Source organism: Plecotus auritus (assembly GCF_963455305.1).
Source record: "Plecotus auritus genome assembly, chromosome: 8".
Classification (NCBI taxonomy): Eukaryota; Metazoa; Chordata; class Mammalia; order Chiroptera; family Vespertilionidae; genus Plecotus; species Plecotus auritus.
The window spans coordinates 103,430,287-103,500,485 of record NC_137782.1 but is presented as its reverse complement, the minus strand read 5'-3'; the positions used below and the strand labels follow the sequence as shown (position 1 = coordinate 103,500,485).

The following is a 70,199-nucleotide window of genomic DNA, read 5'->3' as shown; positions in this document are numbered from 1 at the left end:
TGATGAACTCCTTTAGCTTTTTCTTGTCTGTGAAACTCTTTATCTACCCTTCCATTCTGAATGATAGCTTTGCTGGGTAGAGTAATCTTGGTTGTAGGTTCTTGCTATTCATCACATTGAAAATTTCTTGCCACTCCCGTCTGGCCTGCATAGTTTCTGTTGAGAAGTCAGCTGACAGTCGTATGGGTGCTCCCTTGTAGGTAACTAACTGTTTTTCTCTTGCTTCTTTTAATATTCTCTCTTTGTCTTTTGCTCTTGGCATTTTAATTATGATGTGTCTTGGTGTGGTCCTCTTTGGATTCCTTTTGTTTGGGGTTCTGTGGGCTTCCTGGACTTGTAAGTCTATTTCTTTCACCAGGTGGGGGAAGTTTTCGGTCATTATTTCTTCAAATAGGTTTTCAGTATCTTGCTCTCTCTCTTCTTCTGGCACCCCCATAATTCTGATGTTGGTACGCTTGAAGTTGTCCCAGAGTCTTCTTACATTATCTTCAACTTTTTGGATTTTTTTTTTTGCTTTTTCGGTTGAGTGTTTTTTGCTTCTTTGTAATTCAATTCTTTGACTTGATTTTTGTGTTCCTCTTGTCTGTTTTTGGGTCTCTGTATAATATTTTTTATTTCAGTCAGTGTATGTTTAATTTCTAGTTGGTCCTTTTTCATATCTTCGAGGGTCTCGTTATATTTATCGGCCTTTTCTAGGACATTCTTAAAAAGCCTTATAACCGTGGTTTTGAATTCTATATCCAGTCGTTTGTTTTCCTCCATTTCTTTCGTTTGTGATCTGATTCTTTGACGCCACATTTTGATTGCTTCCCTGAGTTGGTAAGGTAGATTTGTGTGCTAGGTTTCTAATATGGCCCAGTGGATCTGCCTCCCCAGTTAACCTGAGGTGGACACTCTTGGTGCACCCCTTTGTGGACTGTGTGTACAGCCTTGTTGTAATTAAGTCTTGATTGTTGTTGGTATCACTGGGAAGAATTGACCTCCAGGCCAGTTGGCTGTAAGGATCAGCTGTGTCTATGCTGGGAGAAGTTCGGTGCTGGAGACAGCCTTATAGGATTAGACTTGCCAAATTGCAATAGCCTCTGTGCTCAGCTTGGATGGGGTGGAGTCTCAGTCTTGGCTTCCCGTCAGCCTTGCCCTTGTGCGCACGTGCATGCCTTCAGACCTCTGCCTTCCCGGCTCCCGAGTCTCCGCCTGAGAGTCCAGACTCCCCCCACAAGAGCGTGGGTCCCCAGGGGCTTGCCTGGAACTGGGGTTCACTGCAGTCAGAACTGGGGCTCAGTGCATTCAGGAGCCTCTGACTCCCTTCCACTAGGGAAAGCCTGTGGCAACCTCCGCAGCCTTTGTGCGCACTGGCGCGCGCGCGCTTTCAGTCCTCCGCCTTCCCCGGCTCCCGAGTCTCTGCCCGAGAGTCCAGACTCCCCCCGTAAGAGCGTGGGTCCCCAGGGGCTCGCCCAGAACTGGGGTTCAGTGCAGTCAGAACTGGGGTTCAGTGCGGTTGGGGGCTTCCTTCCCCCTTCTGCCAGAGAAAGTCAGCCAAGCTCTCAGCCGCCCTTCCTCTCTGCGCGCACAAAGACCCTTTGCCATACCTCCAATTCTCTGTGAGCTTTTCTCTTTCCTTCTAGTTGTAGAATTTTCACTCAGCCAGCTTTCCTGTGGTTCTGGATGGTGTCCGTTCTGTCTTTTAGTTGTAGTTTTGAAATTGTTGTGTGAGACAGCAGTTTAGGTGTTTACCTATGCCGCCATCTTGGTTTCTCCCTGAATGAGTGATATTTTGGCACTGGTGCAGCACTCGAACTTCCATTTTATTATTATGAAATGTACCTATCCTATCTAATAAAGAGGGAATATGCAAATTGATCATCACACCATTGCAGAGATGGTGGCACCCACAGCCACAAGATGGCAGTGCTCAATCTCCTCAGCCCCGCTGAGGCGGCAGGCATGTGGCATGGCCGGGCCGTGGGCCCGGCCACTCTGCATGCCTGCCTCCAGAGTCCCCCAGTCCCCTCAGCCCTCCAGTCCCCCAGGGCTGACCTAAGGCGCAGGCAAGCCTCGGATGGTAGCTGCCCAGCCAACACCCGAGACACAGGCAAGCCTTGGATGGTGGCTGTCCAGTCGTCCAAGGCCACCTGAGGCTCAGGTAACCAGGGCTGGCCAAGGCTTGTGCTGCAGGCAGTGGCAGCAGCAGAGGTGTGATGGGGGCATCACCTTCCCCTGATCACCGGGTCACCTCCCGACCCTGAGGGCTCCTGGACTGTGAGAGGGGGTAGGCCTGGCTGAGGGACCCCCCCTTCAGTGCATGAAGCTTCATGCACTGGGCCTCTAGTATAATATAACAACATTATAAATAGTTATTTAATCATAACAAAATCTCCAAAGGTTGTTTAATTGTAACAAATTTATTAAAGTAAGTTTAATTTTTAAGAAATAATCGAAGCTTATTTAAGTATTACACATTTTTAGAGTGTGATATTTGCTCCTGTTTGCTTGAAATAAGTTTATGGATTTTTGGCTCTAATGACATTACTGCAAGACGGAGAGCCACCAGTACTGAGTTTTAATTTCTGTGACAGATGAAAATGTTTTTTCGCACAAATATATTGTTAAAAATTGAATCAAAATTTTCATTGCTTTTTTACTCAGCAATGGGTATTCACTTTTAATGGAGATCCAAAAATGAGGTCTTGATAAGGATGACTGGAATTTAGCTTTGAGACCGTTGTCGGATGATAGATTGATGAGGCTTTCCTTTTCTTACGCTTAAACTAGTGGCCTGGTGCATGAAATTTGTGCACCTGGGGGGTTCCTCAGCCCTGCCTGTGCCCTCTTGCAGTCCAAGAGCCCTTGGGGGATGTCTGACTGATGGCATAGGCCCACTCCCAGTCAGACATCCTTAGCGATGCCACAGAGGCAGGAGAGGCTCCCACCACTGCCACTGTGCTTGCCAGCCGTGATCCTGGCTTCTGGCTGAGCAACGCTCCCCCTGTGGGAGCACACTGACCACCAGAGAACAGCTCCTGTGTTGAGCGTTTGCCCCTGGTGTCAGTGCTCATAATAGCAACCGCTTGTTCTGCCATTTGGTCAATTTGCATATTAACCTTTTATTATATAGGACTAGAGGCCCGGTGCACGAAATTCATGCACTGGCGGGGGGGGGGGGTGTCCCTCAACCCAGCCTGCATCCTCTCCAATCTGGGATCCTCCTCACAATCCGGGACTGCTGGCTCTCAACCGCTTGCCTGCTTGCCTGCCTGATTGCCCCTAACTGCTTCTACCTGACAGCCTTAACCCCCCTTAACCACTCCCCTACCGGCCTGGTCATCCCTAACTGCCCTCCTCTGCAGGCCTGGTACCCCCTAACTACCCTCCCCTGCTGGCCTGTTTGCCCCCAACTGCCCTCCCTTGCTGACCATCTTGTGGCAACCATCTTGTGATGACATGGGTGTGGCCATCTTGTGATGACATGGGTGTGGCCATCTTGTGACTACATGGGGGCCACCATCTTGTGTGAGGGTGTGATGGTCAATTTGCATATTACCTCTTTATTATATAGGATTGCTATCTTCAATGTTTGCTGCAAATGGGTCTATTATCCACATATTGCCACGTCTGGGATCTTCTTTCTTTGGGTAATAATAACCAAAAGATTCTGTGAGTGATTGTAGGTGCTATTGAACAATGGTTACCATCTGCCGGTTGAGATCCTTCTCTCGCATATATTCATCAAAGTTTGAAAACATTTACAGATCTTCTTCAGCCAACCGTGTTTGCCACAGTAATATTTTCTTTTGAAAAGCATCCATTTCACCTTGTAGTGTGAACATGTCCTTAAGTTGTCCTTGCAAAGATCTGTTTAATTCATTTAATAGCAAAAAAATATCTGCCAGATATGCGAGCTTGGCTACTCACTCATCGTCGGAGAAGAGTTCTTGTAATTTTGGGTTATTTTGCTGCTGGAAAAATATTTTGACTTCTTCACGCAGGGCGAACAGTCGGGTTAGTGTCTTGCCCCTCGACAGTCATCTCACCTCAGTGTGAAGAAGAAGGTGAGTATACTGGGAACCCATTTCTTCACAAAGTGCCTCAAATATTCGAGAATTGAGTGCTTTGTGCTGAATTTCATTATAATTTTAATAACATCTGATAATACTTCGTATAGTTCTGGGGACATTTTTTTCACTGCAAGTTGCTCACGATGTATAATGCAGTGTGTAGACAAAATGTCTGGGTGACCAACATTTTTCACCTTTGCAACAATTCCTGAAAGATGTCAGTCATGTTTGCGGCACCGTCTGTACATATCCCAACACATTTTTCCCATTCGATCCCATGTTCCAGGGAATAACTATTAAGTGCTTCAAAAATCTCAGAGGTAGTTGCTGCACCCAGGAAGTTGAGCGAACAAAGTACCAGTAGTTCTTCCTGTAACTCTCCTTCACACTCAACCCTCACAAAACAAAGGAGAAGTGCCTTGTTACTTACATCCATTGATTCATCAAGTTGAATGGAATAAAATGGTGAATTTTCACCATTTTTATAAATTTGATTTTCAATATCTTCAGCCATGTCTTCAATTCTGTGTTTGACAGTGTTAGCGGGCACAGGAATTGCTTTCTGTACAGCCTGCTTCCCCAAGACCTCTTCACGGGCTTGTAACATGCAAGGCTTAATTAAGTCTTCTCCAATCGTATACGGCTTTTTATTTTTCACGATCTGAAGTGCTAACAGATGAGAAGCCTTTAATAAGGATTTATCTCCAACAGTCATTTTTGTTAGAGTAATTACTTGCTTTTGCATATTTTCATGCATTCTTTGAAAATATTCAAGTAGTTTTTTAGCTAAACCCAAGTGTTTTGATTGCAAGTGTCTTTCGAGTTTCGAAGGTTTCATGGCATCATTGGATAAATTCTCAGAACACAACACAAAGCGGCCATGGATCCAGCTCACTACCAGGCTCTGGAATAAATCCAAATTTCAAGTAGTTCGAATCTATTTTCTTGATTCTTTGAGTGTTTTTTCTCTCTGCCTCCAGTTCGAATGTTCTTTCTGATGGTGCCTGATGAGGACTGTGGAGATTCTGATTCATTGATCAGCTCAGGGTTAGGTGAAGTACACATATTACTATTGCTACTATTATCATTATCTTAGTTACATTATCTTTTTGTATTACTAAGGAAATGCAGAATATTCCTTTACTTTTTTTTCACTCATTATAGGTTTATTTCATTTGAATCTAAAATCAAACAAAAAATGATAGTTATTAAAGTCAAACTATTTGATGCCATTAAATATAACAGTTAAAGAAAATACAGTTACATACAATACACAAATTAAATAAAACAATCGCATGAGAATCAGTAATGGTGGAGCGGGTGACTGCTGTAATGGTTGAAACAATACTGAAGCCACTTGAACCTCTCTTGTTTCCCCCTCTCTAGTTACTAGAAAGGGGAATTCATGAAATGTACTAGATTCTAGTACATTTCTTGAATTTAGCGCAATGTAAAGGCAAAAATTGCCATTCAGTCAGAATATAAGAATTTCTTAGAATATTTTTTGTTTTATTATTTATTATGATTAATAACACATAAAAAATGCAAATGACGTCCAAAATTTTCTACAGACCACCAAAATGTTCTCGGTCCGTGGACCACCAGTTGGCAACTGCTGGTTTGAAGGGTTGTAGCCAAATACTATAAAGTTTATATTTTTAGGTTCAATATATCAAACAATATTCAAGGTTTTAAAACGTTGCACATAGCTCATTGAGCATTGGAAGCAATTCACAAACCCCCCAATGTGTGGATCACATCTGGAGTGCTACCACCAGATGCCTCCCATAGGGAACCATTATTCTAGGCTTGGCTGGTGTCACCGACAAGTTGCCTATTGACAAGATACTCCTGGGAATTTCCTGCTTGAACTTGGCTCTGTATCTTTGCAAGTCCCTTCCTAGAGTAGACTGAAATTTTTGAGAATATTATTTTAAAACATTATACCCTAGTGGTGCCATTTGGAGGCTGAAAACATGTATAACATACAGACAAATACATGAAGACTACACACACATTTAAATTATAAAAATTTCCTTTGCTTTTGATGATAAGAAGGTTGAAAAGGGGAGAGAAGTTCCTAAACACCAAACAGGAAGACCTGTTGAGACTCTCAATGATGGTGTCAAGGACGGTGAATGAGCAGTGGAAACAGAGTCTAGGCTCTGATCTGAGGACGGAAGCCGCTGGGCAGGGCTGCTTTAGCTCACTTACTAGGAGAGAAGGGGTCCCCTTGGATGGTGGGGTCATCAGCTCCTGTCTAATTGGACAAACTTCTCTACAACTTTCACAACCCTCTCTACCCATTCAGAAATAACCATCATTAGAATAACTCAGTTTCAGTAACTCCTAGCCAATGATAACCAAAAGTAAACACCCAGCATTTCTTAGGTTGACTTTTATGAACACTCTCACTTTCAAGAAACACACCTTCAACAAAGCACAAGACATTACATCAGCAGTTCTAAATTTACTTTTATAGATTTTCTGTAACAAAAGCTAAAATCAGGTGAACTTAAAACTTGTTGAAATATTTAGGTTTTATCATTTAACCCAGCAATGCTCCAAAGCTTTTAAGTTACCAAACTTTGGAAAATTATGTATAGGCCTATGAGGCTGGAGAAGAGGGGTGGGGGGAGCAGGCCCCGCAGCCTGTTCTAGGACTGCAGTTTCCAGGCCTCCAGCTGCTTGGATTTAAAACTACCACATTTCCCCTGAGAGGTAACATGCTAAGATTTGGGTGGTAATGAGTCCAGCTTCTGATAGTAGCAGGACTGTTAAGTAAGCGTTTGCAGTTTTGCAGTAAAGAAAGTTGTTCTTGCCAAAACCGGTTTGGCTCAGTGGATAGAGCGTCAGCCTGTGGACTTGAAAGGTCCCAGGTTCGATTCCGGTCAAGGGCATGTAACTTGGTTGCGGGCACATCCCCAGTAGGAGGTGTGCAGGAGGCAGCTGATCGATGTTTCTCTCTCATTGATGTTTCTGACTATCTATCCCTCTTCCTTCCTCTCTGTAAAAAATCAATAAAATATATTTAAAAAAAGAAAGAAAGGAAGTTGTTCTTTGGGAAGGGAGGGTGGCGCTGAGGTGAGAGCAGTTCTTAGACCATTAAGGGGTGAGAATGTGTCCTTGGGATCTAAAGGCTCAGTGAGGGGGTCCCTTGGCAGAGTCATAGAGGAGCTTTGCGAAAAGACTGAAGTTGGGAACCCAGAGGCAAGAGTGTTCAGCGAGCCTGAGAAAGGAGAGTATTTCTTGTTTAGAGGAGGGGACAGTCATGGAGACGATAAGGTGTTTAAGGTCTAAAGTAATGGCTCAGCTCTGTAGGGTGAGAGTGAGACCAAGGCAGGTGACTGGCTCGGGAAAACTGGGCTTTCTGAGGGGATGTGCGGTGGTCCCATTTGGGCAGAATGAGAAAAGAGTGGATAGAGGGGTGCAGTGTAGAGGTGAGGTGGCTAATGGCTGTGAGACTAATCTGCAAACCACATAATAGAGACTGAGGAGGGGACAAAGGTCCCAGCGAATTTGGGGAGGGCAGAATAAGTGGCCCTAGTGTCAATTAAAAAGGAGCTCAGCTTACCTGCCACCACAGTCATTACCCGAGGCTCTGTCCTGGTGATGTAAGTCTGTGGGGCCTTGCCAGGGCCTGGGCACTTCAGTCTTCAGTGGCCAGTCCCAGGAGGTCTGGGAGCTCCAAATTGGATCCAGAGGACGGCCTTGCTGAGGTCCGACCCGGAGGGGCCAGACTGCAGTCTGATTTCCAGTGGCCTTCCCTTCCGCACCCTTCCCTTCCGCAAGGCCCAGGCAGGAGTCTCAGGTTTGGGCAGGACTTGGCTCAGTGTCTTCCTTGTTGCATTTGAAGCATGGGCCCAGAGGAGGCTTAGCCTCTGACTTACCCTTGGTAGGAGGACCTGTACGTTTGGGGTTCATGAGGCGGTGACTAGGAGCTGGAAGGCCTCCTTCTGGGCCTCAGCTTTGGCCTGATCTCACTTTTGTTTTTAGACTTGGGTCTCCTCGTCTCTATTAGAAAGACCTTAAAGGCCAACTTAACGAGGTCTTTTTGAGGGGTTTGTGGACATGTGTCTACTTTTCGAAGTTTATAGTGTATGTTGGAGGCTGATTGGGATATAAAAGGGTGTTTAGAAGAAGGGAAGGTGGGGTCTAAGTTGGAACATTTCTGTAATGCCTCCATGAGGCAGGACAGGAAGAGAGCTAGGTTTTCATCAGTTCATTAAGTTTGTCATAGTTGTCTGCCTTATGGGCAGCCTTTTGGAGTCTGGCAATGAGACAGATGATCATATCGCTATGGAGCCGGAGCCCTGGAGAATTAACCTAATAGTCCCATCTCGGGTCAGTTCAGGGGACTGCATCAGCACCAACCAGTTTGGCCACTGCATGCTGCCTATGGAGGGCCTCAGCATGGTGCTGAGCTTCTAGTCAGACACGCTCCTTCTCTTCTGGGGTGAGAAAGGAGGAAGGATGACATAGATATCGTGCCAGGTCAGGTCATAGGTCTGGGTCAAGTACTCAGTACTCAAATTCCTTGGTAAAGGTGGTCAGGTCGGTGGAAAAAGACCCTCGTCTTTTCTCAACCTGGAAAGGGTTGGACATAGAGAATGGGAGATGGACTCAGACTATGCCCTCAGTTCCTGCTCCCTCCCTCAGGGGTGGAACATGTGCGGGAATAGAAGCGGCTATTGAGGAAGGCAGTCTTTGTGTGGCCTGAGAGTGTTAGGTGGGGAAAAGGCTATTTTGGAGCTCCTGTTCTTGGAATTTGAGCTCTCAGGGGGCCAGGAAAAAGGTGGTGGCTGGTTAGGAGGGCCTGGGGAATCTTCTGCAGGTGAGGGAGGGGGCACATAAGAGGGTGGAGATAGGTGGTCTGCTGGGTCAAAAGTAGATCAGAATCAGAAGTGTTGGGGGATGCTGTTTTGCATGAAGCAGAAGGATCTTATGGGAGAGCAGGACAGAGAGAGGGTTGGGACTGGAGGGTGAAAAGGACTGGACGTAGGGAATCTCTGACCATTTTTCCATTGCAGTGATATAATTAAACTGTGCAATGTATTAAAATCAAAAGGGTCATTTTCAGGCCACTGGAAATTATCTAGTTTAGATTGTGGCCAAGCAGTGTTACAAAAGAAAGTGAGGTGCTTGGGCGTGGTCTCCCCCATGAAATCTAAGGTGGTCAAGATTTTTAAGGAAATAGCCAAGAGAGGGTTGCCTTAGGGTACAGAGGGAGTGTTCCCCATGATAAGGAGAATAAACATGGCCCACAAAAGAGGAAGGGTGAGTGACAGACCACAAATCCAAAGGTGACTGTTTAAGGCAGGTGTCCACACTGCTAAACAAATCACCACGAGAAATAAGGGGTGACCCTCTGGACTGGGCGTCTCCAGTCCAGAAGGACCCGAGGCCAAGTGGCCAAGGAGTCTCCTGGCCTAGCTCTAGGACTTTCAAGAAGAGAGAACTTTTGAGAAGTCAGTGAGAGTGAGCGTGCAGAAGACTCGAGACGAGGGAAGTTGTGGAACATCATGCGTCTAGAGAAGAGTGGCTGGTGTGGGATGGAGGGTCAGCAATGGAGGAGAGGTTCCTGATCTGACATCCTTCTTGGCTGGTTCAGGAGAGCCCGTAAGGGGGCCTAATTGAGGCTGGCAATCGAGTCACCTGAGTAGGATTGGGAGGTAAGCCCAGGATGAGTTGCTGTTGCCTACTGCTTTCCAAGCAGCAAACTCGGGGTGATCAAAGCTGGGGTGATGGCTCCCCTTCTTCGTAGAACCCTTCTGGGTTTTGGCACCAAATGTTAGGATTGCCAAAAATGGTAAAGAATTATAAATTTATTAGGTCATCTGGAAACCAGATGGGCTGAGCCCCAAAATGGCACTAGTGCTCAGGGACAGAGATTTTAAAGGACTCCAGGCAGGTTTTCTCGGTGGGCACTCTCTGGGCGGGTGCAGATCCTGGGTGAGTTTGGAAGGGAAAGTTACTGGTCTTAGCGAATGGAATGTGGTCTAAGGCTTAGCCAGGGGTGGGCAAACTTTTTGACTCGAGGGCCACAATGGGTTCTTAAACTGGACTGGAGGGCCGGAACAAAAGCATGGATGGAGTGTTTGTGTGAACTAATATAAATTCAAAGTAAAGGAGTGGAGGGGAGAGCAAGAGAACCCTCTGCTCTTCCGGCTCCGCGGGCCGGATAGAACAGCCGAACGGGCCGGATCCGGCCCGTGGGCTGTAGTTTGCCCATGGCTGGCTTAGACTCTAAGCGAAAGGGAATGTTGGTTGTGAAAAGATCTTAAGGTCAGTTTCCCAGGGGAGGGGGTGTCTATTTGATTATTTTATCAGACCTAACAACGTGTACACAAAGGGTTTGGGAATTGCAAAGGGCTGACAACAGAAGTAGTAGGTACTGTTTCTATGTGGGAATTTTCTGGGCCTTTAAGCAGCCTCCTGTTTGGAATACTGAGTCCTCTAAAGCATCAGGCTCTTTTGTCCCACTGGCTGAGTCCACTGCCAGGTCTTACTTTTAAAGATGCCCAGAGGAGACTCCAAAGGGAATTCTAGGACCAAACAACTCTGCTTGGAGAAGTACACGAGCCGCCCCTCCCCTTCCCCCCTGCCCCAGCCCAGTCTTCTCCTACTTGGACCCGCACTACCCGGTGACTGTGACTTCATCTACACTCTGTCTGGGTAGGAGGGAGTTGTGTCTGCTTCCTGTACTAGGAAGGTCTTAGTGCTGGGGCCCCTCAGGCATAACTGCTCACGTACCCCCGAGTCTCATTTAATGTCGAACAAGTAACAAAAAAAAGATTGAAGAAGTGAAATGGAGTAACTATGGTCAAGCTATTAAAATGATTAAACTATGAAAATCAAGTAGGCTCAGGCATGAAGAAACAATTCTATTCTTGCTTTAACTAACTTGGGAACTTAAGCTTTTGAGTTTTTTGTTGTGCGTCAGGGCCTGGATGTACCTAGCTTCCATTCCCAAACCTCTGAAGGAGTTAAGGAAGAATTTCCATGTGCTGGAGATGCATATACCCCTTACAGATACCCATTCGTCCTGCTTAAGAAAGAATGCTTTATTATCCAGTCCATGGGGCATCAGGTAGGTTACAATCAGTGGGCTAAAAATTCAGAACTGGTTTTTCTCAAATGTGTGCTTTTTACTAAAAAATTTTTTTTCTTTTGAAACACTCTGGTGTTACCTGGTAGTGTTTTAGATTTGCAGATCCTGAGATCTTAGGATAAATCTTTGTCATTTATTTCCTGCCAAAGTCTCCTGATTCATTTTTGCTCAGTCAACAGTAACTTGCACTACTGAGGAACTAGGAAGGGAAGTACATAACCGGATATGCATGGGTTCTGTCTTCAAGGATGTGCTGATCTCCCCAGTGGGATTCTAGATTTGTTAAGGCAGTAGGCTTGGTTGAATACTCTCATTTCTATATAATGCCTGGTACAATGCTAAGTTGACACTCAGTGAATTCTTGTTGAATTGAATAATTTTGGGCACCCTGATTTTCTCAGATCTGGCCCTGTGCAGGTCTAATAAAATGAATTTTTAAATAATAGTAGTTATTTAAAAATTATTATAAGTACTTACACTAGTCAGACACAAAAATCTAAGTGGCTAATCCATGAATTATCTCCTTTTGAGAAGGCTAAAGGCTAACACTTTCTATAACACTGAAGCATAGTAACCTCTATTTTGTAAAAACTGCTGTTTGAAATTTCCACTAGACATAGAAGCTTCTTTGTTCTGTGAATTAATTCTGCTATTATTGGCTCTAATGATAAGGAAAGTAAGCTCAACTGTCTGACCTTGCAAGCTGCTCTGCTGCCATCCCTAGCTACCCCATAGCAGGTGTCTTTTAGTTATCTGTACTCAAGGCTACTGAACTGTGATGTACTCTCAAGACTACAGGCTTCCTGTGAGATATCTGCTAAGCATACATAGGGCTCTTTTGAAAACTTGCAAAAGGAACAAGAAGCCCCATATTTAGGAGACAAAGACATTAGAAAAATATAAAAAGGGAAAGCTTCTACCAGATTGCTTTGCTCAGAATTTGAGAAACAACCTCCTCTGAGTCCACTGGCATAATAAAGCTGTGTAACTCCATTTCTCTAAGCATTGCTTGGTTTTTCTCCAGTCTTCTATAACACTTTAATCCTCTTAACAATTTGTAAATAGGCACTATCACCTCTTAATCTACTGATGAGGAGATGTAAACTCATAGAGTTAGGCAGGACAGATAGCTGCTAGGGCAGGGGGAGAGGAAAGGGGAAAGAGGGTAGTTTATCTCATCCACTGAACAAAGTCAGCACTCTTGGGACTTGCCAAGATAAAATTGCCAGATGTTCTCGTAAATTCTTCGAAAAGCTACAACCTTGTAAAAGGGGGACCTTGAAATCTAGTCTGTTGCCCAAGACATCTGGCAGGGGAACCTTGAAACTTATAGGGGAAAAGTATAAAACCCTTGATATCCCACTAGGTGGTGTACTCAGACTAGGTGAGTTGCCTGCTTGTGCTTTCTGACAGGTGTATTCTTAATTAATGCACTTGCTCTACTTTTTACATAAATTCACTTGCTTTGCTTCAACACTGCTTTCTGACACTCATTTGAATTCTTTATCATGAGCATGACAAGAGCCAAGGAGAGGTGAGCCCCCTCTGATTCAGGTGACTCTCTCGTAACAAAAGAAGATAAATCAAATGCCCAAAGTCACACAACTATTGGTAATGGGGCTGGGATCAAACCCAAGTTAGTCTTTCCCCCTATTTCTTTTTCACATGAACTAACAAATAACTCTTTATAAAATGCAAATACTGTGGTAATGGCTGCTACCCTCACTCCCAAACCTGTCCAGAAAATTATAGTAAGATGGAAGGAGGCATTGTGTAGGTAATAGTGTCTTCTATGTGCATGGCTTTTGTTTGTTTGTTTGTTTATTTATTTGCTTTGGGGTTTATTTTGTAAATCATTTTCAAGGAACATTTGCAAAACCCATGTGACCAGATTCCCACATCAGCCTACTGAGTTGGTCAGAAGAGGTATTGCTGTGTTTTCCTTGAGAAAGCTGTGACTTGCTCAACTACTATAGGCTGGGAAATGACAGGGTTGAGCCTGGACAGAAGACTGCTCACTCCTGTGCCAGTAAAGATGCCAGAGCCCAGAGGGGCACTTGCAGGGGTTAGGGGACAGGCTCCGTTGGACCTGCCATCTTCAGGTCTTGGGTTAAGGGCTCAGAAACTGGTAGTGATGACAAATCAGTCAAAGAGCTCTAGTCTCCTACTTGATGACAATGATGGTGTTTAGCACATTTATTAATTGCTAAAATACATAAATATAAACAGCTACGATGGATTCACCAATGCTTTTGATAAAATTTTGTTTTATAGATTATCAACATAATCTCTATGTCATTGGTAAATGGGAACTTATGCACATGCTATATAATAAAGAGGTAATGTGCAAATTGACCATCACTCCAACACACAAGATGGCCGCCCCCATGTGGACACAAGATGGACACCACAAGATGGCCAGCAGGGAAGGGCAGTTGTGGGGGAGGGCAGTTGTGGGTGATCGGGCTGGCAGAGGAGGGCAGCTGGGGGCAACCAGGCCTGCAGGGGAGGACAATTGGAGGGGAACCAGGCCTGCATGGGAGGGCAATTGGGGTAGACCCAGACCTGCAGGGGAGGACAGTTGGGGGGGACCAGGCCTGCAGGGGAGGACAGTTGGGGGGGACCAGGCCTGCAAGGGAGAGCAGTTAGGGGTGACCAGGCCAGCAGGGGAGGGCAGTTAGGGGCAATTGGGCCAGCAGGGGAGGGCAGTTAGGGACAATCGGGCTGGCAGGGGAGCAGTTAGGCATCGATCAGGCTGGCAGGGGAGTGGTTAGGGGGTGATCAGGCTGGCAGGCAGGTGAGCGGTTGAGAGCCAGCTGTCCTGGATTGTGAGAGGGATCCCAGATTGGAGAAAGTGCAGGCTGGGCTGAGGGACACCCCCCACCAAGCACGAATTTCGTGCACTGGGCTTCTAGTCCTCTATAATAAAAGGGTAATATGCATATTGACCCTAATGGCGAAATGACCAGGAATGACTGGTCACTATGATGTGCACTGACCACCAGGGGGCAGACACTCAATGTAGGAGCTGCCCCCTGGTGGTCAGTGAGCTCCCACAGGGGGAGATCCACTCAGCCACAAGCCAGACTGACAGCTGTGAGCACACTGGTGGTGGCGGGAGCCTCTCCCACTTCCTCAGCAGCACTAAGGATGTCCAACTGCGGCTGTCAGTCAGACATCCCCCAAGCACTCCTGGGCTGCCAGAGGGATGTATGACTGCCAGCTTAGGCCCGATCCCCCAGGGAGCAGGCCTAAGCCAGCAGGTGGACATCCCCCAAGTGATGTGATAGGGTTCAGGCCAGGCTGAGGGACCCTCCGAGGTGTACGAATTTTTGTGCACCAGGCCTCTAGTGAGAATATAATTAATTTACTTTCCTGATAACTCTGGGGGGTGGTAAGGATTTCACCTCTTGCCTTCCTGTTTTCCCTATTCTTCATTTCTGCCCGCTTCTGCTCCTACCTCTTCCCCACGTTTATAAGGAAAGCTTCAGAGGAAGAATTGTTTCAGTGCCACCTGCCAAAATGTTGGGAATGCGGCCTCCTGGCATCTCAGATGAGAAGGGTGGCCTTGGGAATAATTGGTGTCTTTGGGGATCATCTGTGGAGAGAGTGTTTCATGTGGCTCCTGGGCACAGAGTGAAGAAAAGGGTGGTGAGGTCCTTCCTATGGATTCTTGTTGGACTCTGACTTGACTGAGATGGAATTTGTCATCAGCTCTAGTAAGGGACGTCTGTCTGTGCGAAGGGGTGGATGGCCTGGGCCAGATTAATTTGGTGTGGAAACATTAAGAAAAGCGAAGTTTCTCGCATGTAGGATTGATGGAGCAATGTCATGGCTGCGCAACCTTGGAGGTTGGTTTGGGTTGCAGTGTGCGTCCGCTCCACAGATGCACTCCCTACCCCTGCGAAGTGTAGGCGGGCTTGGGAGAAGTGGGGTGCAGATTACTGCTGGGAAAGGGAGGGCATGGAAGGTGATTTTGAGGATCCTATTTCAAACTCTGAATGACTAAAAGCAGCAGCCGCAACAACCACAGCACAGAAACTTCCCCAAAATAAAACAGAGTCAAACTCTGCTCACCAGAAAACCTTCCTGGTGTCACAAGAATGCAGAAAGAGCCTGCAAGCTGTACTAGAAATAAATGGTAAAGATTATTAAAGGGCCTTAGAGTTTGCAAACTTGGAATACAACTAGGCCCAAACTCAGAAAAGTTAGTTACAAGTTCTTATAGAAAAAAGCCCATTCTTGAGGATGGTTAGTCCTGTATACGTAGTCCTAGGTTGTCCAGGATGGTTATCAGTTAGATGTCCGGTGGTCCAGGAGCTCTGGTCACCTCCCAGGGTCTGGATAATGGATGTCAGGGGGTCTGAGGCCTCTGGGGCAACCAGAAGGTTATCGGGAAGCCAGGCATTGATGCACAATTAGAGTATTCAAAAGCTTAAGTTCCCAGGCCAGTTTGAATGAGAACAGAATCATTTGCTCATGCCTCAGTCTTCATAATGTTAATAATTTAAGAGCTTGGTTGAAGTGACTCCACTTCTACACTCCTTATCTTCACTCCCCTCGCGGGGCAGGAGGGTGTGCCTTCCCAGCCACGCCTGGGCCTGACTACTGAGAACGGGCCAGCATGCTGGGCCGGGAGCAGGGCTGCGGTGCTGAGTGGTGAAAACAGTGAGCCTCCAGTGCCAGGGCATGCTTTAGAGAGGCTATGCCATTGGGAGGCCTGGGCAGAGGGTGGGAGCCTGGGCTGGGCTTAGCTGCTGGGGCAGTGGCAGCTCCCGGAGGCTGAGAAATGCTGTGGTGGAGGAAATGCCCAGGGCCCCCGGGCACACGCGCCCGTGACTTTGGCCTGAGAACTGAAGGCTCAAAAACATGTCAAAACACACCTGTGGGCACCCGCCGAGAACTGGTCCTCCTCGCTCCGTACAAGCCTTTCATGATGGGGTGAAGTTTGGGACTTGAGATCAGTGGGAACTGGCAGGTCTTCGGTCTTAGAAGCTGAGAGACTGAATACAAATGTACAATGGCCAGAGCACTCCTGAGAGCAGGACTCTGCCAGCCTCAGCAGTGACCCGCCTGCAGTGGGCACGCCAGCCCTGCAGGGCTCAGCCAGGCCAGACAGCCAAGCAGGACCCCTGACAGTGACTGTCAGCTACAAAGGGCCAGGACTTGATTAGTAACTGGCATCTCCCTTAATTTTTGCTCCAGCTTCCGACTGAGGACCAGCTAGAGAAAGCCAACCAAACACATGGAATGTCCCCATCCAAGGAGCCCTGCAGCCTCCTAGGCTCCTAGCCTTCTGCCAAGGCACACAGGGCCTCCCTTCTTTCCACCATGAAACCTTCCCCCTCATCTCCTGCCCCTGAGTTTTTGCCAAAACTGAGTGATGTGGCGGACTCTTGCTGCAGCCAGCTCTGAGCAAGAAGTCTGTGCAGGCACTCATCTGAGTGCTCGTGATTCATCTCCACAAAAGCATAGCTCTGGCCCACGAAGAAGCCTGACACAAAGTGGGCAGGCAGCTCCCAGGGCTCCTGACTCAGCTCTCCTCCAGGTCCCTCAACCCCTGGGGGTGGGTGAGGGGCAAGGCTGGGGACGATTTTAGTGGCTCCTTCCCAGGTGCTGCTGGCAGGGAGACAAGAGGAAGTGTCCCAAGAGCAGGATCCTGACTGCTGCTTTAAGCGCTGAGAATTTCAGAGAATGAGTCCCCCTGAAAGCCAGCTGCTGAGTCCAGGGTCCCCGCAGCCTGGCAGCAGGCCTGTGTGGTTGCCCTCCGTGTGTGCCGAGGGGTGTGAAAGGCCTGGGGCTGAGGGGAAGGGACCCAGGCCTGCGAGCTGATGAGGAAGCCAGCCAGCGGTGGATGGTATTAGGGGCTGCATTTTTAACTTAAACATTATTTTGACATAATTTTACATTTAGAGGAAACTTACAAGAATGGCAAAAAGAATTTTTACACCATTCACCTAGATTCCCCAAGTGTGCGCATGATTGTTTTTCTGAACCACTTAAGAGCAAGTTGTAGCCCTACCTCAGTGGTCGGCAAACCGTGGCTCACGAGCCACATGCGGCTCTTTGGCCCCTTGAGTGTGGCACTCCCACAAAATACCACGTGCGGGCGTGCACGTATAGTGCAATTGAAACTTCGTGGCCCATGCGCAGAAGTCGGTTTTCGGCTCTCAAAAGAAATTTCAATCGTTGTACTGTTGATATTCGGCTCTGTTGACTAATGAGTTTGCTGACCACTGCCCTACCCAGTTTGGCTCAGTGGATGGAGCATCGGCCTGCAGAATAAAGGGTCCCAGGTTCGATTCCGGCCAAGGGCACATGCCCAGGTTGTGGGCTCGATCCCTCCAGTGAGGGACGTGCAGGAGGCATCCAAATCAATGTTTCTCTCTTATCATTGATGTTTCTATCTCTCTAGCTCTCTCCTTTCCTCTCTGAAAACAATAAAAATATATTTAAAAAAAAAAAAAAAGAGCAAGTTGTAGGCATGCCCTTTCTTCCTAGGTAGGTTACGTACATTCCCAAAGACAAGGGCTTCTGTGGAACCACAGCGTGATGGCCGCAGTCAGGGCATCCACACGGTGTTGTTCGCAATGCACAGGCCTTACACAGGTGTGCCCACGTGTCCCAGTAATGCCCGTCAGAGCGGAGAGAACCCAGGTGATCCATTGATTTGGTTGTCGCACTCCTGTGATCTCTCCTGCAATCGGAACGGGCTGTGGTCTTCCTTTGTCTTATAATAGTGACACTTCCGAGGCCACAGGTAGGGGGCTCCTCGCTCCTGTCTGTGCCTCTGCAGGTCCTGGGGGAGGGCAGGCGGATCCCTCCTGGCGCTCAGGTGTCCTGGACGTCTGCGTGTGACTTCACGTGCCACTGGGGAGATGGGGACCTGCCCAGCTGCTGCAGACGTTCTGGTCATGAGAGCTCAGACCAGAGGTCAGCCCGCTGAGAGGCGCCCTGTCATCTCGTCTGTCTCAAATCGACAGCCACCTGAAGGTCAGAGTGGTTTCTGTTTGAGTGAAAACAGTGACTATTAATTGTGCCCGATGGTTCAGATATGGGATCTCACTGCTGAGACTAAAAATATCCTAAAGGCGTGGCCCGAGTATCTCAGAGCATCCCCATTCTTGCACAGACGGGACCCGAGAACCACCCCAGGGCTGCCCTGTGTCCAGCCCAGGTCCCCAGGGATTCTAGTGGCTGAATGCTGGCTTGGCTTTTGTCTGCACTGAATATTTCCCGCCAGGTGGTTGTCAGAGTTCCTACAAGAACCAAGAGCTAGAAGTATCTTGAGCCCACCCATAGGACCTAGGACATTTTTTGTCCTTGCTTGACAAGTTTAGTTTAAAATGTCTGTATGTGCATGAGGCAGAGGCGGTCTCAGGCTTGCCCTCCCTGTGGCCTGGCGGCAGGCTGTGGGTCACCAGCCTCCCTTGGCGACTTCTTCCCCAGCAGGTGCTGTCCACCTGGTGTGTGCAGCCGAGGGCACCTCCCTCCTACGTCACTGCGCGGCGTGGAAGCCTGCAGCCCTCTGTGACTCCGAGACGCGACGGGAAAGTTGGATGTGTCCTGCAAACACAACACGTAGCTGTTCAAGGGCAGGTCCCGCTCAGAGCACCTGGTGGTGGCGCCTCCACGCAGCAAGCGCTGGCGGTCTCCTGGCACCTAAGAACCCTGGCTGCCGCCACAGCAGTGTCTGCAGACAGGGCCCAGGTGCTAGGGGAGCAGCAGGAATGGCCTGGGCTGCGAACCACAGGAGACTATGTAGTATGGTAGCAACCATACTTGGGTAAAAACTGCTCTTTGAATTTTAACCCTGCTATTCTGGCTTCTGCACACACTTACTTGCTTAAACAATAGGGTAGTTACCTCAGCACATAAATCAATCCCACATCACAAAGGTTATTTCCTGTGCCTGTGGACTAGAACCACAGGAGATTCATTCCCACTGACTCAGTAGCTCCAGGAGTTGAAACTGCAGACAACTTTTAGAGATTATTAACTTTGCTCAATTCTGCTTCTGTACAATCTGCTTTCGCAAGATAGGTCCACATTCCAACGTCCAGCAGGATGTGGCTGGGGGCTCGTTTAGAACAAAGGAAAATTTTTGTGGTTTAGACCTTTAAAAGGACTGCCTACACCTGAAACGGCGCGGTCGTGAGGGTGGACTCCACCTGCGTGTGGTGCTCTCTCGGCCATCCTGGCCAGCTCAATAAATCCTTGCCTGCTTTTTTTAATCAATCAGCAGCCTCCGGTGGTCTTATTCTGACTCCAGGGTTCGACCCCACAACATTTGGAGGCCCCAGAGAGATACCCGAGAGAGAAGAGAGAGGGACCCCCCGGAAAGGGGCCGGAGGCTCTCCCTCCTTTTGGGGACCTTAGCAGGAGACAGGAGCCGCAAGGATTTATTGAAAACGGGGAGACCGGTCTCACAGGAGGTAAGGCGCCTAGGTTGAAATCTCAAGGGTAAGAGTCTGTCGGAGGGCTGGACGCAGCATAACCTCCAGACTCTGGCCGGAGGACCCGACAGTGTCCTTGGCCCGGTACAGGTGTCCGGACTGGTTGTCTTGTGTTTTGTCGTGTTGGTGTCAGGACTATTTGTTTTGTGTTTTAGTCTTCGTCAAAATGGGTCAAGGTTCGTCTGTGTCTCTGTGTTCCCCTCTACAATGTTTTTTGAAAAATTTTCAGGACTTCAGAAAGCGGGTGGACGAATACGGCTCTGATGTTAATGCTATTGATTTGTAAAGATTTTGTCAGGTTGTTGAAATCCTCTTGGGGACATTGAGTGGTTCTTCCCTTCCTGTTTAACCTTTGACTGTGTGACTGGATTACTGATCTTTTTTTTTTTTTTTTTTTTTTAATAAATCTTTATTCAGATTATTACAATTATTTCTCCTTTTTCTCCCCATAGCTCCCCTCCACCCATTTCCCACCCCACCTTCTGCCCTTACCTCCCCCCCACTGTCCTCATCCATAGGTGTATGATTTTTGTCCATTCTCTTCATGAACCCCCCATACCCCTTTCCCCCTGAGAATTATCAGTCCACTCCCTTTCTATGCCCCTGATTCTATTATATTCACCAGATTATTCTGTTCCTCAGGTTTTTAATTCACTTGATTTTTAGGTTCACTTGTTGATAGATATGTATTTGTTGTTCATAATTTTTCTCTTTACTTTTTTCTTCTTCCTCTTCTTTAAGAATACCTTTCAGCATTTCATATAATACTGGTTTGGTGGTGATGAACTCCTTCAGCTTTTTCTTATCTGTGAAGCTCTTTATCTGCCCTTCCATTCTGAATGATAGCTTTGCTGGGTAGAGTAATCTTGGTTGTAGGTTCTTGCTATTCATCACATTGAAAATTTCTTGCCACTCCCGTCTGGCCTGCATAGTTTCTGTTGAGAAGTCAGCTGACAGTCGTATGGGTGCTCCCTTGTAGGTAACTAACTGTTTTTCTCTTGCTGCTTTTAATATTCTCTCTTTGTCTTTTGCTCTTGGCATTTTAATGATGATGTGTCTTGGTGTGGTCCTCTTTGGATTCCTTTTGTTTGGGGTTCTGTGGACTTCCTGGACTTGTAAGTCTATTTCTTTCACCAGGTGGGGGAAGTTTTCGGTCATTATTTCTTCAAATAGGTTTTCAGTATCTTGCTCTCTCTCTTCTTTTGGCACCCCCATAATTCTGATGTTGGTACGCTTGAAGTTGTCCCAGAGTCTTCTTACATTATCTTCAACTTTTTGGATTTTTTTTTTTGCTTTTTGCTTTTTTGGTTGAGTGTTTTTTGCTTCTTTGTATTTCAATTCTTTGACTTGATTCTTGTGTTCCTCTTGTCTGTTTCTGGGTCTCTGTATAATATTTTTTATTTCAGTCAGTGTATGTTTAATTTCTAGTTGGTCCTTTTTCATATCTTCAAGGGTCTCGTTATATTTATCGGCCTTTTCTAGGATATTCTTAAAAAGTCTTATAACCGTGGTTTTGAATTCTATATCCAGTCGTTTGTTTTCCTCCATTTCTTTCGTTTGTGATCTGATTCTTTGAGCCCGCATTTTCACTGATTCCCTGAGTTGGAAAGGTAGATATTTGTGCTAGGTTTCCAATATGGCCCAGTGGGTCTGCTTCCCCAGTTAACCTGAGGTGGACACTCTTGGTGCACCCCTTTGTGGACTGTGTGTACAGCCTTGTTGTAATTAAGTCTTGATTGTTGTTGGTATCACTGGGAAGAATTGACCTCCAGGCCTGTTGGCTGTAAGGATCAGCTGTGTCTATGCTGGGAGAAGTTCGGTGCTGGAGACAGCCTTATAGGATTAGACTTCCCAAATTGCAATAGCCTCTGTGCTCAGCTTGGATGGGGTGGAGTCTCAGTCTTGGCTTCCTGTCAGCCTTGCCCTTGCGCACATGTGTGCTTTCAGTCCTCCGCCTTCCCCAGCTCAAGTCTCTGCCTGAGAGTCCAGACTCCCCCCACAAGAGCGTGGGTCCCCAGGGGCTCGCCTGGAACTGGGGTTCACTGCAGTCAGAACTGGGGCTCAGTGCCGTCAGGAGCCTCTGACTCCCTTTCACTAGGGAAAGCCTGTGGCAACCTCCGCAGCCTTTGTGCGCACTGGCACGCGCGCGCGTGCGCACTTTCAGTCCTCCGCCTTCCCCGGCTCCCGAGTCTCCGCCTGAGAGTCCAGACTCCCCCCACAAGAGCGTGGGTCCCCAGGGGCTCGCCTGGAACTGGGGTTCACTGCAGTCAGAACTGGGGCTCAGTGCAGTCAGGATCCTCTGACTCCCTTCCACTAGGGAAAGCCTGTGGCAACCTCCGCAGTCTTTGTGCGCACTGGCCCGCGTGCGCCTTCAGACTTCTGCCTTTCCCAGCTCGAGTCTCCTCCGCCTTCCCCGGCTCCCGAGTCTCCGCCCGAGAGTCCAGACTCCCCTCGTAAGAGCGTGGGTCCCCAGGGGTTCGCCCGGAACTGGGGTTCAGTGCAGTCAGAACTGGGGTTCAGTGCGGTCGGAGGCTTCCTTCCCCCTTCCGCCAGAGAAAGTCAGCCAGGCTCTCAGCCGCCCTTCCTCTCTGCGCGCACAAAGACCCTTTGCCGTACCTCCAATTCTCTGTGAGCTTTTCTCTTTCCTTCTAGTTGTAGAATTTTCACTCAGCCAGCTTTCCTGTGGTTCTGGATGGTGTCCGTTCTGTCTTTTAGTTGTAGTTTTGAAATTGTTGTGCGAGGCAGCAGTTTAGGTGTTTACCTATGCCGCCATCTTGGTTTCTCTGGATTACTGATCTTTTTATCAAGGTTCCTTGCAGGATTTTACCTCTCCTGAAATAACCCTCTATGTGTAACCTGCCCCTCCTGACTAAGCACTCTTTTTCCCAGGTCAACACTGGAGTGCAGGATGGCTTTCCCCTCACAGTCCCTGGCGGACTCCAGGAGTGGTTTTAACCGTTTTTTTTTTCCTTCACACACACTGGTCCGCTCACTGGCCTGAGGCGGTGGCTGCCGAGCTAGAAAAAGCAGCGGCGTTTGCACACCCTCCCCTCCCTCAGGGTGTTCGCTTCCTGAGCCTTCAGTCTCCCTGCGCTGCCCCTCCTGGTCCCGCCCTCATTATGGGACAGTTGTTTGTTTGATATTTTGTTTGTCTGCCTGGGTATAATTATTTGTTCATGTAAGTGTGGAAGTCTGTGAGAAAAAAAAGAAAGAACATTTAATTTATTTAAGGCTGAGTGCTCTGACACATAGCAAACCGCCCCGAGTGGGCACTGGGATTCCTTTTTCCCAGGGGTGCTTGCTCTCTGTCAGAGGGGGAATCGGCCCACCTAACTAATAACATTTCTGTCTATGTTTATTAATTTGAAGGTATGAAGTTGTAACAATTGTAGTCGGAAGAGGTTTTAAGCAGGGACCAAATTCTAAAGTTAACTATTTATAAGAAGGAAGCTAGAACTGGCAAAGTCACCAAGTCTGCCCAGAAAGCTCAAAAACTAAATGAATCTTATTTCTGACACCTGCCACCACCCAGTCTTAATCAGTGATGGAGGAATGGTCTCAGAACTGTTTGTCTCAATTGGCCATTTAAGTTTAATATGGTTAATGATTACAATACATTGTAAAACCTTTAGAAGAAAAGGAAAATATTTTGTGGGCCACTTGGTCCTTTTGTGTGTGGCAACTCTCAAGTTATTGGTTCTAAAATCAGTACTTTTTAATGGAAACACACTCAAGCAGAGGGGCTTTTCAGAGAGGTCAGGAAGTCTGATTACAGTGTAAGGGTCACCGGTTCCCCACACGCCACCTTCGCTGGCAGGAGGCAAGCGCTTTTGCCAGTGGACTGCCAGATGAAAACGTCTCAGTGGGAGCACCTCCTTCGCCACCTGGGACCCGCGCCACACTCCCTGCCTCCGCCCACCCGGTGTCCATCCCCTCCAGGGGTTGTTTTGAGTAGCTGGAGGCGGTGGCGAGGAGGGAAATTCCCTTGTGACCCCCTGCGCCCCAGTGAGACCCAAGAATCCCCGGAGACTCCTTGGACACTTTTCACCATGTTCTGTTAGGGGGCTTAAAGAGGGCAGCTAGAAATTCCCCCATTCCCCTTTTCAGGCTTATCAGAAACTGAGATCTTTTATCTTTAGGAAGAATGTGGCAGTTTGAATTTCAAGCGGCTGGAGGCCTGGGAACTGGGTGCTGGGCCTGTTCCCTCCTCCCTCTACCTTTTCTAAATATTTTAAATAATAGAAGGTTTGAGGCATGGTTATACATTTTTTGAAGGACATAGAAAGAAGGTTTGAAGGCTAATTTGAAATTGTGAAGGTTTTTGTGAAGGCACGTGATGAGAAGGGGAGACTCAGATTCTAAGGATCTTTTAACTTAGAGGAAGAGGACTGACAGGGCTGGGACTCCTTTCCATTAAGCCCCCAGGGTAACCTTACAAGTGGGGGGCAAACCTGTTAGTTTCCTGGTGGACACTGGGGCAGCATATTCAGTCTTGACAGAGCCGATGGAACCCGTTACCTCTAAGAAGACATCAGTCCAGGGAGCCACCTGATAAACTGCCTATTTTCCTTGGACATCAAAAAGGAACCCAACTCCAGTTGCATCCTCCCCTGCCTGTATTCTCTTAAACCTGTTCTCTCTCAGAGGAATATCTCTTGCAGGAAATGGAAAAAGCGGTGCTAGGGGAAGAGCATAAAGCCTCCAACTACTTGGAGGAGTTACAGCGTCTCTATCCCATGGTCTGAGCAGAAAACAACCCCCCAGGGGTTGGTAAGTCATCAAGCTCACGTGGTAGTCCAATTGCAAGCCACCGCCACTCCAGCTCGGCCGCTGAACTGGACCGAAGTAGAACAACAGGCCTTTGAGGCTCTTGTCTCAGCACCTGCCCTAGCCTTGCCAGATGTCATGAAGCCCTTCCACCTCTACATGAGTGAGGTAAGGGGCATTGCCAAAGGGGTTCTCACTCAGACTCTAGGTCCCTGGAAGAGACCTGTTGCCTATCTGTCTAAGAGACTAGACCCCGTGGTAGCAGGGTGGTCAGCGTGCCTCCGGGCAGTGGCCACCACAGCATTGCTGGTAAAGGAGGCAGATAAGCTGACTCTGGGCCAGGAACTAGCCCTGACAATACCCCATGCTGTGGAGGCCCTCCTTCGAGGTGCTCCGGAGAGATGGATGTCAAACACCAGAATCACCCAGTGCCAAGCTCTTCTCCTGGACCAGCCCTGCATCTGGTTCCAAAAGATACTGGACATCAGCCCTGCCAGCCTGCTTCCAGATGATGATCCGGAGGAACCCATTCATGACTGCATAGAGGTAACGGACGCAGTACAAACAGCTCGCCCAGACCTGACAGATGTCCTGCTATCATCACCAGACAAGGCCCTTCGATGGGGACACAGTGCCATCCACCGGGAAAGAGGGTTACCAACTTCAGCCAAAAAGGACATTAAAAATAGGGAAGAGATTTTAGCCTTATTAGAGGCCATCTGGCTCCCAAGGGCAGTTACAATAGTGCACTGCAAAGGCCATCAGAAAGGGGAGACAATTGAAGCCAGAGGAAATAGAGCCACAGACCAAACTGCCAAGGAAGCCACCCAAAAACCAGTGGGGCCTTTACAAGTCTTAGTAACTCTGCCGGACCCCGACCTATGGCAGACCCCCTCCTACACCAAACAAGAGGAGGAATTGGCAGAACAGAAGCAAGCCATCAAAGGACCACATGGTTGGTGGACCCTACAGATGACAGACTGTTGGTCCCAGAGGCTCTAGGTCAGACGTTAGTTGCCCAGTTACACCAGGTTACCTACCTAGGCGTCACCAAGACCTTCTGCAAGGCAGGTACTATATACCAAGCTTAGATAAGATAATTAAAAGCATAGTCACTAGAAGTACTGTCTGTGCACAGGTAAATGCTAAGCAAGGTAAGAGGGTGCCCCTGGGAATTCGGGCCCCGGGGAAACTCCCTAGGAGAGCATTGGGATGTGGATTTCACAGACATTAAGCCACCAGCGTCAGGGTACAAGTACCTGCCAGTTCTCACAGACACCTCCTTGGGTTGGGTTGAAGCATACTGCACTAGGACAGAAACTGCCTCTATAATAGTCAAGAAATTACTCCAGGAGATTATACCTAGATTCGGGCTGCCAGTAGTCATAGGATCAGATAATGGCCCGCCTTTATAGATCTCAAAGTATAGCTCAAGCCTTAGGCATAAATTAGAAACTCCATTGTGCATACCAGCCACAAAGTTCAGGATAGGCATGAGCAGGACTCTAAAAAAGGAGTTTAATTAAATTTGTCCTAGGAACCGGTGAAAACTGGACCAACCTCCTGCCCTTCACCCTCTTATGGGCCAGGTGTATCCTCTACCGGGTACACCCCCCCCACCTTTTTTTTTTGAGATCATGTATAGTAGACCTCCCCCGCATCCTTCCCAGGGTCAGGGAGAAACTGAAAACTACAATTCATAACCATTCCTTGCTCAAGTCCTTACAGGCTCTGCATTATACCCAGAGAGCCACCCATAAGCTTGTTTGAAACGCACTGCCAGTGCCCACCGCAGACCCTGTACATCCCTTCCAGCCCGGGGACTCGGTGTGGGTAAAGAAGTTCATTGCCCAAGGACTCACTCCAACCGAAAGGGACGCTACACTGTTATCCTGAGCATGCCCATGCTGTTAAAGTAGACGGCGTCCAGACCTGGCTACACCACTCCCTGCTCCTGCATCAGGAAATGGCCTGGATCCTGGCAACCAGCGGCCTCACCAGTGAAATCCCTAGCCTGGGCTCCACACAGGCCAGGAGGAGACTCCATACCTGCAGGAGGGGAACTGAACTTCAGTGATGACAGTACTGACGGGGACCATGGTACTAGGGGCCTTGGTAACTGTAAGAACATTTTTGCTAGCCAGTGAGAAAGTCCAGGGCTAAGTAAGGCTAGATGTGCTAGGGGACGGGAGAGCAGGACCAGAACAGAGAATGCCCTTAAGGGAAGTGGGATGAGTAAATAGAAAACTAATTGTGCCAAGCAGGCAGTTTAGAAAAATTAATACAGTCAAACTACTTAAAGTTAGGGGGCAGTACAATCCCCTAACTAATAAGGATGAGACCATGATTTGACTCATACACATAAAACCAGTGGGGAATGAAGTATGGGAGCAACCATACTTGGGTAAAAACTGCTGTTTGAATTTTAACCCTGCTATTCTGGCTTCTGCACACACTTACTTGCTTAAACAATAGGGTAGTTACCTCAGCACATAAATCCATCCCACATCACAAAGGTGTTTTCCTGTGCCTGTGGACTAGAACCACAGGAGATTCATTCCCACTGACTCAGTAGCTCCAGGAGTTGAAACTGCAGACAACTTTTAGAGATTATTAACTTTGCTCAATTCTGTTTCTGTACAATCTGCTTTCGCAAGATAGGTCCACATTCCAACGTCCAGCAGGATGTGGCTGGGGGCTCGTTTAGAACAAAGGAAAATTTTTGTGGTTTAGACCTTTAAAAGGACTGCCTACACCTGAAACGGCGCGGTCGTGAGGGTGGACTCCACCTGCGTGTGGTGCTCTCTCGGCCGTCCTGGCCAGCTCAATAAATCCTTGCCTGCTTTTTTTAATCAATCAGCAGCCTCCGGTGGTCTTATTCTGACTCCAGGGTTCGACCCCACAACAACTAGACAGTTGGGACACCTCCTGCCGCCTTGGAGAGCAGGCCCACAGGGCACTGCAGGGAGACAAAATGTCTCCGTCTGGGTGGCTGCCAGGCAGGCTAGGAAGCTGGTGGTGCCATGGATGCCACCCCACTGCCCATCACTCTGGGAGCCTCCACCTCCCCTCCTCTCAACCTCATGGAGAGAGCCAGGTGTGAGCAATGGAGGACAGATAGCTGGGACAAAGGCCTGGTGGAGATGTGGGGTGGGATGGCCCCAGTGCTGGTCACATGTAGTCCTCGCACCCTGCCTCTGGGGCAGACGGGCAGTCAGGGAGGGAGGCACTCCGTGGGGGGCGTGTCCAAGGGTCTCTGCACTTTCTGGAAGGTCAAGGCTTTGTCCATCTTCGTTCCCTGCGGGCGGGGCCAGCACTCGTCACTGCTCTGCCACTCCCTGGGGGCAGCTCTGCTCCGAGGAAAAGCTGTGGGGACCTTCCTTTCCCTGGGGCGGACGGAGGACCTGCGGGAACTGAGCACGGTGTCTCTGCTCTTGAGAGGAAACCGCAGGCCTGGGTTAGCCCTGGCTCCTTGCCCGCTGTGTGTTGGCTTGGTGTCGCAGGGACAAAAGTCAACTGTTACTCGCAGGGGCTGGGGCCGCTGAGCATGGTAACCTGGGGACAGTCCTGCCTGGCACTGCGGGGCCTGTGCTGGCTGGGAAGGTGGTGGCTGGCTAGGGCCTCGAGAGCAGGGCTGGGCCTGGGGCCCATGGACAGGATGGCTAAAGCCGCCACTGAGTGGGGAGCGTGACAGCCCTGGGATAGGCCTGTGTCCTGTAACTGCAAGGCCATGTCCAGGCTTTGCCCACTAGAGAGACCACCATGGACCATGGTGTGACCAGTCACTGTGCTGGCTGGTAACTGAGAGCATTTAGGTGGCTTTGTATGGCCAAGACCTTCTTTGAAGATGAAAAGCATCGTCTGCTCAGGAGGCGGCCACTCAGAGTCCCTGATCACGTCCGGAGCGGAGACTCCGCCTGCTGGGAGGCCAGCGCCTCTGGCGGGCTGGGTGCCCTGTCCTGCTGCACTTTGAACCAGGAGTTCACAGGGCCCTCACTCAGACCTCCTAGCTCTGCAGCCCAATCTGAGCATCCACTTCTTTTTTTCTTAAAAAAACCCACAAATTTAAAAATATATGTATTTTTATTGATTTCAGAAAGGAAGGGAGACGGAGAGAGCTAGAAACATCAATGATGAGAGAGAATCATTGATCCACTACCTCTTACATGCCCCCTACTAGGGACGGAGCCCACAACCTGGGCATGTGCCCTGACTGGGAATTGAACTGTGACCTCCTGTTTCATAGGTCGACACTCAACCCCTGAGACACACTGGCTGGGCTGAACATCTAGTTCTGAAAGAGGCCATGAGGACCAGGGCTCTGCGGGATGCAGACTGACCAGGGGGAAAGGTGTCACTCAGAGACAGGCCTCAAGTCCCTGGACAAGAGGGGGAGGTTCTAGAAGCAGTCAGACGACAGAGTCTAGGCCAGTTGCCTCCATGCTATTCAGGCCGGGGCGCGGGGTGCAGGGCGTGGGGTGTGGGGTGTGGAGCGCGGGGCGCGGGGCCAGGCGAGCCTGGCAGGAGGTTTCGGGAGCAGGAGCAGGGCTTGGGCCGAGGCCCTCCCGGTGGAGCCCGGCTCTCCCTTCTCGCACGGGACGTGGGCTCGCTGCCCCTCAGTGCAGAGTGGCACGCTTGGTGCTTGGTGGCTTGGGACTTTACATGGAAAGGCCGTGTTGTGTATTACATCCAGTGCTGAAAGCATAGAAAGGACTTCATCAGCATCAGCTCCTCTGTCTCCTTTTTATGGAACTGGGTGCCCGGTGGAGCTGGTCATAGGAAGAAGGCGAGAGCTTGGTCACTAGAACCTGGGTCTGCGGGGCAGCCTGCTGCCTCAGGGCTCTGCCCACAGGCCAGGCCAGGCAGGTACCCCAGGGTGCCTGTGGAATGGGGCCATGTCACCACCTCGGATTCCCTCCTGTTCCCACCCACCTGCTCTGCACCCGACCCCTCACCTCTGTGGATGCGACCACCTCCCAGCACCTGGCCGCTGACCTCCCTTCCCCATTCCTCCTGGGAAACCTGCCAGAGCTGCCTGCACAGCCAGGAAGCTGCTCCGGCAGGCCCCATCCTGACGGGGAGAGGCAGGCTGAGTGAGGCTGAGCCAACAGCCTGGGGCCCCTAAGCTCCCTCTGACTGAGGTAGGCTGGTCCCAGCACGCAGGGCAGGCTGTGCACAGGGGTGCGGGCCAAGGGCCCTGCAGCGAGGCTGGCTCAGGGCAGCCAGCGCCTGGCCTTGGGAGGGACAGAGAGCTTTGTCTGGGCCGTTTCTCATCAGCTGGAGGCTGATGTCCCAGCCTTCATGCTGGCTGTTCACGTCCAGTGTTGCGAGCCGCACAGCAGCTGATGGCTGTGCATGGGGCTGACCTGACTGGTGTTCTACGTTGTGCACAGCACTGTGCTCGGCGCTGCTTTCATCGGAGAACTAGAGCCCGCATGCACAGAGGAGCAGACCAGAGCGCCAGGAGGTTGCTGTTTGTGCCCAGGCCACCAGCTAGTAGGGGATCATGTATTCACCTTTGCACTCCACAGGTGCTTACTAAGTGTTTATGAGGCTCCATGAGTAGCAGCTGACACTGCTTGTGTACGTCCGTCCCCGTTCACCAGTGCCTGTTTTCCAAGTGACCGTTTAACATCAGTGGTGCAGGGTCTACTCCTGGGTCAGGGCTTCGGGGTCACACTGTGCCTGGTCTGGGACCCAGAGCCAGCCCTGGGTGTGGCCAGGCTGAGGGGTGGGTTTGAAGAGGGCCTCTCACCTGCCTTAGCTGTGAAGGTATTTTGTCCCTAGCCTCCCTCCGCTTGGCAAGAAGAGCAAAGGATTAACTTCTTGATGGAATGCGATAGGCTCAGTGCCCCAGAGTGAAATATTGTTAGAAAAAGAAAATAACACAGCTGTCCCCTCGCTGCGGGTGCTCACGTGACATCCTGGATGGAGCTGCTCTGTTGCTGTGCGCTGGGGCGTTAGGCACAGCTTCGTGCTTGTGGGAGATGTTTGCCATTTTTCTTTGTATGTTGTATTTTATTTATTTATTTTATGTAGGAAAACAATAGTCCTTTTTTAAAATTAAATTTATTGGGTTGACATTGGTTAATAAAATTATATGGGTTTCAACTGTACAATTCTACATACATCATCTGTATTTTGCATTGTGTTTGTATCTTTTAACCTTCTCAGAATATTTTTTTAAAAGGTTGTTTTACTGATTTTTAGAGAGAGAGGAAGGGAGAGGGAGAGAGGGATAGAAACATCAATGATGAGAGAGAATCATTGATCGGGCTGCCTCCTGCATGCCCCACCAGTGATCCAGCCTGCAACCCGGGTGTGTGCCCTGACTGGGAATAGAACGGGCAACCTCCTGGCGCACAGGATCATGTTCTACCCACTGGGCAGCACCGGCCAGGATTCTCAGAATATTTTAACAGGAGTTAGTAAATGGAGCCCCTTCCATCTTCGCGGAGTTCTCAGCTAACCACCTCCACCCCGCACCGTGAGCTGCCCGGGTGCTGGCTGAACTGCACTGTCCCCTGCCAACCTGTGCGGTGGAGTGAGGAGCCCGGGGTTGCAGCTGCCTCTCCACCCACACGCTGCCTTCCCCTCCTGCTGTGTTGGTCCAAATCTCTCCTTTTGACATTGCACCAGGGCCCACCCTAGTGGCCTCACTGTAACTTGATTTCCTCTGCAGAGACCTGGTTTCCAGCTCAGGGCACATTCTGAGGCAGTAGGCTTGGGCTCCAGCTTGCCTGCTTTAGGTTGGGTTGGGGGAGGAGACACGTGGAGAACCCTGTGCTCCTTTGACAGGCTCCTTGATGTCTGCACACCTCAGCTTCTCCAGCTGAAAAGGGGCTGCCAGCACACAAGAGCACTTGTCACAGGGCAGCGGGGATGATGGGATCAGTCCCTGTGGGAATACGATGCGAGATGGAGGGGGCACTTGGTGAGTGCTCTGCGAGGGAGAGCAGCCGGCATCGTCATCCTCTTCTCACAGCTGCGGAAATTCATGCTGCGGCTTTGAAGCTGGCTCAGGAGCCCACGTGGGCCTGGGCCCAGAGGCATCCGGACAGCCTCCACCGAGAGGCGCCACCCGTGCAGCTGCAGGGACCTGGCGGCCCCCAGGGGCGCCGGCTGAGTTTGGAAAGTGCTTTTCTCCATCTGCTTCTTCAGAGAACTGTTGTCACACAGCAGGTGTGGATGCTGGGGGGGGGGGGGGGGGGAGGGGCTGCAGCCCCTCACAGGGGGACTGGTGCCAGGTCACGGCCTCGTCCTGCCCACGGTCTACGGAGCTGTGAACCTCCACAATGAGAAGAAAGCACACGATGGTCTAACAAGCACCAGCGATGCGTTCTCTCAGATTCACTAGCATTTGGCCAAAGGTGCCCCAAAAGCTTGACCAGCAGCTTGGCTGTGAGCAGGGCTTGGCGGGTCCTCTGTTCCCCGCCCGTGGAGCCCAGCTCGCGGCTCAGACCCACAGAGGACTAACCCCGGTGGCTGGATGCTAGAGAAGCCAGCACACTGCCCGCCCCTCCCTTCCCCCCCCCCGCCCCCCCGCCCCCGCGCAGCGCAGCCAGGACGGTAGAGGCTGGGACTGGGACTCCTCAGCGCCCTTCCCAGGGCTGGCCTCTCGGGGACAGGCCCAGGAGGTGGGCGCTGGGCGCGCCTGCCTGTGGGGTCCCCACAGTGACCTTTTGGTCACTTTGTCACCGATGCGTGTCCAGGATGATGTTGGGTACTCATCTCCGAGGCAGAGCTAGGGTGGGTGAGCGGGAGAGGCGTGGACCGGGGTCAGGTAAGAGCCCACCTGCCACCTGTCGGACTCTTGGCGTCTCTCCAAGAAGCAGATGCCCTTGAGTGCTGGGATGCAGACACTGAAAAGGAGGTGGCAGTGGGCAGTCGCCCTGGAAATGGGCCCGGGCCGACAGAGGCTCTGAATTGAGACCCCGAACCAAAGATCGCGATTCGTGTCAGTGCACCACCACTCTCTGGTGTGCGACTGACTTGCATAAGTACGCCACGAGTACCTGCAGGAAATGGTTTCTCACTTAGCAGCCTGTTTAATATGGGGGTCAGGGCAAGTCTCACCCTAGTCCTGTTCCAAGGCGTCAGCATGAGTGGCACCCTGACTTCTCCTGGAGTGGGGCAGTCAGGTCGAGGCTGAGACGTCCCAAGGGGAGTGGGCTGATGCCCTGAGGACTCTCCAGGCAGGACGGGGAGTGCTGGCTGCTGAGATCAAACCCGAGAACCGACATGTGAATGGCTCTGCGTGGGGTGAGAGGCTGTCCTATGTGTGGAACCTGAGTGCTGGGTAGGGTTAACCAGCATCTGGCTGTTATTAATTGACACTCTCGTTCGCATCTTTGTTGTTGTCCTGTTCCTCTATGGAAGGTGAGCTCTTAGGTACCCGAGCAGTGAACCAGTGAATGAGCGGCTGTGGCGTGGGGATGCTCCTGCGGCCGCGCGGAGCTCACAGAAAACCGAGTCTGAGCCCTGCGTGGCCTGGGCAGCCCGGGAGCCGCTGCCACTGTCTTTCGTCTGACATCTTCCCGTGTCAGCCTGGGAGTCTGTTCAGCACTTGCTTTTCTCCCCGCTGGAGCCAGACTCAGCCCCAGAGGGTGGGCGGCGCCAGCCTCAGGCGTGGCTCTCAGCTGGCCGACTGCCAGCCCCCAGGACAGCCCTGGCGAGGCCTGGGCATCAGCGCCAGGGGCCCTTCTCTGCACAGCCTGGGGCTTGCTGGGGGTTAGGGACCACTTTTTAATAAGCCACCTTTCTTAGGAGTCCAAAGGCAAGTTAACAACTCAGCTGCTTGTGGTTTTGTTTCTAGCAGGAGCTGCTAGGACAGCTGATGGGGTTGGTGGCACCTGAGTGAGTGGCAGGGGAAGGCTCTGTGAGGCGGGTGGGCCTCCGCGAGGGGCGGTGCTGAGGGCTGGCTCTGGGCGCGGGGACTGGCCCAGGGGTCTCTGCCACCTCCTGTCCCCCCCCCCCCCACACACACACACATGGGATGGAGCAGCTCAGTGAGGCGGGGGATGGGGAGGCTCGTGGGGGGGGGGGGCAGCACCCAGCTCTGGGCCATGATGAAGCCGGGCACTAAGACAGGGGGAGTGCGTGGAGGTCGTCATGATTTGGGTTCTTCTCTCTCAGCTGGGACCAGGTTGGAAAGCAAGCCAAGTCCCCCTGCTACCCTGGGGCACTGAGCGGGAGCTGGGTGCAGAGCACTAGGGTGGACAATGCCCCACGGAGAGCACCTCCCAGCAGAGGGACAGGGGTTCTCCACGCTCCCACCCCGCACAATGCACGCCCGCCGGTGCCCTGTCAGCATGGCCACACCCCAGCACTGGCGTGTCCCAGGTGGAGGGGAAAGGGCAAGGCTGAGGGAAGAGGCGTCCATCCCATCCAGGGAGACAGTGGGCCCAGGGAGGGAAGGCTTGCGGCTGGAGGGGCGGGTGGGCTGGGTGCCCTGGGGCAGAGTGGCATAAATGGGACCTGCTTCCAGATCCCCTCCCACCTGCTCCGGGTTCTATGGGAGGTTGGTGGGAACGGGCGGCGGCCCTCCGTGTCCTGGGGCCCCTGGAATTCTCATCCCTGCCCCAGTGAAAGCCAAGGAGAGGAGCAGGGAGCGAAAGGAAAGGCCGGAAAGAAAAAGCCTTCCATCACAGAGCTTGGATTTCCTCTGAACTGAACACAAAACAAAACCTCTCCTGTGGATCTTGGGAGCGCCATGTGCCCTCTGCCTGCCCTGTGTGGGCGCCCTGAGCCCTTGGGTGCTGGGCCCCCACCCTGGCCATGCAGACCACTGCCCTGCTGCTCACAGCCACGGGCACACAGCGCGGCCAGAGGAGGGGGAACGCTTGTAAGCTGAGTACGGGCCTAACACGCCCCCTTAACCTGGCACCTATGCTTGATTACCTATGTGGAGAATGGGATTGCACAGATGTGGTGAGATTAGGGATTTTCAGGCTTCATCAGGAAGGCCCTGGAAGAGGGGCCAGGGACGAGGAAGCCCTTCGAAGACGGGAGCGGGCGGAAAGCCATGTGCAGGGTGGGCGGACGGGGCGAGGACACGCCATGAAGCTGGAAAAGGTAAGGAAGCGGTCTGCCCCGGAGCCTCCGGGAGGCCCAGCACTAACCACCCCAGTCAGCGCCAGACGCCAGACCAGACGGGGGGAGAGTGAGCTGGTGCTGCACTGGTAGTGATTTGTGGCAGCAGCACTGGAGATCCCATACAGAATGGCTCACCCCCTTCTATTCGTGCAGATGCGCCCCCTGCAGGCCATGTTTTCATCTGCTGTTGTTACTTTGTAACTCACTGGTGGGAAGGGAGCACTTTTCTCCTGCCCCGGGGGACATAGGCGCGTCTTCTGTACTGTCCAGCTGACCACGGCAGGCCCCGAAGTCTTCATTTTATCGGGTCTGGTTGCCACATTGACCTTATGGACTTAATGAGCATATGCTACCATACGCAGACCCAGGGAGGGCCCGGGCTGAAAAACAACCCCCAGGGAGGGCCCGTGAGGCTGGGGAAGAGGCTGGCCACTCGGGCGCTGATTAGTAGGATTGCGTAAGGGAAACGTGGTAAATGAGGTGCTACTGGGGTGGCTGCAAGAGGAAATGGGTCCCCACTGCCTGGCAGGTGCCCAAGGCTTGTCTGGGGCAGGAAGGGGAAGGCCGCGGTGGCTGTATGTGAGCGTTGCAAGGCACAGGAAACGGCTTCGCTTGTTTGACCAGGTCAGTCAGGACAACCAGGAACCGGCACGTAGAGGGAGGCAGGAGGGCGTGGGTCCACGTCAGAACCAACAGCAGTGAGGACCCATCTCCAGGGGAGGTCTGTGGTCAGCAGCCTCCGCCCTGGCCCCCGTGACTCAGACAGCTGCCCTGTCCGGAGCAGTCCCCTCACACTGCATCTTCTTTTCTTTTTAAATGTATCTTCATTGTTGAAAGTATTACAGGTGTCCCCCTTATCCCCCCAGGGGCCCCCTCCACCCACTCCCTTCCTCTCTCTGGTCTGATACAAGTGAGTGAGTTTGTGGGGACAGGATGACAGAGGCTGTCTCATAAAGCCAGGGACCTGTAGTCCCTGTTACAACACATGACGTAGAGGCCCACGCACTCCCCTCCTCTTTCCTGCCTTCTCCCGCTCCCCAGCCTCTGGCCTCCACATCAGGGAGAAAGGGTTGGAATCTTGCCACAAGGGGTTTCCGAGGATACTGCTGACTTCCGAGGATACAGCAGATTTTGGAAAGACCTGGGTCTAAAACCTGAAGACTCATTGCTTCAATCCTTACAATAAGCGTCCCAGGTGACGTTCAACTCAAACCTCAGAGGATTTTGAGACATTTTGGAACATTCTGTGCCTTGTCTCTTTCCCATGAGCTGGTGGAGAAATATGCTGAGGGAGGGAGGCCAGGATGTGGGTCACGGATGGAGAATGCAGGGGGTCGGGAAGGTGGCCAGGCCATGGCTTCCCCAGTGGGAGGCAGACGCTGGGGGCTGCTGGGTGCGAGGCAGAAGTGGCCTGTGCACACAGCTCCGTGTGGCGCTGTGATGGTGTTTTCCCACAGCCAGAGGTGAGTTATGTAAATTCCTCTTTAGGGGTCACAAGACCGCAGTGATGCTGCAGTACGGCCGGAGGCAGGATGTGTGATTTCACTTCCTCTGCTTGGCCATGCTGAGCTGTGGGCTGCCTGTGCTGCTCGGTGAGAAGGTCCCAGCCAAGGCAGGCCAGGCAGGACGGAGCGTCCGATGCCTCTGAGAGCAGCGAGGCCTCGGTCACTGTCGTGCCCTGTATCCTGGAAGATGATGGGATTTTGTGCGACTCTCCTGCTGGGGTGAATTCACACTCTGAAACTTATTTGGCTTGACCCAGATTCATAGCTTATTCTTTAATCTCACCATAACAAATTGTGGAGCACATACAAATATCCCCCGGTCCCCGGAAAAAGAACAAACATGGATACAATGTGACTTCTACCCCTTGCTTAACGATCCATTTTGGGGGTATTCACAGACCCATCCGAATGCACCCCATCATGACATGAAGACACCACACACCACCGCCCCACCTGTGCTCCCCAGAGGCCTGCACCCCAGTTTGCTCTTTTTGAAACTTGATGACGGTTGTGGCATCTCCACGTTTCCATCGAGATTCAACACGGTGCTTCTCTCAGACTGTATTTTCCTTGTTCGCAAAAGATAAAACGAAGGCTGTGGGTCTTTTGGCTTCGGCCCGTAATTCGGGTCTGACGTTCCTGTTTACTTGGAAAGAGCTCCTGCATCAGCTTTTCACCGGAAGAGCCTCAGTATCCGCATATCACAGAGTGGACGCAAAGCCTCCCTCAGCGAGTGAGGGGCAGGGCTCGTGGGCCCTGTGTGTCCCAGTCCCTGGGGCAAGCCCCTCCAAACTTCAAATTCCATGGCGGTGGGTGGTGCGGGGGGGAAGGGGTGGAGGGGAGCAGGAGTTGTCAGAGCCACTCTGAGGGAAGCCTGGAGACACATGAGTTGTGCAGACACGACCTAGGACCAAACTCTCACTTTCAGTGTACAAGCTTTCAGTTAGGCAAATCCAGACTGAAATAAAGATTTGAAAATCACCCCTTCCTTCACTTAACAATGAAAATCCTGTAAACAGGGCACCGGGATTGATGAACCTTCCTTCAACCCCAGGAGGACCCCACGGGGAACCGTGACCATCCCTCTGTGAAGCCGGAACATCCTCTCCCTCTAACAGGGCCTTGTCGGGCGAAGCACACACCACTGAATGCCGCCTCGCAGCTGGAGGGACGTAAGTCTTAGCGAGTCACAGAAAATAGGGAAACTCGCAGTTTCCTTGGCCACTTCCCCATCTGAGTGAGCACGCATCCAGCAGCTAGCGAGCGGCGGCTCCCTGCCAGGAGAGAAAAGGTGTGTCCACGCCACCGCCACAGGCAGAGAGTGACACAGCCGATTAGGAAATCTGGGAGGACGAGGATATATATCCTGACCCGAACGCTGGGCTTCACCCAGGCGCAAGCCCAGCCTGGCAGCCTTCCCAGACAGAAGCAACAAGGTGAAAACACAGCTGCAGGTAAGTCTGAGAGCGCGAGCCTGTGCGTCAGGACATGGAGTGCCACGTGTGATGGACCTCAGGAGGCTTCCTGCTGTCGCTGGACCCCAGGTGCCTCCTCCGGGTGACCTGCTTCCCTGTGTGCAGGTGACCTTGTCTCTAGGCCTGCAGCTCTCTCTGCCACAGCAGGGCCGGAGCAGAGGTTTCTGAGCCCTCCTGTGAGTGAAACTGCCAGGCAAAGCGCATGGGGTCTGGTCAGAGGGAAGGAGCTATGGGGCAGGTCCCCCACACCGCGGAGGCCCTGCTGTGGGACTTACACGGAACTCAGACTTCCCTCTTCGGCAGGATTGTGGGGTTTTCCGTGGGGCCTGTCTTCTTTTTAAAGTACGTATAGCTTTTCTGACCCGCACTCCCCGCTGGCTGAAACCTGCTCATGGTTGTCTTGGGAAAGTGTGAGCCCTGAGGCCAGAGGTTTTGGGTTCAAGTCCCGACTTTGCCTCTGACTAGCAGGATAATGTCATGTCTGTGTTCATAATGGAACTGCCTTTGAAATATTCTGTACATCAGTGAAGGAGTGTCATTTGAGTAGATGCCACCCACCCATGTCAGTGGCTGGCCAGTAATGAGCAGCCAGGAAGCCTTAAGCTTACCTTGCTTCATGTTCATAAATACTAATAAAACTGGGCATGGTTCTTTAAAAATACTTTTACCCTCAATGATCATGAAATTAATGACACAATTTACTTTTACCCTCCCCTCCCTGTGTATCAGTTTCCCCATCTGTTCAGAGTGATCTTGAGGAGGAGGAGGGCCTCAGGGTGGCGGGAAGCAGGAGGGTTGCACCTGGCCCGAGGCGGGTGCTGCAGACATGCTTGTGCTCACCATGAGACGCTCCCCTCGAGCCCACTCCCCTGCAGAGGCTGAGGCTTCTAGGAACTGCGGCTCCCGGAGCCCCCTGGGGGGCGACCCAGCCTGTGCATCATCTCATCATCTCCATCATCTCATCATCTCCCCTCAGACCCCTTCTGTAGCCTGAGGCAGTGCAGCGGCTTGCTCCCTGCCCCCCAGCTGCTGGGGGTCTGCCTGCTGTGCCCACCCCCCAGGCATCCGGCCCCCTCCCCTCAGCAGGCATCCACCCACTGTGCTCTCCCTCTCCCTGGCCTGCTTCTCCGGGCTCTGTCTTCCCAAGAGAACAGAGGGTTCCTTTCCACCGCGTCAGTGAGGAATAAAAGGGAGCCTGTGCCTTAAACTTCACTGCGGTCTTGTCCACTTCAGGTCTCTTCAGCCTGTTTGATTGTCCTCCTAGGCGAGAAGGAGGTCTCTGTCTGCTTGCTCCTGGTGGGCCTGGGAGCATCTTCCATGCCCTGAAGCAGGCCTTCTCCTCAGCAGCCCCACTCCCACCCAACCTTCAAAGGCCAACTGTTTGACCACAAACAATGGGGGATCAGATGATTGTCAGGCCCCTCTCTCCTCCGAACCCTCTCCTCCCCTTCCCTCCCCCGGGGATTGCATTCGGCCTCTGGTGATGAAAGGACTGAGTTGGTGCAAGGAGTATAGATGTGGGCTGCCTTTCTATGTGGTCACTGCCCACTTTCTCTATAGGGACCCTTGATCATGACCTGCTCTCTTGATGGGACATGTGGGGACACTTAGGCCAGTGATTCTGAAACCTGATCCATAACATCACCTGAAGGGCTTGCTACAGCACAGTCTGGGCCCTGTCAGGCGTCCTGACTCAGTGTGTGTGTGTGTGTGTGTGTGTGTGTGTGTGTGTGTATGTGTGTGTGTGTGCGCGCGTGCGTGGCAGGGACTTGCATCTCTAACTTCCAAGGTGATGCAGATGCTGCTGGTCTGGGAGCTACTTCGAGAACCATGTCCTTGGGAGTAAGATGAGGTCTCATGTCCTGTGGCAAACCTACAAGTTATTCAAGGACCAAAGCCTTGGAGGCCATTTGAAAACAGAATTCACAGAGAGTGTCCACAGGTGTGACGTGAGTGCTCAGAGCGGGGGCTGTTAAGTAGGGTTATTGTGTAACAGATGGAGAAGCAGGTGCAGTAGGCACAACTGAGCCCGTCAGCGTCTGAAGCTGGACCTCAGCATCATTGGTTCTGTTCGCTGCCCACAGAGTGCTGCTTAAAGGAGGAGGTCAGCAAAGAGATGGGAAGAGGATGGAAGTTTGTGGCTAGCTGAAGGGCCAGTCCCAGTGGGGCCGCGGAAAATAGTGGTGGGTGGATGTGGGTTCTCTAGCATCTCAGAGACCCTGCTCCAGTGGCTCTCGCCCTGGTGAACATTAGAACTGTCTGGGAGTTTTCACAAACCTGTGCCCAGGGCCTGGACATCAGGGCTCGGATCGGAGTCCAGGTGCCAGTTGCACTGAGGCTGAGCCACTGTCTGCTCCACCTCTCCCCCTCCTCCCTGAGACTTACTCTCCTTTCAAACCTGTGCTCTCTCCTGTCGTGTGTGTGATGGTTTTCGTGGAATAAATGGGCATGTGACTCCAGGAGCACAACCAAGAGAGAAGTCTGAGAATCTGTATTCAGCTCCCTGCGAGCGTTTCTGACGCGTGTTTTAGTAAAGAGCCTCTGTTTCCCAGTGAGCATAAATAATTTTCTGAACACAGGAGGCAAATGACTGTGGCATTTGATTTGGGGGCAAAGAGACCAGTTTAAGACATGAATATTACCTTGCAATTTGACTTAGGAGCATAACTTTATGTTTCTGGATGCTAGTTTCACTCACCAGAAGAAAAGGGTGAATTAGAGAGCAGGGTTCTTTGAAGAATCTCCTGAAGGAAGTCATACCACCCAAATGTTATGCAATGCCAAGAGGAAATTTAAGAATACGTAGACTTCATGGGGACTGCAGATGCGAGTGCACTCAGGGTCCACAAAGTCAGTCCCACCGGGAGGCCTGCGTGGTCGGGCCTGTGGCCAGCTGATACACCCGTCGCTCGGATGAGATGGTCTGTGGAAAGGAGCACTGATGCTTTGGCTGATGATACATATTTACAGGTGGGATTGGCCCGACTTCCAGTTTGTTAGCTTAACACCTGCTCATACAACCCTGAGCTGGGACAAGGACCAAACCCCGGCCACACCACTGCTCTTTGTGTTTCTGTGGAGTTCTTTAACTTTTGTCAGCCACAACGTCTTCATCTCTTAACACAAAAATAATAGCATGTAGTTGATAAAATGCTGGGAAAATGAAAAGAAAGAATACATTTTCAAACTTCGCCTGCTCTCTGGCCGAAGGTCAGTGTTAGGCTGTCATCACCATCTCCAGCATCCTCACAGCTGTCAGCATCATGGTCATCATCACCATCAGACTCCGAAGCTCTGGCAGCGGGCTTTCAGAAGACACTTGGAGCTCTCTCCATGTGCCCACTTTATTTAAGAACTAGAGGCCCAGTGCACGAAATCGTGTGGGTAGGGTCCCTAGGCCTAGCCTCCATCTTCTGCCCATTCGCCAGTCCGCAGACCAACACCACCTCCGCTGCAGGGCTGTCAGGCCATTGGGATCACCAGCTCATCCCCAGCTGCTCGGGGGCTCAGGCCTGCGACTTCACCTCCGTGTGTGTGCTGGGCTGGCTGCTGATGGATGGAGCCGCTCACACGAGTGCCGCCACTGCTGCTGGGGCTTGAGGTGCTGACAGAAGCTGCGGGATGCGCCTGTGACCTACCTGCCCCAGTGTGAGCAGCCCCAAGAGGGCGGCACGTTCCATCAGTGGCCGGCCCGGCGCACACACATGGAGGTAAAGTCGCCGGTGTGCCCGCTTTCCCACAGGCCTGAGCCCCCATGTAGCCAGGGATGAGCTGGTGATCCCAAAGGCCTGACAGCCAGCCCAGTTCTCCCACCACCCACCCCAATTCCCCTGTTCACCATCACTGATCCATTGGAGCCTGTGGGCCAGGGGCAGGGACCAAGAGGTCAGCCATTCAGCCTGCTCACCAGTTCCCAGTCCCACCCTGCCCCTCTCATGGGCCATGCAGGGGAAGGACTGAGAGGTGGTCAATGCCACCTCATGGTGACCGGTCTTTTGGTCATCAGGGACACTGGCTTTTTATATATATATGTAAGCCAATCCTGCCCTAGCTGGTTTGGCTCAGTGGATAGAGCATCAGCCTGTGGACTGAAGGGTTCCAGGTTTGATTCCGGTCAAGGGTACGTACCTTGGTTGCAGGCTTCCATTCCCAGCTCTGGTCAGGGCATGTGCGGGAGGCAACCAGTTGATGTGTTTCTCTCACATCGATGTTTCTCTCTGTTTCCCCCCCTCCCTAAAAATCAATGGAAAAGTATTGTCGAGTGAGGATTAACAAAAATAAATAAATAAATAAATAAATAAATAAGCCAATCCTAGTGACTGTGCTCCTCAACCCTGGGTCTTCTTAATGTGCAGATGGTTAACAAGGTTGGGTGGAGCCTGAGATTTTGCACTTCTCACAGTGATGTCCCTGCTACAAGGCTGCAGGCGAGGTTTTCTTGTTTGGGAGCAAAGAAGAGCTTTGGATGACCCTACATTTCCTAGCGCTAATATTCCCCGAGCATTTCCCTCAATGTCTGTACAAGGCAGAATTCGAAGGTGATCCCATGGCTTGTCTAAGCCCCTCCCCTTGAGTGAGGGTGGGTGTATGACTAGGATGGGCTGTCATGTCCATGATCAGGTTCACTTCTGGGCAAGGGGAAGGAATTCTACAGATGTAATTTAGGTCCCCAGCTGGTTGGTTGACTTGACATTAATAAAAGGAAGACCATCTGGGTGTGTCTGAAGCAGCCAGTGGGCTCCTTAGACGAAGGCCTAGAGGTCAGAGTCGACAGGTCCGAGACATGAAGCAGCATCTGGTGTCCTGTGGAGCTGGAGGAGATAGCTGCTTGCGTGGGGAGGCCCCGGGGCAGGAAGTGGCGGGCGGCCTCCCGCTGCTGTGCGTGGCCTCTACTGGCAGGAAGTGGCAACCTCCGGGTAGATGACAGCTCGGAGCTCTGTCAGCAGCACGCACAGTTGGAAAAGGACCCTGAGCACTGATGTCAGTCCGAGTCCAACCCCATCCAAGCTGAGGCCAGACGCCCACCCCCAGCAATGTGAGCTCATCGGTGGGTGTGGCATACAGCCACTAAGTGTGTGGCAATTGGCTACATAGCAATAGAAAACGCGTCTGAGGCCCAGCTCTGCCCTTTGACCTCCGTGCATGCCAGGCTGTTATTCTGCAGTAATAACCTAAAGCACCTCAGTAGCTCAATGCAGCACAAGTGGTTGGCTCATGCTCCATATCGCCAGTGGTCAGCGTGTCAGACGGATGGCGCTGGGGCCTTTCGAGGTGGTTCCAGAAGAGAGCCTGCAGGGCTCCACTGGCCTCGGCGGCTGTGACACGTGTGCTGTCACAGGCAGCAGGAAGCAGTGAGTGTGCCGTGGACAGAGAGCACCTCAGCCTCCTGGCAGCACGGCCTGACCACCCTGTGTGACAAGCAAGGCTCGGGGCTCATGGTGGCAGCAGAGTGGGCAGGGGAGGGCGCCAGGAGAGAAGTGGGTCCGCCTGGATGTGACCCACCTCCTTCCTGCTTCCTCTTCATGGCTATCACCATCATGTGGCCATGCTGCGTGTGCAGAGAAATGGACTCCTGTGTGTGCCCCCAAAATAGGAAAGTTCCAGATATTGGTGAACATGATTCTCTCTACCACATCGCATTGCTCAGGAGGTCGGTTGAGTGGCAGGGGAGCAGCCAGGCTTTCATATGGCCAGTGCCGGGGAGCTGTTCTTACCAGCAGGGAGCAGGCTGGCTGGCGTTGGAGAGCTGAGGGAAGCCCGAGGGCAAGTCGGGGAATGCGGCCTTGCCCAGGCCCGGGTAGAGCACACGTTTTCTTGGCGGGACTTTCTGGGGTGGTGGAAACCCAGGAAGCCCAGGCTGTCTTCAGGCCAAAGATGGCCTCCCTGCAGCACGGGGTTTTTGTGCGTGAGTTTGACTTCTCTCTCATGACCACGCCGGACACAGGACAGGGGATGCTGCTGCCTCTGTGGCCCTCGGAGGCCTGGCCGTTCCGGTGGGCACGTCACCCGGAGAGTAAAGATGACCTACTGACAAAAAGAAAATGCCATCTGCTTGGCGCTGTAACACTTTTGGAAGAAAATGTTTGTGAGATGTATGTAGCATGGTGAAAATTTATACTCAATGCAGATCAATGCCACAAAAATGTACCTTGACTAACTCTTCTAATAAGAGTCTCATTTGTCTCCTGAGGCCCCTTTTCATCAGGAAAAAGGAGTTAAACCTACCAGTACACGCCCCTCTCAAAACTGCTGTGTCTTCTGGGGAGAACCTGTCTTTCAGTTTCTCACCTCACACCCTCTTCCAGCCAGGAAGGCATCTGAGCCTGGGGGAGGCTGTGTCCCAAAGGCTTGATGGGGCGGTGGCTAGTCCACACCTGCTGGCCTGTGGGTCTTCCCCGGCTCCCACGGAGAGGCCCCTGGACCTGTCCATCTTGGGTGTCTGAATCTACCTCTGTGGCTGGGAAAACCCATCGTCTGCCTTTCAGCCCAGTCAGAGCCAATGACATGGCCACGCCACGTGGTGCCACTGTGCCCTCCCTGGCTCCACAGGCCCTCACATCTTGGCTATGCCATCATTTCTCCCAACATGGACTGGCCACCTGTGCAAGTGGCACTCAAAATATTTACCAGCCCACAGGGTGCAAGCACCACCCGTCAGCACAGTGGCTGTGGTACTGCTGCTGGGCCACGAGGACCACGGGGGAGCACCGGTGCATCAGGGTGGCAGAGGGTGGAGAGTCGAGCCTGCGGAAGTGGCTGTTCACCAGCTGGTAAGCACGTTTCCACAGCTGGCCACACGGCTCCTTGCAGACTGCATGCCCTCAGCCTCAGCTCTGGGGCGTCTTGCTCCTCATTGCCAGGCCGGGTCTCCTCCTCCATGGGAGGCTCAGGGGAATAGCTGGACCCTTTTCTTGTTGGCGAAGACCTGAGGCTAGCAGGGAGCTGACCTCATACCCCTCTGCCTACACTCGCCATGCTGCCACGCCCATCCTCACTCATGTCCCATCCTGTTCATGGCTCCTTGTTCTGCAGCGGGATCCCGAGAGACCAGACTGAGAGCAAGAGAAAGTGCCTCTGCTGTCAGTGCCTCCTCTTCTACTTTTGCAGTTTCTGAGCCCAGAAGAGGGAGAAGAATCTGCCCGCGTCCTCTCGTGTCTTCCCTCCTTCACCCTGGAGCCCAGAGCCTTCTCCTCGACGTCCCCTCCTCCCGGGAATGGACCCCACATCACATCCACTTCCTCCCTCCTTTCTGAGGTAGTGCTCTTCCCCTTCCAGGGCCGCGGTGGCAGAAGCATCAGAGGCAGTGCGAAGGGAGACCCACTGGAAGGTCGGTCTCGTTACCTCATGGCAATGCCAACACTGTCCCCTCCTAGACACAGGCGTTGGCATGAAGGTGCTCTGCTCCTCATGGCCCGGGCTCCTCACACACCAGCTGTTTGTGCAGGCACCCTGACCCCCAGGAGGGCACCGTGAGGTGGGGGCCTGTCTGCTCTGAAGGCCCTAACCCAGGGGTGGGCAAACTTTTTGACTCGAGGGCCACAATGGGTTCTTAAACTGGACCGGAGGGCCAGAACAAAAGCATGGATGGAGTGTTTGTGTGAACTAATATAAATTCAAAGTAAAGGAGCGGAGGGGAGAGCAAGAGAACCCTCCGCTCTTTCGGCTCCGCGGGCAGGATAGAACAGCCAAACGAACCGGATCCGGCCCGCGGGCCGTAGTTTGCCCACGGCTGCGCCTAACCCATGGTCTTTGACTCCTGCATCTGTCTTTACAGTTCTCCTGTCTCCCTGTTACTGGTCCATCGGCGGCCGCTTCTGTTTCTCCGCCAGCCCTTTCCCGGCTCCCATTTGCTGCCTCGAATCTGCTCTTGATTGAGCATTTCTGGTCGCCCATTGCGCATAACAACAGCTGCTCAAGTGAGTCACTTAAAAGTCACATTTAGTCTAACTCACATATTCTTCATGTCATGAATTTGCGGGGGCTCGGCTGGGCGATCCTTCTGTGCTGTGGGGTCCCACTGAGTTCACACAGTGGTTCTCAGCCGGGCATCTGGTGGTGTCACTGCTGGTGCCTCTGCGGGGATTCCTGTGGGCTGTGCTGTGCATGAGTGGGGAGTCCCACACAGTGCGGCCTTGGGCCCCAGGACATGTCACAGGTGGCTGGTTCCCTCCGGGCCAGGGTCCAGGGAAAGCAGGTGAAGCCGCATGGCTGCTCCTGACCTCGCTCCGAGTTCACCCGGCCTCACTCTGCAGGGACTCAGGTTCCAGGCTGGCCCGCATTCAAGGGAGGGAGCTGGAGCCCTGGGGGTGATGGGTGTGCGGGCACAGGAGGGCGGCCACGTGGGACGGGACTATTGCCGCGGCAGCTGTAGAAAGCAGTGAGCCACGCCCACACGGACACGAAGGAAGAGGCTCTGGAAGGCCTCGGAGCCGCCCCTTGGGAAGCACACATGCCTGGACCCTGCTGGCTAGCTCTTGCAGGCTGTTTAGGTCTTGGTCCTGGTCTCTTCTGTCTGTGGCCGTTTAAATGGGCAAGTTTTGTGGCTCATGGATAATTCGAATGTCTGAGGTGTTTGGCACTCCGATTGCAGGGGCTGAGGCATCTCGGCTAAGGGTGTCACCTGTTCCCGCCTTCTGTCCGCGCCAGTGCCGCGTCCAATGACTAATCAGCATCACTCAGTGAGCAGCCCAGCCAGCTGCAAGGCGGACACTCAGGAGAATCAGGGTCCTGAGTCCTGCTCTGCCTTTGCTGTCTTGGGGACGTGAGTGAGGGGACCCATTGGAGGTTATCTGATGAAGCCCCCAACTCGGGGCTTTAGAAATGATAGCTGTGCCCAGGACTGAGATGAAGCTCACATCCAGACTGGCTAGAGCAGAGGGCTGTGCACCTGGAGGTGTAGCGACTCTCAGCAGCCCAGCTCCTGCCTTTTAGAGATGAAGAAACTGTGACCCAGATTGGTACATGCCTGTGGCTTGCCGGGTCAGAGCCAGTCACAGTGAGGAGGCATCAGCCGCAGTTTCCTGTGCTGCGTCGTCTGAATGAAAGCATCCTAATTCATGGTAGGCTGTGTGTGTGTGTGTTTACATGTTGAACACCTATAGTAATAAAAGGGTAATATGCTAATTAGACTGGACGTCCTTCTGGACATCTTTCCATCCTTCCTTCTGGGCAAAGCCGCCGTGGTGGGGGCCAAGGCCTTGCATGAATTTCATGCCTCGGGCCTCTATCGGCTTTGGTTCCATTAGGTAAAGTTGCCCACTTTCTAGTGTAGTGACTGGGGTTCACTAAGTTGTTGACTGTGCCAGAGAGCTCTGGGGTGTGTAATGGCCCCTCGCAGGAGTTAGTCCAACGTAGGCAGTGGGCGCTCTGATGCCTCCCTGGGGTCTGCTCGCTGTGCTTCTGAGTAAGTTACTACCGTCCTGCATTTTGGGGTCTCTTCTACAACATGCTGATGAGAGCAACCACTTGTCGAGTGCTTTCTTCTGCCAACTCCGTGTTTACCTCTTTATACATCACATGCCACCTGCCCTCCTGGGGTGCACGTCAGGCCACAGCCACTTCAGGGAGCAGCCGGAGCCTTGCAGAGCCCGCACAGTCTGCCTGCTGGCACTGACCCATCCAGCCGTCATGGGAGACAGCAGGTCCTCTTGACCACTCCGCCAGACTCTCCGGTCTACCTGCTTCCCAGAATGCTCCCTGTGCAGACTCCCTAGGTCTCAGGACTCCGGAACATGTAGACTTCTGAGCTGCACTGGGGTAGAAGCTGACCAAGAAGTAGAGCTCACATGAAGGCAATTTTGTATTTCAAAGGACCGTGAGTACTCTTGAAGACTTGGAAGTGTCCATCTTAAGAGGGTGGCTTGGCCGCTATGGAGGATGCTGGGCTCGGGAAGACTGGTGAACTGCTGAGCTTCATGGCTCTGGAGCCGCCTCCAGTTCCAGGCTCTGGTAGTTCTGCTGAACAGAGGATGAGTATCAAGGCGGGACGTGTCGGCTCAGGCTTGCATCTGGCTGTCACTCCATCAGCTCTGCGGCTTGGCTAAGTTACTGGATGTATCTGAGTCTATTTCCATGCCTTCCTGTTTGTAAAGAGGGCACCATGCTCACTGGACACTGAGCTCTGCCTCTGGAGGTGCTCAGAGCGGCGAATCCCTCTTACACAATACAGGCTGGGGAACCTGGAGCTTGCTGGCTGTGCGTGGTGGGTGCCAAGGGCCTCCTGGGTAGAGTGCCCACCTCAGCACTGCTCTGGGCCCGGGGGTGAAGGGGTGGGGGGGTCTTGTCGGGCTTAGACTGTAGGCAGGCTGATGGAGGAGGAAGTTTGTAAAAAAGGTGTCTTTGTTTGATGGTCCAGCTCAGAGGCTCTGAATAGCTCGGCTTCATGGGAACCCAGTGTGTGAGCAGAGGATGTAAAGGAGTGGGAAGATGAGCTGTTTTCCTGAAACTCTTAGTCAGTGGTTTTAGGGAAGAAGTTGGTCAAATTCAAAAGGTTTGACAGGGATGGCTTTCGGGAGTAAGGTACTTGTTGGCAGAAAGTAAAATATAAAGAAAGTGTAGCCCTTGGTGGAGCCCAGTCTCAACCTGTCCAGGCTTTCCCTTTGAGCCCACTGACGTGGCCAAGGCCCTATCTGCTGAACGCAGCCTGCCTGGCCCGCTCCCAGGAGGCCAGCTGTGTCCGCAGCCCCACCAGAGTCAGGGCCATCGAGATGCTGCCATTCTGACCCGGCCACGCAAACCAGAGCGAGCCCCACAGTGCTGCTCCTGCTCCCTTAGTGCTGGGCGTGGGCGGGGAATGGCTCCTACGTTTTTTAAAGAACAAAAATAGTTTATAGATGACCCATTAAGAGTTCTGCTTTAAGCCAGGACAATTGTCAACAAAAGCTGCCTCAAAGTGGTCACATTTTTCTCTAGAGCAGGGGTGGGAATGTCCAGCCCGCGGGCCGTATAAGGCCCAGCAATCATTTGGTCTGGCCCTGCCAAGGCAACCACAGACGGGACTCTAAAGTCAATAAATCTAGGAGCTTTTTTCAAAGCAGCGTGACTTTACATTAAGTGAATGCATTAAGCGAGTTATGCTATCAATCCCAATGGGCCTGGGCAGTGAAGGTCCCCACTCCACTCTGGAGGCTCTTCCCTACCCCCAACCTCCCACACTTTGTGCTGTCCAGAGGCTTAGCTCAAAATACTCTTTACTTTGCTTTACCTTAGCATTTAAAATTTTCCAAGCTTAATATGGATGTAGATATTTATTCTCCCCCTGCGTTCAGGTTTGTACCACATGCCTGAAACAACATGTTTGGGTTTTTAGGAATTGATTTCACAAGCTGGCGGTGACAGTGCTGTGCCTGAGGCTGCTGGCGGTTTGACTTCATGAGTGTTCAGGGCCTGCCCCCTGGTTTGAGTGGCTGTGCCACCTGACTCAGAGTTTTTGGCATAGCATCCCCAACTCTTTCAGAAACAAGGTGGAGACAGACAGAAAGCAAAGTGCAATGTTCTGGGGCATTTCCCCGCCGGCGTGGCTGTGCCATTGCTCTCCACTTATTTCATTTTTCTCTCCTTCTTTCAGTTTGGCACACATTTTGGGTCATTAAAAAAAAATTCCCGGCCCTGCTTTCTTCATCCTATTTCTCTGTGGTTTTACACCGAGTGTGGAGAAACATAGTTATTTGACAAAAACAAAACAACAAAAAACGAGGACAGAATTGTAACTTAAATACTCGGAACGAGCTGCCCTTTACATTTTTTTCTTCCAGTAAGAAGGTCCACTCAGATTCAAGCAGAAATGTAGAACTGCCTGTAACTCAAAGACATTTAAGGAAAGCGCGCCAGGAAAACAGTGTTTGGTGCAAACCTCTGCAAACAAATTCTCTTTCCTCGGGCTCTGTGGAAGGCTGACTGTTTCCCCCGTGGGGGTTGGGCTGCAGCCTTTCTCGGGAGCTTTGATTATTGAAAACAATTGCTGCGACGTGTTTGTGGTTATTGTCCGAGGCCACTTCCTGGAAAGGTCACAGGAAAGCTGCTATTTTGCCTACGTCCACAGAGAGAAACCAAGGCAATTCTCTGGGCGGGGGCCTGGGCGGAGGGGGGCCTGGGCGGAGGGGGGGAGTGGCTGCCACACGTGGGCATTTGAGAGTGTTGTTTGATTGGGACAGGGTCCTTGTTGAAACATCTCTACTTCTAACCCTGGCCAGATGTGTGATTGTGAGAAGAGGGTTAACGGCCAACTCACTTCCCTTACCTGAGAAAGGGCTAGGACTAGACCTCCCAAGTTCCCAGTTCTGAAGCTCTGCGGAGCCCAAGCTAGCAGCTGCCCTGAATGGATGCAGCCTGACTTTCTGGTGGGAAATGCGTTTAAACCTGGTTTCAAATCCTCACCTACTCCCAGGCCAGGCCTGAGCCTGCACTTGCAGGAGGGGTGCTTTCCTCCAAGAGGCGGCTGCACAGCTCCTGCCTGTCAATCATCAGAAACTATTGAGCACCAGCGCCCGGCAGGGCTTCTTACCCTGTCCTTTTCCTGAACTCTGAACAGCTAACATCCAGGGGCTAGGTTTGCTGTGCACAACAGAAAACCCGAGCATGTAAAGGTAAGCAGGCTGGGCGGGCAGCTCCATGAAGCCACCCTCCTCTGTTGCACCCCATCACTCTCAACAAGCGGCTGCAGCTGTGGCCCAAGGTGGTGCTGTAAGCCAGCTCTCCCCGGCCAAGGCCGCGGGAGGAAAGAGGAGTGGAGACTTTCATGTAGACTTCCAGGTGGACCATCCATGTCCACTTGCATTTCCTTGACCCTGATTTTGTCATGTTGCCACTCCTAGTTGCAAAGGAGGATGGGAAATGCAGTCTTTGTGTGGGATGGTGATTTGTTTGGTTAAGAGTCTGGTGGCTCTGTTACTGGGGAAGCAGGGAGGACAGGTGGAGGAGGAAATGATGGCATCTGCCACAGAAGCTTCTTTTTGAAGTGTAGGGCTGTGGAGTCACTAGTCCTGGGTTTAAACGTATCCCCTACTTACTAGCTGTAAGGTACTGGCCAAGACACTTTGCCTCTGTAATCTCTTCTGCCTTGTGATCCGTGAAACCGGCATAATGTTCTCATCATGGGGTAAACAGCAGGAGAAACGCCCAGTGTTTAGCACAGTAGCTGTCACTATTACACTAGTCCCTGTATCAACATTTGGACTTCATTCACTTACTAGTATTAGGATGTGCAGTGCTGGTTACACCTGGCGCATGGAAGTCCTGCTCCTTTCATATCCCTCCCGGGACCCAGTGAGCCAGGCTGAGGCCTGGGCAACTGGGGACACGACACGCTAATGAGTGTCCGGAGGCACAGGCAGCTTGGTCAGTGCTGATGGGACCTTTTTGGTAACCAGGTGGCCTGATGAGCCAGAGGGTGGGATAGAGGTAAAGTTAAGGAATATTAACTTCCAGAAACATGCAGAGGATGGACCTATGCAGCGTAGGAAGAGCCTTAGGGGAGACAGCCCTGGCAGACACCCAGCTAAGGGGAGACTCTCTGCCACCCTCATCACTGCTCCTCATCACAGAGTGGGGTTCAAGCCGCAGCTCTGAGGCCGTGCCTCTCCTGGGCCTCCCTGCTGAGGAAGGCTCCTGGAGCGCAGGGCCACTCTGCAGGGGGCAGCCCTGCCCTGGATGTCAGGAGCCATCTGGGTGTGCTGTGAGCCACTGAGAATCCATCCACTCCAGAGGTGGAGCACAGGTCAAACTGCTTCCAGGAAATGGGGGAGGGGTGGTGGTAGGGGTTTGTTCTGGATTTACTCATCACTCCCAACTTACTATTAGACTCTCAAGCATCACTATTGCCTGGTACTTTCTGGGCCTGGGCATTTTGTAGGCCATGAAGGCTGTGACTGAGACAAGAAGCAGGTATGGTTGGTGGCATGGCTGCTCCCATTTCTTTCCCCTCCAGGTGTAACTTTGCAACTCCTCCCACTGGAGGTGGGGCATTTCCCCACCCTCATGATGGCAGGTTTGGCCATGTTACTTGCTTTGACCAATGGAATGTTGGCAGACAAGAGTGAACCAGTCCTGAGCAAGGCTAACAAACCACCCCAAAACTGAACAGCCTAAAGCAATATAATTTATTCTTGCTCACAAGTCTGGGGTCCGATGGAGGTTGGCTGACCTAGTTTAGGCTAGGTTAGGCTTGGTGCCAAGCTTCAGATGGCATCCAAGTCACCACGTGGCTCTCACCCTCCTTGGACGAGTGTCTCCTGGGAGATGATCTCATGTGATGGCAAAACACAAACAAAGTGAGTAAAAGCACTCACAGCCTTGCTCATGTCATTCCGGTTGTTCTGGGCTTTTTGCCATTCCAGTCTCTGGGCTTTTATATACATAGATGTTACCTCGATAAATAGAATAAAAAGAAAACAAATGCAATAGTGCCGAAACCGGTTTGGCTCAGTGGATAGAGCGTCGGCCTGCGGACTGAAGGGTCCGGGTTCGATTCCGGTCAAGGGCATGTACCTTGGTTGCAGGCACATCCCCAGTAGGGGGTGTGCAGGAGGCAGCTGATCGATGTTTCTCTCTCATTGATGTTTCTAGCTCTCTATCCCTCTCCCTTCCTCTCTGTAAAATATCAATAAAATATATTAAAAAAAAAACAAAACAAAACAAATGCAATAGCTTTCATGGGGCATTCACTCATTTAAAAAAAAAACTTTAGCCCTAGCTGATTTGGCTCAGTGGATAGAGCATCGGCCTACGGACTGAAGAGTCCCAGGTTCAATTCCAATCAAGGGCACATGCCTGGGTTGTGCCCAGAGGGTGAGCAGGAGGCAGCCAATTAATGATTCTCTCTCATTATTGATGTTTCTATCTCTCTCTCTCCCTTCATCTCTGAAATCAATAACAATATGTTTTTAAAAGAATCTTTATTGTTGAAAGTATTACATATGTCCCCTTGTCCCCCCCATTGACTCATTCTAGTCTAGCCTGCCCCCCACCCCAGCCTTCACCACTATTCACTCATTTAGTCATTCAACAAATGGAAGGGAGGGTATAACTGTGAATAAGATAAAGTAGGATCCTTGTGCACATAGAGCTTACCTTTGAGAGAGGGGAGATGGACCATGAGTGCCATAGAGAGCAACAGAGCAGGAAGCACAACATGAAGCGTTGGGGCAGGAGGTGGTGCCAATTCACACAGGAGGTCAGGAAGACCTCACCAGGGGCGAGATCTGAGCAAAGACCTGGAAGAGGAGAGGCCCCTGAGCATCTCGGGAGGGCAGGGAGGGCAGGGGACTCTGGGAGAGACACTAGGGTATGGAAGGTCCAGCCCAAGGCCGTTGGGATTTGACGTTAGGTGTGTTCAGTGAAGACAGCTCTAGAGGAGTAAATCTCCAAATTTTGAGTTTTCTTATTAAAAAGTCTAGGTGAAAGGTTTCTTTTATTGGGTGAAGTTCCCAGCATCTGCCATGGGAGCACCTTCTCCCTTTGGGTGCTGTGACCCCTGGTGACCCTCTGTCTCCTCCTCTAGGCTACACTTTGCAGGGCCTGAGACCTGCAGCCCCTGGGGCCTCTGAACGTTGCTGAAATGATGCTCACCTTGTACCTGTTGATGACGGGCATCTCCACCTTTCCCATTCAGCCTGAGGAGCACACGGGTAAGGAGGGACTCTCAGCTGGGAAGGGCTTGTCTGGGGAAGCAGGTGTGTATCTAGGGAGGCTTTGCTGTTAGCAAAAACAAGGTGTGGTTGCCAGAGGGGAGGGTGTGGGGAGAGCAAAGTGGGTCAAAGGGGCCAAATACAAAGTAAGGGAAGGAAACTAGATTTTGGGTGGTGAGCATGCAGATGAGTACACAGATATCAAGTTATAATGTCGTATACCTAGAATGTATATAATGTTGTTAACCAATGTTGCTTCAGTAAATATAGTAAAACTAGAGGCCTGGTGCATGAATTTGTGCATGGGTGGGGTCCGGCTGGCATGCTCTAATGGGGGCGGATCAGGGACAGGGCCGGCAGGGGGAGGGACTGAGGGCAGTTAGCCGGCTGACCGGGGGCCTGATCAGGCTGGTAGGTTGCCACAGTGCGTGTCATAGCCACCAGTTGTTCTGGTTGTTCTGGGCTTTCTGCCATTCCAGTCGCTGGGCTTTTATATATAGATATGTTACCTGGATAAATACAATAAAAAGAAAGCAAATGCAATGCAAGGACGATCTGGGTGCTCCTCTGAGCAGCCTCATTCCTGCTGGATGCAGGGCCTTTGGGTTGTAACCACACACCTGTGGGGACTAAGCTCGGTTTTGTGTCTGAACTCAGCTAAGAGCCAATTTAATAATAAGGAGTGGCCAAGCGAAAAGCCTGGCAAACATTTTCATCATTATTTTTTGTCACCATTATTTTTTGTGAACCTGATTGAACTTTCCCCACAAAATCGGAATGAAGAGCAAACCTGAAGTTGCCATTTGAGAGCTTTGAAACCATTATAACAAGAGGGTGAGAGGGCCCAGAGGGCGCCTCGCTGCCAGGGGGCGCTGTGCCCTCGTGTGCGCCATCGGGGGATACCCACCAAGCCTGACTGGTCTCTCTTCCTCCAGCGGCCACAGGGAGCTGCCAGGACCGTGGCAGACATTTTAAAACCAGCCTCCAGGTGGAAGGGGAGCCTGTGGTCCTGAGGTGCCCCCAGGAGCGGTACTGGCTGGGGGCCGCTGCCAGCCCCCGTGGCACCGTGACCTGGCGCAAGAGCGGTGCTGCTGGGCCGGCCCCTGGGGAAGACGGGCGAGTGTGGGTCCAGGACGGTGCCCTCTGGATCCTGCCCGCCCAGCGGGGCGACTCAGGCACCTACCTCTGCACTGTCAGGTAGGCCCTGGAACACGGCGGGTGGGCTCCGTGTACGTGCTCCAGTGAGACCTGCATGGTCTGCTGTCCTCTCCACTGGTCCTGAGATGCCTCCATGCGAGGGCCACCCAGTGTCCTCATGGCTCCCTGGCCCCCACGTAGGCCCTCGCTCAGACATCACCTCTCAGCCGCCGTGTTTAAAGCAGCACTCGTGCCACACGCGGCTTACCCATCTGGGACTTTCTTCCTCTGATACATATGTATGTGTGTAGTTCATGTCTGTCTACCCCAGGGGTAGGAACCTTTTTTCTGCCCAGGGCATTTGGCTTTTTATCACAGCATTCATGGGCATACGAAGTTACCAGCTTAGAAATTAGCCTGCTCTGTTAGGTCAGACATTAACTGGTTCTCCCAGTTGCCATGGAGGGTCGGCGGTGCCCCTGGGTCCGCCCCTCAGAATGTGCGCTCCAGGAGGGGACGCGGTCACCTGTTCCCTGCTCCATCCACGGGAACACGAGGATAGAACCTGAAACCTGATGAGACATGAGAACTGCTTATCTGCATGTGAGGGAACCACGCTCACGCATGAAGTTCTCCCAGGAGTTGGTGTGGAGCTGAGGCCACGGGGCTAGTCCCTCTCCCTCTGTGTCCTGTTGCTCTTCCCCCTTTAATTGTGGTAGCGTATGCATAACAGAACATTTACCATCATACTCCACTAAACTGTACAACCCAGTGGTGTTCAGCACATTCTCACTGCTGTGTAGCCATCACCACCATCAGCTCAGAGCTCTTTCATCACCCCAAACTGGAACTCTGTTCCCATTAAACAACCACCACTTCTCATTCCCCTCCCCTAGGCCCTGGCTACCGCCACCCTACTTTCTGTTGCTGTGGATTTGACTCCTCGGGGGACCTCATGCGAGTGGAGTCACGCAGCACTTGGCCTTTGGTGCCTGGCTTCCTTCACTCGTGTGATGTTTTCAAGGTCATTCATGTTGTGCAATGTAGCAGGTTCCACTTCGTTTTAAGACAATGTTCCATGTATGTATAGACCGCCTTTTGGTGACCTGTTATCTGTCAATACATTTGTTCTGCCATTTAGCTATTGAGAATAATACCTAATGAGCATGGGCATACATACATCTGTGGAACTGGTGGGTCCCATGGTGAACCTGTTAGCTTTCTGAGGAACCATCGTGCTGTTTGCCACAGTGGCTGCACTGTTTTGCATTCCCACCAGCAATGTGCAAGGTTCCAATTTCTCCACAACCTCGCCCACACTTATTATTTTCTGTGGTGTTTTTTTTTTTAGGGGGGGGGGAATATGCTAGCCATATTTTCTACCATTCCATGGATTGCCTTTTTACTCTGTTGATAATGCTCTTTTAATGCACAGAAGTTTTTAATTTTGATAAAGCTCAATTTACCTGTATTTTCTTTGGTTGCCTGTGCTTTTAATGTCACACCCAAGATATCACTGCCATAGCTAATGTCACAGAGCTTTTCCCCCGTGATTTCTTCTGAGATTTGTATTGTTCTAGCTCTCCTGTTTAGTGTCTGACCGTTTTGAGTTAAATTGTGTATACGGTGTGAGGTCATGCTTTCGCATGTGGCTGTCCAGTTTTTCTGTTGGGAAGACTGTCCTTTCTCCGGTGGGCGAATGGCCTTGGGCTCTTGCCGCTTGTGAGGGAGAGAGTCCTCCTGCAGTGCTGGGGATCTTGGAAACTCCGTGGCCTAGTTTTCTGAAGGACTGGGGCCGCCTGCTGGCCTGGCTGGGAAGTGGAGCCGCTGGCCTCTGCAGGGGCTGCTCCTTCCCTAGGCTGCCCCCACGCCTCCCGCAGCTTAGAGTCTCAGGCTTCAGGAACTCGTTTGTTTCCGGAGAAGCCATATTCATGAGTACTGACGTTTAGAAAGAGAACCAAAGAAAGTGACACTCTCAGCACAAAGGGATTACTAGTGCATAGGAGGGTTTCAGACAACATCAGCCCCAGTGCTAATTCCCAGATGGGGGGTGTGTGTGTGTGTGTGTTACCTTCTGCCAATGAACCCTGCCTAGGAAGCAAGCCAAGCATCTCTCATTTCTGTACCAGGGAAGAATGTGTATGCGTGATTTTACAGTAGTTATAAATACATAATTTTTGTTTCTTTTCTAGTGCAAAAAAAAAAAAAAAAACAACACCAATTTTTTCCCCTAAGGAGCACTGCTAGAAAAACCTAAAAGTGTGTTTTAAAAAAGAATAAAATGTGGAGCCAGGATGACAGGGATGTGAATCTGAACCCTTCCATTTTCCATTTTGGTCTGATTACTTGGCAATTCCAGCCTCAGTTCTGTCCCTGGGAAGGGTGCGGGGTGGGCCTGTGACTCGCGGCCTGAGGAGTGTCTAGTCAGGGGAGCGCCACAGGGGCGTGCGCAGACACAGATAATGCACTTCCCCCAACGGCGATGTTTACTGCCCCCAAAGTGATAATCTGCAGAGATCAGGGGAACATGGCTGAGTCATGTTTGTCTTAAAGAAGGTTTTTATACTTCACTAAAAAAAATCCTAGCTAATATTCTTGTTTTGTTTCCTATTCTTCTAGAAAAGTAGAGATCTGGAATTGAGGGGCAGTAGAAACCCATATGTGGGTCAAGCTTTTGAGCATGGAGTTTGCCTAGCTGATGGCTAAAACTCTCTTCCCATCCAAGACTGGGATCCAAAGGACCTAGAATCACCAGCAGCTGCCACAATCCCCTTTGGCATTTACAGCCAGAGGGCATGAGATTGCCCTGTGCCTGCGACTTTTAAAGTCTTGAGGTGTAGCACCGCAGGGCCTTTCTGTCAATCAGGGGGGGAACCGTGCTGCCAAATCATGACGCTCTGAGTCTCAGGGTTTCAAACAACAGGGCGAGGTTGGCAGCAAGCCAGGATGGCTGGGCACATGCTTGGGGACCAAGACTGAACGTGGGTCCCTGTACCAAGACAAAGCATGCTCTGAGGGGCTCCCTGGTGAAGTGACTACAGTCAAGTAGCTGCCCCTCTCACAGTGGGGCCAGGATGTGCAACCCCACTGTATGCGCAGGATGGGAGGATGGATGTGTGTAGAGAACAACATTAATGACTCCCACCCTTTTGTTGTGGGGACATCATACTCCATGGGGAATAAGAGAGGCGATGGCATGACCTCCACCCCTCTTTCTTTTGGGTACTTTCATGGAGTATCTTGCTCAAGGGGAATCACCTCATCAATAATGTGAACAGGTTTGTGGCTCTCAGTATGTCTAGTAAGTGTGTTTCCAGAGATATCATCCTAATTCAAGGGTTTTCTCAGGGCCCTGCTGGGTTTCAGCCTTGGTTTGACCTCTTAGCTATATGGCCTTAGGATATTGCTTAATTTCTGTATATGTAATTTTCCCCCACTTAAACATGAGATGCTAATAATTTCTAGCTCTTGTTGCTGGAGCATGAGTGCGGGATGCGTGCAGCCCCAGCCAGGCCGGCAGCCCTCCTCGCCGCCGGGGGTGCCGCTGGGAGGCGTGGGCTGCCCTGGAGGGTGGTGCTCACTCGTGTCTCCTTGATGTGCATTTTTTTTAAGGCAATAGTTAACTTTTTGTATTTCTTTGTGCAATGTTTGTTCAACTCTTAGGTTCTTAGGAAGCTAGAAACTTAGTGAGATAATGATAAAACTTAGTTGTAGTTCATATCCTTTGTCCTCTGCCATCTCCTCCATCTTTCTAGACACGAGTTGCCTGTACCATTTCCCAGTTCTAGGGTGTTGATAGAATTATGATATTGAGATTACAGTTAGCCCAACAACAACAACAAATTAAAATCCAAACAAACAAACTCACTGAGTTAGTTTCCCCCAGGCAGAGTCACACATCTTCTCTAGATTTTATGCTAAGTTCTCAGCAGTTTTCTGAAATTAGACTCCAGCTAACAGTGATTCCCCGAGAAGTGAAGGACTTTTCTTTATATGGAGACGGTGGCTCTCAGGAGCACTTCCTGTATTAGGATCTGTTCCCTGACCCATGAGGCAGGCGCATTTGCTCAAGGAGCCCAGAACCTGGCGGGTGTAGGCCCTTGGTGGTATTGCGATCAGGCTGGTGAAGGGCCTTCTGGGAAAAGTTCAGAATATATTGTCATTTCTAATAACATTTATGATGTGGTGCTTGCTTTGTCCTCCAAGGATTCAAAAAGATCAGGGACTGAAGTATCACCATACTAATCAAAAATGCAGAATTTAATGGGATGGGGGAAATTGTTCTTAATTTCATTTAGATTTATATTTATTTTGCCTTGCCATTTATTCCCCCTTTCCCCTTTTAAATCAGAAATGCCTCTTACTGTGACCAGATGGCCCTGGACCTCAGGGTGCTGGAGAACACAGAAGCTTCGCTGCCCGCCGTCTCCTACCCGCAGGTGCTCACCGTGGCGGCCTCGGGCTCCTTAGTTTGCCCTGAACTGAGTGAATTTGCCCTGAACAAAACTGACATGAGGATTCAGTGGTACAAGGTACATCTCCAACAAGTGGTGTTGAATTAATATGTATTTCACTGCCACAGGAAATATATAAATGCCGTTCTGAAGATAACACATTCACTGCTATATTTCTGTTTTTTAAACCAGTTAATTATAAAGGATCATGGTCAGTATGCTCTATTGATCCTTATGTGGCTCATTCTCAGAATGATGATTTGAGAATATGAAATGAATCCCGTGTAAATAACAGCTGAAAAAGACAGCTTTCCACTCTTTGTCTGTTAAAATTCAGAAAAACAATTGTTGGTTAATTTAATAACTTATGCACAACTTTTGGTTAAGGGAGTAAGTACAAACACACTTTCTTCTCTTGCCTGGCCGAGTAAATATTACCATCAGCTCGTAGTAGGTGGGCCAGGCATGGGCAAACACAGCCGCAGGCCACACGGAGCCATGGCCTAGTTCTGCAAGCGAGGCTAGTTCTCACGTTTTTAAATGGCTAAAAAATGTAAAAGAATCACACTCTTTTATGACATGTGAATAACAGGAACCCAGCTCCTGTGCATAGGTAACGCTGTACTGGGCCAGGCCACCTTTCCCATTGCAGCGAGAGAGCTGGGTGTGGTCCAAGGCCATGCGCACTGTGGGCCTAACACACTATCTGGCCCTTGACGTAAACATTACTGATACAGACCGTAGACTGATATTAGAAAGTACAGTTACTTGTTTAATTGTGGACAGAAAATAGCCCTTTAATAAAGAATTAGATCCATTTAAAAAATGTATATGGAAATGAGACAAGGACATATTACACGATGTACTAACATGTTTACTGAAGCACTGCTTATAAGAAGATACTGGAAACAAGAAAATGCTCACCATTAGGGACTGGTTAAACTGATTTTATCTCATAGGAACAGTGGACTATCATAAGTATTTATAAAACACAGAAGAAAAAATACAATACTGCTGTAGTTTAAAGGCTTTAAATGACATGTTATATTTCCTAGTTATATAAAAATATGGTTTAATATATTTAAAAATATGGAGGAATATACATTGAAATAACAAACGATGTTTTGAGGATAAAGGATTCGCTTTCCATTTTTTATAAGTCAGTGATACATTACATTTTTATGTTGTACTACTTTGCTAATTGCAAAGGCATTAAAGGCATTTCCAGAGGGTAAGAGAAAAATAAGTTAGGGACTTTCATTTATGAAATACACGTGTTACTCCTCAATCTATACTCAATCTATATAAACCTAAATTTCTAGTATAATCTCAATCAACATTATCTATAATTTTGTCATAATTATTAAAATGTGCCTTTTTAGAAAAGAAATGGGTTAGCCAGTTGACTGGTTTTACTAACTTCAAGATATATGTATATTATATCAATGAATGCTACAAATGTAAATGATGTTCTGAAAGTAGGAGCAAGTAGCCAGCCCCTATGAAATCGGCAGCCCAGTTAGGAACTGGATTCTTTCTTGGTTTAGGGAGAGGCAACAGGATAGGGAAGAGGCTGTGCCTGTGGAGGGTGCTGGCGTTCCCCACTCTGGGTTAAAGCCCTGTTTGTTTCCATTTGGCTGTGTGTAGCCTTGGCCGACTGATTTCACCTGACATCTGTTCCCTCAGCGAAGCGGCCACGAGCCGCAAGGTGGGGCATTGTGCATGAGGCACTCACGTGGGGCGTGACAGACCATGGAGCCTGATAGCCAATGGAGGGGATGTCCCCGTGGTGCTCAGTGATCCTTGTGCCCTTCCTAAATGCTGCCCATTACTGAGCACGTGCTGGGCACAGTTCTGTTCCAAACTCGCTGCCAGGCAACCGCAAAGCAGAAACAATTACTTTCTCTACTTTGCAGATTAGAGAACAGAGATACACAAATGTAAGAACTTGCCCAAGGCCACACAGCAGAGAGATGGTGAAGCCAAAGCCCTCAGCCAGGAGCTCCACACCCACTGCTGGCAGGCAGCCCTGTGGTCGGGGCCATGCTTCTGGCCCCACTGGGCTTGTTCATATTTATCCTCACGTTAGGAACAACAATCCCTCCTTTTAATTGACTAGATTGAGAAGAACAAACGCTTCCAGTTATGTCCGTGTTCCCATTCGGAGTAAGAAGCTGAAATGACTCATTTGACTAAGCACGGTTTCAAGCACCCTGGCTTGGCACGTGTGCCGTGAGACAATTTGTTCTCACAGGTTGTTCCCAAGCCCCACTCAGCTGCTTCTGTGTTGCTGGTGGCTTTGCTCTTCTGCAGTAGCCACACTATCTTTTGACCCTATGAAAGGTGTGGCCTCGTCTCTCACATTTAGCTTTCCTTACGATTTTTTCCACATCTCTACCGACTCCTAAAATTAAATTAATTTTTAAAGTAATTACAGCAACACCATCTCTCCTGAACACTGCTTTCCCAGTCGCCATGACCACAGAGAGGGACTCTTTCCCAGGGGCCCCTGAGGCCCATGGGCAGCTGTCAGGCCAGACCTATATTTGTATTTTAAATGGTTTACTCTGTCAAAGAAGAGAGTTTCTTCCCCACCTCCTTGCAGTGCTGGAGCAAACGTGCCTTAAGCATGGTGTTTAAACAAATTCAGCAATTTTGTTCTCTATGTTAACTAATTCCCTCTCCCAAAAACAGGTAAAATATATCCAAAGTACAATATTTGTGAAGTAAATAACAAGGCAAGTCTTGGGTTGCAAATTCAACACTGATGGATAATACGGATCCCATTCATAGTTGTTGAGGTAAAGTTAGTATAGAGTGTAACTTTTGAAAAAACATTTTCCCTAAGGATTCTGTACGCTTGGATCAAGACAGTGAGAGGTTTCTAAGTGTGAGAGGAGCGACGCGCTTACTCATCCGCGATGTGTCTGTGGAGGACGCGGGCCGCTACAGCTGTGTCATGGCCTTTGCCCACGGGGGCACGTGGTACAATGTCACCAGGAATATCAGACTCCGTGTCAACAGTAAGTGCTGGCCATCGAGGCACCCCTCTGCCCTGGTTCCATCCCAAGCCTGCAAAGAACAAACTAAGGCCCACCTAGGTTTCCTTGAATGTCTTTGGTATGAAAGGAAAACACACACGTCAACTCTCTTAAAACATCAGGCTAAGAAGAGGTGTGAGACACCTTGAAAGGTAGAAAGCAGGGTGTTATTTTGAGGAAGGTGAGTCCCTGGGCTCCAAGTCTGTGGGGCCAAGCAGTGGTTCCCGGGAAGGCGGGAAGGCTTGAGCCTCCAGGGCGGCCATCATTTGCGCAGCTGCCACACTCTGTGTAGGACTGTCTGTAGGGCTGTCGCTGCTGGGGCTTATTGGGTGTTTCTCTGGAAGGCGAGGCGATGGCACACCCAGTGGAAACTGCGCCTGGTGTTCCCCGAGGCAGGTCTTGTTGCCCTTGAAAGCAGGATTTCGAATAGTGAGTGTTCCTAGTGGTTAAATGAGCTCTACCGGGGGAATGTTGTGAACAGGATTGATCAGTGTTTACTGTTCCTTCAGCGGTGAGCCAACCCCCCTAGGCTGGACATCGGGATGGTGCCAGGGTTAAACGGTGTGCAAGTCCTAGGGAAGGGGCTGCGTTCCTTCACTTTGTACACTGAACAGCTGCACAACTGGGGTCTTTTAAGGGCATTTCAGAGCGTTGGGAATGTATTAAGGTTATATAATTGGCCTATGGGGGGAAAGATTAACTTTTTTCCAACAGAATCCAGAGATTCAGTTTCACTGTCTCCCATGAAAGCAAATGCCGGTGAGGGTGCCTTCATCTCAACTCAGTTAGGGATGGAGAGGGGGAGGGGGTGGGGTGTGGGGAACGTCACAGCCAGGCCCTGCTCAGGGCCTCGCCTGCTCATGGTGCTGCGCAGGGACACCAGGGGGCGCCAACCCCCATGTTAGCCGCGGAGCCCTGCTGGACGGTCTTCCCGGCTCTGGGAGGAGGGGTGCAGCCGTGTCCCCGGGCCTCTGGTTAGACAGGCAAAACCTCGGGCCCCATCCCAGGCCTATGGATTGGAAGCAGGGGGCAGGGGAGCGGAGCAATGTGTTTAACAGCCCCCGCCCCCGGAGCTGCTGTGCGACCTCAAGTTAGACCCACTGATGCATCAAGTCCCCGAGCTCCTTCTGCCCCCCTCCGCCCCTCCTCGAGCTGAGCCGCACCCCATGGTGTGTGTGTGTGTGTAGGGGGGGGAGCGTGGGGGGACAGCGCAGTGGCGGTCCCGGTCGCGGGAGGAGCGCGCACTCTGACCCACGCCACGCTGCCTGGGGCCACTGGGTCAGGCTTCAGAAGCTCCCTGTGGAAAAAGCCGGGATGGAGCGGTGCGGGGGGCGGGGGGGGGGGAGGGGGGGGACGGGCGGCGTTGCCCACCCCAAGCTGTTCTTTTTGCCCGTTCAGGTCACCAGTTTCTTCAGGCTGCTGGGAGACCTGCCTCTTGGGGAACTGAGTTCTGACTCCTAGGAGACCCACCTTGGCCCCCCAAAGGGATTATCTCCTCAATCAGTCCCCGTGGCCAACGCAAACTCACCCTCACATGGCTTAGCCGGCAGGGGTTCTCAAACTACGGCCCCCAGGCCACATGCGGCCCGCCGAGGACATTTATCCGGGTGCTGCTGCCTGTCCTGCTTAGCAGCTGACTCGTCCCGGGCCCGCAGTGCGCATAGGAATTTGTTGATAGTTTTTTTTTTAAACTATAGTCCGGCCCTCCAACCGTCTGAGGGACAGTGAACTGGCCCCCCTGTTTAAAAAGTTTGAGGACCCCTGGTTAGCATCACACATGGGTCCTGCCTCTTCTCCCGGAGGAGCTGCAGGATTCTGGGGGCGTGGCTGGGGGTAGGATGCAGTTGAGGGAGACATTTTAGGGCAAATCACTCCGGGGCAAACCTATCCCGGGGACAGTGTGCACGTTACTATTAAGGATTTATTCAGAGGAAAAGGATTCACTCAGGAAGCCGGAGGGGCGCGGCTCATTGTTGGCCACAGAAGGAACGCTGTGAGCGGATGTGCTGTGGCTCCTTCCGGGGCCTCTCCTTCGGGAAAGGCACGGCCACAGATGCGCTGTGGCCGAGTCAGGCGGCGCCACACTGGGATAGCTGGCCAGCTAGCTAGGCAATGGCTGGACCCGCTGGAACGGAGCCCCTAACTGACCTCCTCTGCCTCCGTCTCAGGAAAGCAAGAGGAGACGGTGCCCGTGATGCTCTCCCCACACCAGACCATCTCGGCTTCCCTGGGTAAGGCCTGAGGGCCCAGGCTGCCTGTGACACCGCTCTGGGCCCGGAACCCCGCGCCTGCGCTTGCCCTTGGTGTGCAGTGTGCCTGGGGAGGCGGGGGGGCTGGTGCCCAGGATGAGAGGCTGAAATAACAAATGTGAGGGCAGCTCCCATGCCAATGTGATTAGAAATGGGAAACAGGTGCATTGTGCTTCATGAAAACCCCACCTAAGAGGATCCTAAACCGAAGACCTGGGGCATCTGAGCGGCAGTTGTAGCTGGGGGGCGGAGGGGGCTGACTCCCTCACGGAGCAGGACCTGCCCTAGAAACCAGTCACGCCACCCAACAGCTGCTGCTCACATCCCCTAAGGCTCCATCTGTACAGTGTGCTTCTGTACAGCCGTTTGTAGGTTATGCTCATTTATTAAACTCTGGCTGCAGAGTCCTCTTCTCTCTCTCTCTCTCTCTCTCTCTCAGCTTCTTGTGCAGGTTGGGCTTATGTTTAGCATGGTAACTGGGGGCCTGGGAGAGCTCGTGGGCCTGCCAGGGCTGAGCTCCCCGCCCTGCTGGGAGGGCTGAGGGCCCGAGGCAGGACACAGGGCTCTGGGCTGAGGAGTCTCCGGGGCCCGGGAGGAGGAGGGAGAAAGGCTGTGCTGGGAGCCTGAGGTGACCTAGCGCCCACGAGGGAAACACAGACAGGAAGGATTTGTCCATGCCCCGTCTCTCTTTGGTAACTTAAAACCTAACTCGCAGGAGCCGCAGGGCAATGATGGCATGTGACAGGCTGGGGAAGGGCTGGCTCCACCTGCACACGGAGTCCCAGGGGAAGAGGGAGAGAGACAGCGAGGCAGGGGAAAGGGCACGTGTCCACCTGGATGGGGCAGTCGCGTGGGTTGGGAGTGCAGGCGGCTCGCAGGAGCCCAGGGGCCTTGGGAAGCACCTGCCTCTGGCGTCTCTGCTGGGAGGTCTGGTGGAGGGACTGGAGACACTCGGTAACCACTGGTGCCCGACGTGAAGGGAATCTTCCGAGGGAACTGTTTCCTTCTAAGAAAGGAGTTGGCTGGTGTTTGAGGAGATGGGAGGGTCCCGCTCAGGTCTGCGGGTGCACGAGGAGCTGTGCTCAACCTGCGTCCAGCTGCTTCTCACGTGTCTGCGTGTCCGCCGTTCACAGGCTCGAGGCTGACGGTGCCCTGCAAGGTGTTTCTGGGAGGCGGCGCGCACTCGACCACCCTGCTGTGGTGGATGGCCAACACCACCAGCATCGACGCCGCCTACCTGGCCGGCCGCGTGCGCGAGGGGCCTCGCCTGTGAGTGGGGAGAGGGTTTGCCAGCCCAGGGCATCTTTGGGCAGAGCTTCGTGAGACCTCCATCAGCTTCACTCATTTTTAAAGAGACAATGCCATATCCAACCTCTCAATAGGACACACACGCTATATTAAAAATAATTTTGCTAGTATGAACTAATGGATTTTTAGAATTTTAAAAATTGAGTTTGCTTAGAATTACCATCTGTTCTTGAGAAGCAAACTTTCTATATAAGAGCTGAGTTGCAGCCAACTGCTTGTCACTGAGGTTGCATTTTCTAGCTGTTTAATAAATGCTTGTTTCTTGATTTTTGCAATTAAAAATACTTGGAGTTATATTTTTATTCCCCATTCTGCAACCTGAGTGTCAAACATTTTCACGAACCCTTAAAAAATTCTGAAACTTAGCCACAGCATCCGAGAGCCCTGTGTCCCAGGGCACCATGGCTGCTGTGGTCTAAGGGAGGTTAACATTCAAAGTAAGAAAGAGTTCTGTTCTCAGAAGCAGTCACCTTGGAAAGGGTTTTCTCCCTTTGAAAGTAGAACAATCAGACCTTGTAACTAGGAACCTTTATGCGAGGGAGGGAGACCATGCGATGTTCCCATTATAAAGTACAGACTGTAAGAACTACAGGGCCAGTGCCTGAAGCAGCCTGAACTCCCATTGCCCAATTTTTGAAAGACCTATCAAAAAAGTCTTTCTGGGCATAATTGAGCAGATAAAAATTATGTGTGGTTAGCACAATTGTTTGCAAGTCCTCGTTGCGAAACTTACATGCCTCCACTCTGCACTCAGAGTTCCCAGCGTGAGAGCTGGCAGTGGAGATGAGAGGAGGGGACGCTGTTGAAAACTGGGTTTCTGGAAACTCCCTGCCCTTCCATATGCAAATGATTTGTTGGTGATACAGTCACGTTTCCCAAAAGGAGACATTTCTGGCTCCACTCCTAGCTCCTTGCTCACTGAGGGCCGTAAAAGGTGGACTTCCCATTGTCCAAAGCAAGCTGGCTCCCGTGGGCTCTCCTGCTAACAAGTGTCCTATCCCAGCGACCAGCACCTCCACATCATCAGTGTCACTGCTACCTTCAGAAGCCGCTTAGAAATCCTCCCAAAGCAGTAACAAATACAACGGCCAGTGCGTCCAACTTTCTTAACCTTGAAATCAATGCAGGCACCGTGGGCCCTTCTTGTTGGGAATGTTTGGATGTCTGTGTGGTAGGACCAGCCTGACCTGACTGCCCTGTCTAAGTACGTGCTTTCTCACACAGGGAATACTCAGAAAACAACAACAACTACATTGAAGTGCCCCTGATTTTTGATCCAGTCATCAGAGAGGATTTGACCACGGATTTTAAATGTGTTGTTCACAACACACTGAGTTTTCAGATGCTGCATACCACAGTCAAAGAAGGTACGTATTTCAGGGGCCTGGATGGGAAGCGTGTGGAATGTTCTCTGAGTGCTGGACAAGGCTGCCAGTTCTCCAGAATCACTTAGCAAGTCCCTCGTGCTTCCTGTTAGTTGAGCAAATCTCTAATATTAGAACAAGCGTAGGGAGTTTCCAGGAATTAGAACAAATCTCTAATATTTTATGGTTTGTATTTTTTTGTAGGGTGGAGGCTGGCTTTAGGAGATTATAGTCAATAAAAATTTAAATAGCAAGCAGATTTTTGGAAAAGAGACAAAATGGTTCTGCGATAAACCCTAGGAAACCTGTGTCCTCTTGTGGGTCTGCGTGGCTCAGCAGGACCGCTGTCCCTTGTGACCCAGTGAGAAAGGGGTACATTCTTTATCCCCAAGTTGGGAAACCTTACCCCCAAGAACCAGGACTGGTAGATCCCAGGGCTCAAGGCAACTGTAGGGTTAACGTCACCAGTGGACAGGAAATAGAGTGAAAGGCAAATCAACCCAGTGTCCACATAAGGACATTTTAAAAGAAGAGAGAAAAACCCCATGCTATCATTCTGACCAGTTGCCTTCTTAGTTTAGCTGAGCTGGAAGAAGACAGGCCCGGCGGTCTGTCGGCAGCCCCGGAAGATGGCGAGGGACCAGCCAGAGTTGGCCCCAGCTGTGAGGTCACCATCACACCTCTGGGCACGTGCGGGGACACAGCCCACTCCAGGCCCTGCCCTGGGGCAGTGCAGACAGACTGGTCATGGGAAAGGTGAGGGCTGGACCAGGTCTCAGGGCTGAGAAGACAACTCTACACAACTTTTCTCCAAAAGGAAAGCCACCAGCATTGCTCATTGAGCCGCTCATTGAAAATACCGCTCCCTGGGCTCCACCCAGGGCCCCGGGGAGGGCTGAGGGTTGCACCTGCGCAGACTCCTTCATACTAAAGTGTATGCAAAGGCTGAAGTTCAGCTCGTTTCCACGAGGGGCTGGGGGCTGTTTAAACTTGGAAATGGAGGTTCCACAGAGAGTGGAGTCCACTGCTAGGGCTCAGATTCGTGACCCTAAGGAACCTGTGGTTGTCTGGCCTGATGGTGGGACCCTAAACATTTCTGTAATGTGAGCCGTGTCCTCTTGCTGAGCTGGCCATGACTAATTGCAGAGGACACACAGGTGCCTTCAAATGGCCGCTCAGAAAATGAAGCAGCACTCACTTAAAGCCTTGTCGGATTTTAGGGTGTAAGAATCGCCTGGAGAAAATAGTCTGAAACTGTGTTGGATCTGGGATGCCTAGACAGACTATGATAGACAGCAGCTTCCACACGTGGAATTCTGGCCTCTTCGTCAGTGTGTCTGACAGCACTCATGTTCTCGTGTCTCCTCGTTAACTTTTTCTTCACAGTCTCTTCCTATGTTTTCATAACACACAGAAGCCAAGGAGTAGGACATAAAACAGCTGCATCCAAGCAATAATCTCCATACCTAACCTTCTGTTTTCACAGTTGGTTTTCTTTCCTTTGCGACTATTGAATCCTTATGACATCCATGCTCATTGGGAAAGGGCAGAGCTAACCCCGGCTTCTTCACGGTTGTGAGCTGAGGCCTACCCATGTGACAGCTTGCTGTGCACTACCCAGTGGGGAAGCCGAGGCAGACCCTCCGCTCTGCCCACTTCTCTCGGATGAAGTGCTGCTCCCCTTTGCTTGTTTCCATGACGCCACAGAGGTCATCCTCCAATGCCCCTGGTCTTGGCGCCAGGACACACATTCTGAAACTCAATGCACATTCATGAGGAAGACCAACCTCCAGGGGCTCTCTGCCCCCAAACCCGCATGCACTGTCCTATCTGGTGAGAGAACGTTTGACCCTGACCTGACCTTTCTTCCCGCAGCTGCCACATTCTCCTGGGGGATTGCACTGGCCCCCCTTTCGCTGGTCTTCTTGGTTTTGGGGGGAATGTGGATGCGCAGATGGCATAGACACAGGACTGCAAAAACATACGGCCTAACGACATTGAAGACTGGTCATCAAGATGTTCAATCCTATTCAAGTAAAATAAAGGAAATAAAATGATTCACATACAAATGAAAGTCTTACTTATGCAAGTGGCTCTGTCTGTGTGAAGGACCTTGTTCTGTTCCTTATTTGTGTGTTTACAGTGGGCTGTAGGAAAGGACCAAGTATTCATGTAAAGTTTATTACATTAAACAATGGCAGGAGCAAGTGTGGGCCAGGTGAGTCCCCTGTCACGCGTGTCCTATTTAAACGAGTGAGGTACTCTTAGACCTGAAAAGAATTAAAAATGTCAAAGTGAGTTTGAAATTCATTTAGTCATCATTCAACAAAATATATGCAAAGTCTCTTTTGGCTCTGCTCTATGGGAGATGTCACACATACAAAGAGAGTTAAGCTACGTCTGCCTTTGGGAAGATGGAATTTCATTTCAAGACTGGGAAAGATAGTTTAAAAATGCTAAAACACAAATTGGTGAATTCTTTCAAAAGGATGATCCAAAAAGGAGCAATTAAAATAGAGTAGACGGTCAGAAAAATACATGTTAGAACACGTTAGTGAAATAGACCCAACCTCAAACCGAGTTCTAAAAATAAAGAGAAAGGAAGGAATATTGAGGTAATTGCATACATAGTGGAAAAAAATAATCAGAGCTTCTTATATGCCAAAATATTTCCAATTCGATTACTTTATCTTTTAAAAAATCCTCACCCAAGAAAAGGTTCCTATTGGGGTGTGTGTGTGTGTGTGTGTGTGTGTGTGTGTGTGAGAGAGAGAGAGAGAGAGAGAGAGAGAGAGAGAGAGAGAGAGAGGCATCAATGTGTGTGAGAGAAACATTGATGGGTTTCCTCCCCTACATGCCCCGATCAGGGATCAAACCTGCAACTTTTTGGTGTACAGGATGGCACTCCAACCAACTGAGCCACCGGTCCTGGGCCAATTAGATTATTTTAAAAAATCAAATTGCAGGGAAATTAGCATGACTTACTCCTTCACCCGTTCAAGTCTTTGTTCCAAGGTGACCTTCCCAGAGGTCCTTCTAAATGGCACCTCTGTACACCCCTCCTGCCCCCTCACTCTGCTTTATGTCATAGCTCTTATCCTCACCAGACCTTTTATTATATGCTTGCTTGCTTAATTGCTGTCTGCTTTCCCCATTGGAATGAGAGCTCCGTGAGGGCAGAGGTGTTGCTTGGGCCACGGCCGTGTCCCCAGCACCTGAAGTCATGCCTGCCACATGCTGTAGGATGATGAAAGCAGGACACATCCTCTTGTGCACACTACCAGTAAAAGAATTGCCAAAGTGAAGGCTGACAGGTTTGATGATGCTACAATTTCTGTTGATGAAATAATAAAAGCAAAAGGCAAAGAAAATTGTCGGCCAAATTCAAGGAATTAAAACTATACCATATAGAGTTACTCACACTTTAAAGAAAAGCATCATAATTCTAATAATGCAAGAACATGAGTAAGAAATATGAAGGAGAAAAACACATGTAAGAGCCATGGAAAATGATGTTTCATAACAACCAGAGATGTAGATGAAAGCAGCACTGAGGTGC

General features: G+C 51.1%; 1 protein-coding gene across 5 annotated transcripts; it reads left to right on the top strand.

The window, feature by feature from the left end:
• The first annotated feature begins 19,253 nt into the window (after positions 1-19,253).
• IL1R2 (interleukin 1 receptor type 2) lies at positions 19,254-68,727 on the top strand. Of its 5 annotated transcripts, XM_080684186.1 has the most exons (12): positions 43,636-44,791; positions 45,239-45,380; positions 46,055-46,225; positions 46,396-46,523; positions 52,961-53,087; positions 54,023-54,284; positions 58,576-58,756; positions 61,527-61,701; positions 63,888-63,950; positions 65,102-65,237; positions 66,501-66,643; positions 68,516-68,727. In XM_080684186.1, exons 5-12 carry the CDS (start codon positions 53,018-53,020, stop codon positions 68,695-68,697), a joined length of 1,212 nt encoding a protein of 403 aa, XP_080540312.1. In that variant the 5' UTR covers positions 43,636-44,791; positions 45,239-45,380; positions 46,055-46,225; positions 46,396-46,523; positions 52,961-53,017; the 3' UTR covers positions 68,698-68,727. The 5 variants fall into 5 exon arrangements, with proteins under 5 accessions (XP_080540314.1, XP_080540311.1, XP_080540312.1 ...); XM_080684187.1 differs by lacking the exons at positions 46,055-46,225; positions 46,396-46,523 and having other exon boundaries at positions 44,740-44,791; XM_080684188.1 differs by lacking the exons at positions 43,636-44,791; positions 45,239-45,380; positions 46,055-46,225; positions 46,396-46,523 and adding an exon at positions 19,254-19,601.
• The last annotated feature ends 1,472 nt before the right edge of the window (positions 68,728-70,199 follow it).

Bases quoted from the DNA above. Each gene is read 5' to 3' on its own strand.
- IL1R2 (XM_080684188.1), top strand. From the start codon at position 53,018: ATGATGCTCACCTTGTACCTGTTGATGACGGGCATCTCCACCTTTCCC. The intron at 53,088-54,022 runs GTAAGGAGGGAC...CTCTTCCTCCAG, and splicing joins TCAGCCTGAGGAGCACACGG to CGGCCACAGGGAGCTGCCAG. The intron at 58,757-61,526 runs GTACATCTCCAA...ATTTTCCCTAAG, and splicing joins TGAGGATTCAGTGGTACAAG to GATTCTGTACGCTTGGATCA.